Source organism: Rhinolophus ferrumequinum, chromosome 11 (genome assembly GCF_004115265.2).
Source record: "Rhinolophus ferrumequinum isolate MPI-CBG mRhiFer1 chromosome 11, mRhiFer1_v1.p, whole genome shotgun sequence".
NCBI classification, from domain to species: domain Eukaryota; kingdom Metazoa; phylum Chordata; class Mammalia; order Chiroptera; family Rhinolophidae; genus Rhinolophus; species Rhinolophus ferrumequinum.
In genome coordinates, this window is record NC_046294.1 from 45,795,892 (window position 1) to 45,867,980 (window position 72,089).

Genomic DNA, 72,089 nt, shown 5'->3' on the forward strand with positions numbered 1-72,089 from the left:
TGACAGTGATTAAAGTTTAAGAAAGGGATTTTAAAGCAGGAGTTTTTTTAAGTAAAGGTAGAAAAAAAATCTAAAAATCCATTTGAAACTGATTATAGATATGTTTGAGAATAACATTTTCAATCTCAAATATGAAAGTTTTAAATTGCACAAGCAGAAGTAAACTATTACTTAAAAATTAAACTAAAGAAAGTAAACTCACATAGCTGCATCTGACACAACAGGACACAAAGAAGAGAATATTGCCAAGAAGTCAGCTCTCTTGTACAAACATGGAAGACTCTCAGGAGAGGGCTGTGCAGTGGTGCTTTTATTTCTATCAAAATGGAGCATGAACTCAAATGGGGTAGAGTTCACAAAGGAAGACAAATGCAGGAAGCACTTTAGGAAAAGGGTCCTGCTGTGGGTGAGGAAACATTGTCTTTCTCAATACTAGAAGACAGTAAATGGGGACATGATGCTCCAAAGGCAAAGGGCACTACTAGCTTAATTTGTCTTTATTGTTCACTTCACTTGGGTCTGTTTTTGCCTCATTTGTGGTGGAAGAGAATTCATTGTGGACAGGGAAGATTTACTTACCCAAGGATCAGAGTAGAAATGTCCGTGACAGGATGAATCAAAGAAAAACAAAGAAAAAAATACCCCTTGTCCATGTCAAGGGGCAGAAAGAGGGAATTCACAATGGATGACAAAGAGGGAAAGGGAAATTTAAAACAAAACCTGCTCAAAGTTGAAGGTCAAAGCTAAATAAATGTCTAAGAATGTGAATGGTATGGACATATTTGTGAAAAAAGGAACTTTATCTAGACGCTTCTATATACATATTTATATTTTAAATATATGAGGTAATTATGAGAGTATACATAAAACCTGTTTAAAGGGTTTATTTCTAGAGACTAGGATCATGTAGAAGTAGAAGCTAGACTTTTACATTCCATTGTGTATTTTACCACATTTGATTGCTTTTACCAAAAATACATATATTACATATAATATATATATATATATAATATGCATATATAATTTTAACAAGAACAACAGTAAAATGGATTGCAAATAAATAAATAACATTCATATTTAGATCTATGTAAAAAAGAATACTCAGAAGAATTGAGAACTATGCACACCTATAGAAGTTCTTTTCCTTCTAGGAGCTCTTTTAAATATTTTTAAAAGCATATTTTCTAAGGTTATCTGAGTTACCTGTAATTGTGGAGATTGAATTACCTTAATAATGAGAGATGACTTTGTTATTAAAGTTAGAAAATTTAAATAATAATTCTGTGGGATGTGCTCAAGGTGTGAGGCCCTATTAATTTCAAAGATAGTCCATAGCCTACTGTGGGGCCAAGGTCATGTAGATTGTTACATTGGATAATCCTTGTGCACCACTTCACAATCCCCTTGGTCACACCCTTATTCCACCATTGTTACTGTAACCAGTTCCATGCAGGTGTAATCAGCTAGTCAACCTGGGTCATGTCTAGAACCTAGAACATCTTGCCACAGTGCTGTCCTAACTCCATGGCACAGGATACGCCCCCAGAAACCAACTCTGCTGTCATGCATGCACAACCTGAAAGTACAGGGAAGTTAACACCTGTTGGGCAGTCCACGAACCCCATATGAGTCACTGAGGATGTTCCTTTCATCCCTGGGGAAGATAATTCTGAAATTTTTTATAAGGCTCCTCAGATGGTCCAGGCAGGATTGGACACCAGTGTCCATCAGCAGTGTGAAACTGGGTAAAAAATAGTTGTATTGGCTTTTCTACCTTCCCTGTTTCACTTCACCTGTTTTGCACTCCCACTCCTTGTGATCACATTTCTAAATAAACTGACAATATATAAGCTTTGTCTTAGACCCTGTTGTTTGAGAAACCCAGGTTTCAAGTCTGTAATGCTGTAAAACCTTCTGTCCCTATACCCTAGACTCTAGTCAGAGGTGTCGCCTCCCCGATCATTTATTAGAAGATATTTATATAACTGCTATTATATAATTATTTATAACTTATTTGGGAGCTTGGGATCATTTCAGATTCTCCAAATATAAAGGAGATAGTGAAAGTAAAGTGGACGCTACATTAATTCAACTTTCAAATACCTAACAAAGAAATACAAAGTGATTGAACTTGATCAAAATACGAAACGCATGAACATTTTTCTAGCTTTTGCATGTCTAGCAGCAACTAGACATGAAAAGAAAAATAGTTAGTGAATATTAGTGTTATCTGTCATATTTCCAGCAAGCCCACAGGCAAGGAATCAAGTTCATCCAGCAGGAGAAATTATCAACCATAGATTAATAACACTTTTAAAGGAGAAAAGCCCAACAGAGAAAGGACAGGCACCATCACCCTTCCTTCTTGTTTTTCTCTGATTTTCTTTAATTCCCTCAGTTTTCCCAGAATCCATTGCTGCTTCCAGTTTTCCTGGCACAATTTCCACAAATGCATTGTGTTTAGGTGTTAATCAATCTTTTGCCCATAATTTCAGTAACAACAGACGTCTCATTTTCACAAACTATCTCACCAAAAAGAAAAAGGGAAATAAAATATTTTTTTTTTATTTTAGATGGAGAGAGGTCAATAATATTTTATAGCATGTGGACTCTCTGCTTCTGTACCTTTACCCTGTTCAAATCAGATGAAAAATATCACTCTAAGACCTCAGCACAAAGTAAGTTTTGCACAACTACAACTTGCCAGGCTAATGTTGCCTCAGGCCCTTTAACCATCTTATACTTATTTGTCAATTAAATGATTAATCATAAAACATTTTGCTGAGTGAATTTTTTGTTTTATGTTTGTGGTGGGTCACATAACTGCTCTTGGTATTCATTTCAGACAGGCAGTACTGTGTTCCTCAATCATTAGTGCTCCTGCAAGATTTCCTTCACCTCTGGTCCTCCATTTATAGAAAAGTCACTTCTTATGCAATCCTGGGTTTTTCTTTTCCTGAAGGTTGTGCCCATTATTTTAACCTCTGAAATACTCCAGCTTTCTTAGCCCTTGTTATTGAATTGCTCAGTGCACTTGAAGACTTTATTATTATTTATCATATCATGTACCACACTCTGAAGAAGTTTCATTTATTTCATTGTAGTGTAAATATTTTAAGAGTTTCCTTTAAATAGTGGTCATATGGCCTTAAGGGTAGGTATCTTTTTCATTGAATTCTGCTTTTATAAATTAGTTCTACATTATGATGAAAAACCCTAGAATCTTTCTGTTTTCAAATTTCATGCATCTTAATATATTGGACACTATATCCTTAATCAGTGTCCAGAAATGGTAAGCAATATCCTCCAAATTTAATGAATTCCCATATCTGGGCACAAGATTTGAGCTCCCCAAACTGTCCTAAGTACTTACTCATGACTTCTTCCTGGGCTCATTGAGAAATTACCTTGCAGAGGTCTGTAGCCAAAGATTTCCTGTATAAAACTGACTTTTATAACTACAATCACTAACAAAACATTCTCAGTATTGTCTCTGTAAGAGATTCTTCTCATACACTAGAATTAGTTGAGACAAGCAGGATGACTGGCCTAGGAGTTTTTATAAGTATGAAATTAGTTAAAATGCATATCAACATTTTAAGCTTAAGAGCTTCCAATTTTTCCTTTTCCTCTGAAATTTCTCGAGGAATTGGAGATTATATTCCCTGGTTCATAAGGAAGCAACAAGTCTTATTGCCCAAATGTAAGGCTCCTGCAACAAGGATAATAACATAGCAAGTTTAAATACATTTTGTACTTTTCATATCTCTTCTCACTCCCCACAAGTAATCTCCACTTCCCACCTCCCCTTAAACACACATACACAAATACACACCCACACCAACACACACCTGGACTTGCCTTGGCAAAGTGGTGGGCAAGTTATTGTTTGTGCTTTTGTTCTCTCTATAAAAAAACATTCCACCCCATTTTACATGTGTTCAGTGTATGTTATTGTGTAAAATCTTTTACATACATTACCATATATAATTTTCCCAACTACCATATCAGGTATGGAGAGCAGATGTCATTGTTTTTATTTCATAGGGGATAATTGCCTTACTTTGGAATTAGTGAGAGGAAGTAGGTTTCTTGTGTCTTAACATCTCATTCAAAATATTTGAGCAGCTAATCTGCCAATATGACATATTTCTACCACTGGCCAGTTCCCCCAGAAACTGCATCTACTTAACCTTTTTTTCTCATACCTACCACTGCTGGCTGATCAGAGAGGTTTCTGACCTTGGACAATTGTTATGGGCACCTTCCTCCAGCACACATGTTTGGTCACTTTGTCCCGAAACTCTTTGGTTTTCACTCCATAAATAATAGGATTGAGCATTGGCGGTACAAGGAAGTAGAGGTTGCCAAGAATGGTGTGGACATGGGGTGGAATCCCCTGACCAAAGCGGTGAGTGAGAAAAGAGAAAAGTGAGGGAGTGTAAGAGATGAGCATGACACAGATGTGTGTGGTGCAGGTATTGACTGCTTTGTGGTGGGCTTCCTTAGAAGAGAGATGCATTACAGCCCGGATGATTAGCACATAAGATGAGGCAATAGCTGAGATGTCTAGCCCAACAACCAACAAGGCCACCACCAGACCATATATCCTGTTGACTGTGGTGTCCACACATACCATCTTTACTACAGCCATGTGCTCACAGTAGGTGGTGGGGATGACATGATTGGCATGAAAGGGCATCTGCTGGAGGAGGATGGGCATGGGAAGAATGAACAGGATGGCTCTCACTAAACTTGCTAAGCCAATGAGCCCAATGCGACTGTTGGAAAGGATGGTGGTGTAGCGCAGGGGCTCGCAGATAGCCACATAGCGGTCAAAGGCCATGGTCATTAGGATGGCAGACTGCAAGACAGAGATGCAGTGGATGAAGAACAGCTGGGCCAGGCAACCCTCATAGCTGATCTTCCTCTGGCCAAACCAGAAGATGCACAGCACTTTGGGAATGGTGGTTGTGGACATGCCCAGGTCTGTGAGGGCCAACATGCAGAGGAGCAGGAACATGGGCTTGTGCAGAGAGCGCTCTGTGGAGATGGTGAAGAGGATGGTGCAGTTCCCAAGGACGGTGAGGAAGTACATGGAAGAGAAAGGGATAGATATCCATCTGTGTTTGTCCTCCATCCCAGGAATACCTTGGAGAGTGAAGAAAGAAGGATGGCCCTGGGAGGCATTGCAAGCAGTCATGGTGGCACCCTGGTGAAGTACCTGAGAGGAATAATGAAGAAACTTCATCAGCATCAATTTAAATAAAAATCAAGATCTTCAAAGTGGAAAACAAAAGTTGCAATTTTACCATACATAAAAATGATTCTGAAATCATGATAGCATTATATTGCAGTATTATGGTAGTAAAATGTGATATAACAATATTAATATGTGACAGAATGCATTTTGATAACATTTATTAAGGACAAACTGATTCATTATTCATTAACAAAATAAACATTACATATATAAGAATATATTGATAAATGAATGTCCTCCTAAAGAACATAACTTTAAGTGTGTAAAACAAAAAATGCATAAGAACACAAAGAGAAATTGACAAAATATTACACATGTTTCTCAGGAGTGAAAAGATCAGAAAGATCAACTAAAGAGTTTTTATAAAAGATAACCTAAAGCTTATAATAGAATCATTAATCCAAAAATTAAAGAATACACATTTTCAGCAGATACGGAACTTGTGGGGACTTTTTGATGTGAACTTTGCAGTGATGACTAAAAGGAAGCAGGTGACAGGTGTCTGGGCACCTGAAGCTCAGAGAATAGGCTATCAGAATGTGAATATAAAACCCATCCTCTTCTAGAACCATTTACCTGAATGTGAAGTGATGTGAGAGAGGAAAGCTGGTCTCAGACACCTTCAAATATGTGTATGTGAGTGTGTCCACATGTATGTAGGTATATCTTAGCAGATATTCATAAGGCTCTTGGAGAGCACACTCATGACCCTGCATCTCTCCTCTCCTCACTTTTGGGCACTCAGAATCTATGTCGTGACCCTTTAAGTAACCTAAGTAAGGGCCTCCAGGGTGGCAAAATTAGCTCTTTGCTACTCTCTCCTTCTGCAAACACACACACATACACACACACACACACACACACACACACACACACACACACAGCACCATTGCTATTATGTGTAATATTGACCCTAGAGGTTTCCCCGAGCTCCCAAGAGATAAGACAGATTAACTTTAGGGATTCTGAGAATGTTCCAGTCATTGCCAATCCTGGAGGAGCCTGAGGAGAGCGAGGGTGAAGATATAGCTGAGTCTGGAACTTGTTTAGGGCCTCTCAGTTTGAATATTCCAGAGGCCCGCGTTCTCAAGCATGTGTAGGTGTGAAAGCCAGGAAGGCACCAATGCCATGGCTGGAGAAATGATACTCATGAAGTCATCAGAGGCACAGCCCCTGTTGTTGTTAGCAGCCTCAAGTCCTGTCTATCCCTAGCTTTTTTCTGATTTTCAGGTTCTAGTCTTTTCCTCAAGTCAATGGCTTTGCCCCAGACATTCTCCAGGTCATTTTCTGCAACCCCACCTCTCCCTCCAGGCCCCACAACCTCTCATACCACAACATCCCCTCAACTTCTGGGTCCAGATATGTTGCCATTTTTTTCTTTCCTTATTTCAGAGGAAGCAAGTTATTAAAGTTTTTCAAAACGTATTTTGCTAAATCCATTGCAAATGCATAACACAGAACAAAACAGTCACAAAATCAGGCAAACACTAAACAGAAGTAGGACTTAGGCAGCCAGATTCTAAATCCTGATATAGTGCAAGTTCTGCTAGATAGGCCCTGTAGGGAGACTTCCTTCAGAGTTAGGTGTCAGAGGGAAGCAGTGGCAGAGGAAAGTGAGTAACAGGAAAAATGGCTTGGGGCAATCAAAACATCAATAGAAAGGGCCATAAAGAGGCAAGCGCAGACACACCTGTTCATATGAGGTCAGACAATTAAGTTTACAAACTAATCCGAGAAAAAATGCTACATACCTCATTGCTGAATATCACTACAGTCACCTTCGAAGTACTCCCCTTGGGAAGCTATGTACCGACACCAGCTCCTAGTCCTCCCTTCAAAGCAATTTTGGAACTCTTTCTGGAATGCCCATCAGAGCTGTCATCATACTACCCTTGATGTCCTGAATATCATCAAAATATCTTCCTTTCAATATTTCCTTCATCTTCTGGTAAAGAAAGAAGTCACGGAGACCAGATCAGGTGAGTAGGTAGGGTGTTCCAATACAATAATTTGTTTACGTGCTAAAACTCCCTCACAGTGCCATGTGAGCTGGTGCATTGTCATGAAGCAAGAGCCATGAACTGTTGGCGAAAAATTCAGGTCGTCTAACTTTTTCATGCAGCCTTTTCAGCACTTCCAAATAGTAAACTTGGTTAACTGTTTGTCCAGTTGGTACAAATTCATAATGAATAATCCCTCTGATGTCAAAAAAAAAAGGTTAGCAACATCGTTGCAACAAATTTGCAAACTTAATTGTCAGACCTCATAGAACAACTACAGAGCTTCCCCCTGCAGAAGTAATAACATGCTCTAATAACACGCAGAACACCTTGCTCAGTCATCTATTTTCTCTCTGTCCCAAAGTGGTCCTGAAGGGTGATAATGACAGGTAGCAACCAAAAACAATCATTTCTTCCTAGACCAGCTCTTTTTATTTCCACTGTCCTATCAAATCCCTGAGCACAACTTCTAAAGAAACTTTTCTTGCAGAAGATCCCCCAAAGTTCTGTCAAATGCCTTCTACTATCACCCAAAGACCTCTCATCTTTCAGTCACAACTTTTAACCTTTCCCTTTGATAATCACACTACTCTGGGGTAATAGACCTGGGCAGATTTTTCCCCAAATCCTGTATCCCTGTCACTAACATGTTTGACACATGTGGGCATATAATAAGTATCAAATACATGAACAAAGAAATAAATAAACAAATAGATAAATTCATTTAAATATGAACTAAACATGCATCCTAGTCCATGAAATCTTTTTTTTTTTAATTTTTATTTTTAATTTATTGGGGTGACAATTGTTAGTAAAATTACATAGATTTCAGGTGTGCAATTCTGTATCACATCATCCATAAATCACACTGTGTGTTCACCACCCAGAGTCAGCTCCCCTTCCATCACCATACATTTGATCCCCCTCACCCTCATCCCCCACCCCCCAACCCCCTTACCCTCTGGTAACCACCAAATTACGTTCCCCAGATTAATTTTCAAACCCGTGGCCATCCTGTGGTCACCAACTGCCCTCCAATCCCCTCACCCTCCCCCCCACCCCCCACCCCTCCCGCCCATCTAGCAGCCCTCAGTTTTTCCTCTTTGTCTCCAAAACTGTTTCTGATTAGTTTATTCACTTATTCTTTTCTTTAGAATCCACAAATAAGTGAGATCATATGGTACTTATCATTCTCTGTCTGACTTATTTCGCTTAACATAATGTTCTCTAGGTCCATCCATATTGTTGCAAATGGTAAGATTTCTTTCTTCTTTATGGCTGCGTAATACTCCATTGTATAAATGTACCACAGTTTCTTAATCCAGTCATCTACCGATGGGCATTTTGGTTGTTTCCATGTCTTAGCTATTGTGTATAGTGCTGCAATAAACATAGGAGTGCATAAAGATTTTTGAATTGAAGTTTTGGATTTCTCCGGATAGATACCTAGGAGTGGAATTACTGGATCATAGGGTAGTTCCATTTTCAGATTTTTGAGATACCTCCATACTGTTTTCCATAGTGGCTGCACCAATCTGCAATCCCACCAACAGTGCACAAGCGTTCCCTTTTCTCCACATCCGCGCCAGCACTTGTTGTTTGTTGATTTATTGATGATAGCCATTTTGACTGGGGTGAGGTGGTATCTCATTGTGGTTTTTATTTGCATTTCTCTGATGGTTAGTGAGGTTGAGCATTTCTTCATATGTCTGTTTGCCATCTGTATGTCCTTTTTAGAAAAATGTCTCTTCAAGTCCTCTGCCCATTTTTTAATTGGATCGTTTGTTTTTTTGGAGTTGAGTTGAGTGAGTTTTTCATAGATTTGTGATATTAATCCCTTATCAGATATATCATTGGCAAATATCTTTTCCCATTCAGTAGGATCCCTTCTTGTTTTATTGATGGTTTCCTTTGCTGTGAAAAAACTTTTTAGTTTGATATAATCCCACATGTTTATTTTTTCTCTTACTTCTCTCGAGCGAGGGTATATATCAGTAAAAATCTTACTCCGGGTAATGTCTGAGAAGTTTCTTCCTATATTTTCTTCTAGGTATTTTATGGTTTCAGATCTTACATTTAAGTCTTTAAGCCATTTTGAATTTATTTTTGTATATGGTGTAAGGAGGTTGTCCAGCTTCATTTTTTTGCATGTGTCTGTCCAGGTTTCCCAGCACCATTTGTTGAATAGATTGTCATTACTCCATCGTACATTCTTGCTTCCATTGTCGTAGATTAAATGGCCATATAGGCATGGATTTATTTCTGGACTCTCTATTCTGTTCCATTGATCTATGTGTCTGTTTTTATGCCAGTACCATGCTGTTTTGATTACTGTAGCCTTGTAGTATAATTTGAAGTCAGGTTTTGTTATACCTCCCACTTTGTTCTTATTTCTCAAGATTGCCTTTGCTATTCGGGGTCTTTTATGGTCCCATATAAATTTTAGTATTATATGTTCTATTTCTGTGAAGAACGACATTGGCAGTTTGATAGGAATTGCATTGAATATGTATATTGCCTTAGGCAGTATGGACATTTTAACTATATTAATTCTTCCTATCCATGAACATGATATGTGTTTCCATCTATTTATATCTTCCTTCATTCCTTTCTTCAGTGTCTTATAATTTTCTGAGTACAGATCTTTTACTTCTTTGGTTAAATTTATTCCCAGGTATTTTATAGTCTTTGGAGCGATTGTAAATGGGATTGTTTTTTTAATTTCTCCTTCTGATGTTTTATTATTGGTATATACAAATGCCACTGATTTCTGAATATTAATTTTGTATCCTGCTACTTTACTAAATTCATCTATCAGCTCCAACAGCTTCTTGGTGGAGTCTTTAGGGTTCTCTATATATAGAATCATATCATCTGCATACAATGATAACTTTACTTCCTCCTTACCAATCTGGATGCCTATTATTTCTTTTTCTTGTCTGATTGTTGTGGCAAGAACTTCCAGCACTATGTTGAATAGAAGCGGAGATAGTGGGCAACCTTGCCTTGTTCCTGATCTTAGGGGGAATGGTTTTAGCTTTTCCCCATTGAGAATGATGTTAGCTGTGGGTTTGTCATATATGGCCTTTATTATGTTGAGATATGATCCCTCTAGTCCCACTTTCTTAAGGGTTTTTATCATAAATGGCTGTTGGATTTTATCAAATGTTTTTCTGCATCTATTGATATGATCATGTGATTTTTATTTTTCATTTTGTTTATGTGGTGTATCACATTAATTGATTTGCAGATGTTGAACCATCCTTGCATACCAGGGATGAATCCCACTTGATCATGGTGAGTGATCTTTTTAATGTATTGCTGAATTCTGTTCGCTAATATTTTGTTGAGGATTTTTGCATCCATGTTCATTAGAGATATCGGCCTGTATTTTTCTTTTTTTGTGGTGTCTTTGTCTGATTTTGGGATCAGGGTGATAGTGGCTTCGTAAAAAGTGTTTGGGAGTCTTCCTTCCTTCTGGATTTTTTGGAAGAGCTTGAGGAGAATAGGTGATATTTCTTTTTTGAACTTTTTGTAAAATTCACCTGTAAAGCCATCTGGTCCAGGGCTTTTGTTTGTTGGGAGACTGTTGATTACTGATTCAATTTCCATGGTGGTAATCAGTCTATTCAGGTTTTCTGTTTCTTCTTGAGTTAGCCTTGGAAGGTTGTACGCCTCTAAAAAATTGTCCATTTCTTCCAAATTGTCAAATTTGTTGGCATATAGTTGCTCATAGTAACTTCTTAAAACTTTTTGTATTTCTGCAGTGTCCGTTGTCACTTCTCCTCTTTCATTTCTGATTTTATTAATTTGGGTCCTCTCTCTTTTTTAATGAGTCTGGCTAAAGGTTTGTCGATTTTGTTTATCTTCTCTAAGAACCAACTCTTGGATTCATTGATCTTTTGTATTGTTTTTCTGGTTTCTATTTCATTTATTTCTGCTCTGATCTTTATTATCTCCTTCCTTGTGCTCCCTTTGGGCTTATTTTGCTGTTCTTTTTCCAAATCCCTTAAATGTGAAGATAAACTGTTGATTAGTGCTGTTTCTTGTTTCTTTAGGTAGGCCTGCAAAGCTATGAATTTCCCTCTTAGGACTGCTTTCGTGGCATCCCATAGATTTTGGGTCGTCGTGTTTTCATTTTCGTTTGTCTCGAGATATCTTTTGATTTCTTCCTTGATCTCCTGCTTGACCCATTCATTATTTAGTAATAAGTTATTCAGCCTCCATGAATTGGTGTGTCTTCCAGTTTTTTTCCTGTAGTTCATTTCTAATTTCATAGCATTGTGATCAGAGAAGACAATTGGTATGATTTCAATTTTCTTAAATTTATCAAGACTTGTTTTGTGGCCTAACATATGGTCTATCTTGGAAAATGTTCCATGTGCGCTTGAGAAAAACGTGTATTTTGCAGCATTGGGGTGAAATGTTCTGAAACTATCGATTAAATCCAAGTGGTCCAATGTATCATTTAAGGCTGTTGTTTCCATATTGATTTTCTGTCTGGAAGACCTGTCCCTTGTTGTCAGGGGTGTGTTGAAGTCCCTTACTATAATAGTGTTACTGTTGATCTCTGTCTTTATGTCAGGCAGTACCTGTTTTATATATTTAGGTGCTCCTATGTTGGGTGCATAGATGTTTACTAAGGTTATGTCCTCTTGTCGGATCGATCCCTTTATTATTATATAGTGCCCATCTTTATCTTTTAGTATGTTCTTCATTTTAAAGTCTATTTTGTCAGATATAAGTATTGCAACTCCAGCTTTTTTCTCGTTTCCATTTGCATGAAATATCTTACTCCAACCCTTCACTTTCAGCCTGTGTGTGTCTTTTGTTCTGAGGTGAGTCTCTTGTATACAGCATATACAAGGGTCTTGCTTTCTTATCCAGTCAGCCACCCTATGTCTCTTGATTGGAGCATTTAATCCATTTACATTTAAAGTGATTATTGATAGGTACATAGTTATTGCCATTTTTAAATTTGTAGTTAGGTTGTTTTGATCTTTCTTCTATTTACAGAAGTCCTTTTAGTATTTCTTGCAATGCTGGCTTGGTTGTAATAAATTCCTTTAGCTTATTTTTTTCTGGAAAGCTCTTTATCTCTCCGTCAACTTTAAATGATAGCCTTGCTGGATAAAACAATCTAGGTTGTAGGCCTTTGTTTTCCATCACTTTGAGTATCTCCTGCCACTCCCTCCTGGCCTTCAATGTTTCTGTAGAAAAATCATTTGATAGTCTTATGGCAGTTCCCTTGTATGTAACCCTCCATCTTTCTCTTGCTGCTTTTAGGATTCTCTCTTTGTCTTTAAGCTTTGCCATTTTAACTATAATGTGTCTTGGTGTGGACCTGTTTGGGTTAATCCTGGTTGGAACTCTCTGCACTTCCTGGACTTGTATGTTGGTTTCCTTCATCAGGTTGGGGAAGTTTTCAGACATTATTACTTCAAATATGTTCTCAATCCCTTGCTTACTCTCTTCACCTTCTGGTATTCCTATGATACGCATGTTGTTGCGCTTGATGTTATCCCAGAGTTCTCTTAGGCCATCCTCATTGTTTTTTATTCTTTTTTCTTTCTGTTGTTCCGTTTGGGTGATCTCTGCTACCTTGTCTTCTAAGTCGCTGATTCGATCCTCTGCTTCATCTAGACTGCTGGTAATTCCTTCAAGTGAGTTCTTAATTTCGGTAATTGTGTTCTTTAGTTCTAACTGGTTGTTCGTTATGATTTCCACATCCTTCTTTATGTTTTCTCTAAGCTCGTTCGTTATGATTTCTACATCCTTCTTTATGTCTTCTCTAAGCTCCTTAAACATTCTTATCACCAATGTTCTGAACTCTGTCTCTGAGAGGTTGGTTAAGTCTGTTTCATTTGGTTCCAGTTGTGAAGGCTTCTTCTGTTCTTTTATTTGGGACGTGTATCTTTGTTTCCCCATTCTGGCTGACTGTGTTTATTTTGATATATTAGGTAGATCCCCTAGAGTTTTTAGTTCTTGCTAGGTTATCTTATGTAGTATGTGTCGTTTATATTTGACTCGCACCGCGTCGTCCTCCTCTGCGTGTGCTCCAAAGGTGACTCTTGTGTTGTGTACACTGCCCCGTTCAAGAAGATCTTTAATTGCTTTTTGCTTGTAAGTAGGTGGGGTTAACTCCTGGGCTGACCCATTGTGAGATTTGGCTCTGCTCCCCGCAGGGCGCTCTGCTGCGTGAGAGTTGACCACCCTAATGTGGTTTGGCCTCTATGGGCTCCAGTGCCTGCAGAGAGCCCCCTCTGGGTGTGTGACCTGCAGGTCAAACCCGGCAGCACTCCGGTTTGGTCTGGAGTTGGCCCCTGGATATGCTGAGTCCCGTGCCTCTCAAGCTGGGCCCTGGCAGTGCAGCCTCAGAACAAAGCAAATCACCAAGCACAACAGCAAGGACAACAGCAAAAAAAAGAAAAAAATCAAGTACATTCACATGCAAAAAACATCCGATAACCCCCGCTCGACACAGGCAAAGATATCAAAGATATAAAGACAAAGCAAAACAAAACAAAGCAAAGCAAAACAAAAAGCAGTGACCGTCTCAGCCTGAGCCCACCAAGCAATGTCCAGGTTGTCCTCTGCTGTACCAAAGAGCCCCCTGCTTATTGCGCAGGCAGAGCCGGTCACCTGGTGCCCAGAGTGACTTTGGGACTGCAGACTTAAATGCGTGGGCCTGAGGGGTCTGGATGATAGTTTTTACAAAGTCAGTGCAGTTTCTGCCCTTGTCTGCACTAATGCACACTGAGAGTAGCACCACTAGCCCCTTGTCCAGAACTCCTGAGTCCTAGGGCACTTCTTCAGTGTGTGTATGTATGGGTGCGGGTGGGAGATTTCTGATCTGCTTACCGTGCCTCACAAGCTGGGCCCCAGCAGGGCAGTTTCAGAACAAAGCAAATCACCAAGCACAACAGCAACAACAACAACAAAGAAAAAAATCAAATCAAATACATTCACATGCAAAATCATCTGATAACCCCCACTCGACACAGGCAAAGATATCAAAGATATAAAGACAAAGCAAAACAAAACACAACAAAGCAAAACAAAAAGCAGCGACAGTCTCAGCCTAAGCCCACCAAGCAATGTCCAGGTTGTCCTCTGCTGTACCAAAGAGCCCCCTGCTTATTGCGCAGGCAGAGCCGGTCACCTGGTGCCCAGAGAGACTTTGGGACTGCAGACTTAAATGCGTGGGCCTGAGGGGTCTGGATGATAGTTTTTACAAAGTCAGTGCAGTTTCTGCCCTTGCCTGCACATATGCACACTGAGAGGGGCACCACCAGTTCCGTGTCCAGTACTCTTGAGTCTTAAGGCACTTCTTCAGTGTGTGTATGTATGGGTGCGGGTGGGAGATTTCTGATCTGCTTACCGTGCCTCACAAGCTGGGCCCCGGCAGGGCAGTTTCAGAAAAAAGCAAATCACCAAGCACAACAGCAAGGACAACAGCAAAAAAAAGAAAAAAATCAAGTACATTCACATGCAAAAAACATCCGATAACCCCCGCTCGACACAGGCAAAGATATCAAAGATATAAAGACAAAGCAAAACAAAACAAAGCAAAGCAAAACAAAAAGCAGTGACCGTCTCAGCCTGAGCCCACCAAGCAATGTCCAGGTTGTCCTCTGCTGTACCAAAGAGCCCCCTGCTTATTGCGCAGGCAGAGCCGGTCACCTGGTGCCCAGAGTGACTTTGGGACTGCAGACTTAAATGCGAGGGCCTGAGGGGTCTGGATGATAGTTTTTACAAAGTCAGTGCAGTTTCTGCCCTTGCCTGCACATATGCACACTGAGAGGGGCACCACCAGTTCCGTGTCCAGTACTCTTGAGTCTTAAGGCACCTCTTCAGTGTGTGTGTGTATGAGTGCGGGCGGGAGATTTCTGATCTGCTGAAAGCCCAGAGCTGGGCCTGCTTCACTGCTGATCTCCGGGTGTGTCTCTGCAGCTGCACCCGCCCCGCCCTAGGCAAGTCAGGAAGGGTGGGGGCTGGAGATGGAGGGGTCTTCACTCTCCCAGCCCAGCCGCGCGTCGCCCTCTTCCCGCAGGCCAGAAAAGGTGGTGGGTGGGGGTGGAGGAGTCTCTTCTCTCCTAGTGCAGCCAAAATCACACACACTTCCCAGTCTCCCTGGGTCAGGGCTGCCCGTCAGGATTCCCAGAGCCTGAGCAATACGGCTCCTCTGTAATCTGATGCCACTCCTCAGTTCAGGGGCCGGTTTAAATCTCTGGAAGGGCGGAGTAGGATTGGAAGAGCAGGGCGGGGGAGGGGCCCAGGTATGGAGTCTGTGCTCCTTGTCTGGCGTAGGGCACACTGGCCGCTTTCCCGGCGGGAGAAATCAGCCGTGGGACGCAGGGAAAGAGCCCCCCCACACACACACACCCCCCCCCTCTGCGCTCTCCGCTCCGCCCTGGGATCCCGTGGGCGCCCGGAAGAGCGGGGTGGGGGAGGGGCCCAGGTATGGAGACTGTGTTTTTTGTCTGCGCTACGGCCCTCTAGCTGCCCTCCCGGCGGGAGAAATCAGCCGTGGGACGCAGGGAAAGAGCCCCCCCCACCCCGTCCCCACGCCCCCCGCTCTCCATGAAATCTTACATTTTTGTTTTCTTGTATATATAAACCCCAAAAAAGAACTATGTTTGAAGGCTATACCTTGTCCTTAAATGAATTTATAAAGTCAGAGCAATCCAAACAAATTTCAATGATTTGTTTTGCTTAGAACCTTGACAAAATGATTGTGAAATTCAACTGGAAGAACCAACATCTGAAGAAAATAATGATGTGACAGAGGGGTGTGGTTTACCCTACCAGAAATTAAAATGTGTTATAAAACTGTTGCACTTTAAATAATAAGACTATGGAGTAGAAATAGACAGGTTTTTCTAGCAGAATGCCATCAATATAAATACCCAACTATATATGCAATATATTATATAAGAAAGACAACATCTCTAAACTGTGGAGAAAAAATAGATTATCAATAATATAATTACATAGAAACAATTAAATAACTCTGTATTTCTCACATGACCTATGATGTTTTCATGTCTACTAATGCCAAATCTACATTTCTCTTATGTTAATCTATTTTGGACATGCAAAGGTTATGAAGAATAATATAACATATATCCATACATACACAATGTAGGTTAAGAAACAAAATGTTACAAAAACAATAGGACCTTCCTTTGCAGCTTATTCATCTGGCATTTGTTTTCCTGTCCTTCAGAAATAAATTGTATCATTATCATTCCCATATCATTTTATACTTTGTATATTTTTATTACATAAATATTAAAACTAAATTTATTACTGCATAATAATATAATTCATATTTTTACACTTTATCTAAAAGGTGTTATATCATGCCATTTTTCTGCATCTTGGTATTTGTTCAGCATTATATTTGTGAGATACATTCATGCTGATTCATGTAGGTCTGGTAAAGAATTTATTACTTCTATAAAGTGTATTTATTACTACTGTTTTGAGGTCCCAGATGGTGCTACTATAGTTTATTGAATGAAGATACTACAGTTAATTCATTTGTTTATGACACTACATTTATTTCATTCATTCTCCTTTGATGAGCATTTAAGTGGTTTACAATTATTTATAATCATAATGTTGTTATTAATATTCTTATATAAGGCTACCTTGTTCACTTGTGCAATATGCCTTAAGGGTTGTCATTTAGGAGGGAAATTTCTGGATTGTAGGATATGCATATCTCTAACTTTGCTAAATATTAATAAATTGATCTTGAAACTAACTAGTCAATTCACATTTAGCATCCCACTAGTAGTGAATAAGTATTTCTATATCTCTATAGACTCACTGATTGTTAGTATTATCTGAATATTTGTTTTAATTTTGCCAGTCTAAAGGGTCTAAAAGTGGTTTTTATTGTATTTTCCTTATTGCTGAAATGGCTGAGGATTGTTTCATAAAATTATTAGTTATTTATGTTTCTTCTTTTGATAATTGCATGTCCTTAGCTTTCACTTTTTCTTTTTCCTTTTTCTGTCAGTCTTCATACTCACAAACTGTGTAATAGGTGTACATATCTCCATTTATTTAGATCCTCTAAAAATAGCTTTCTATTTCTTTCTTATTTGTTTTAACATGGATGTCAAACACATTTTTGTTAGATTTAATAAGTTACCTTAGATTTTTCTGCTATTGTCAATTACAACTTATAAAATATATACTTCTAATCGTGAATTTATATAATGTAATTAATTAGTTTGGGTTTTGTTTATTTACTTCAAATTCTGCAAATTCGTTGAACTACCGTTAGTTCTTTAGAGTCTTATGGGTTTTCTCTATAGAAAAATATCACTTATTAATATTTTCTTTTCGTCCTTTATGACTCTTAAACATCTATTCCTTTTTATTGTCCTATTATGTCAATTTGGATTTTTAGTATATTATTGAATAGAAGTGGTTAGAGAAGTCATACTTATTTATACCTTATATCTTAAAGAAAGTTATTTTTTTCACTCTTTACAACAAAACGTATTAAAAATATAACAATTCAAACAAATAAAAAATTCCATAAGTACTAATGGGATAGTGAAAAAATAACTTTAAGCAAAGAGAGGTCTGGCCTTTGCTCTCATCTCCTGGGAGGTGATCTCTAGGCCCCTGGAATGTCCTGTCTGACAGGAATGGCTTTGGCCAATGGACAGTCTATCGATGTAATTTACAATGGGGGCTTTGCATCATATCATATCAGTTCTGACCTCAAGAGGAGTTGGAAACTACAGATATTAGTTTGGCCTGGAGGGGCTAAAGCCTAAAGGTCCCCATGTGATCGAGTTACAACAAATCTAGACACCAAAGTCTCAACAAGCATCCCTAGTTGGCAGTACTCTGTGTATAGACACACATGGACCCAGAGGAGGGAGCACCCATCCATGGCTCCATAGAGAGAGTGAGACCAGAAGCTTCACATTTGGATCCTTAGTAGACTCTGCTCTATAAATCTCCTACTTATTCTGTTTTAATCTCTGTCTTTTTGTTATAAGTCCTTAATAATAAATATAGCATTTGTCTGAATTTAGTGTTTTTCTAGCAAATTAATTAACATTATATTGTGGTGATCCCCAAATTTGTGGCTAGCTGGTCTGAAGTGAGGGTGCTTTGGGGCACCCCTTATCTTGTACATGGTATCTGAAGTGAGAGTAGCCTTGGGGGAACTATTCCCTCAGAATTTGAATTTAGCTAACTCTGGGTAACTATATACATTGCGTAGAGAACTATTTTCTTAGACTATTATTAATCATATAGAAAATTATTTGTTATGAGAAGAAGAAGAAGAAGAAGAAGAAGAAGAAGAAGAAGAAGAAGAAGAAGAAGAAGAAGAAGAAGAAGAAGAAGAAGAAGAAGGGAGAAGAAGGGAGAAGAAGGGAGAAGAAGAGGAGGAGGAGGAGGAGGACGACAAAGGGAGGAGAGGCAGAGGGAGAAGAGGAGAGAAACCAGTCTGTATTTCCTTCCATAACCTGATTTTAGAAGTCAGTCATACCTTGTCGCTTCTAACACATTCTTTTCACTAGAACTGAGTAACTGAGGCCAGCACATATTTAAGTGAGGGAACATAAATGGTACATCTCAGTGGAGTGTCAAGATCACTTTGTAAGGAAAGCATGCAGGATGGGGTATATTGATGCAATCACATTTTTATCATCTGCCACAGACATCTAAATTAAAATTTTTTTCTAAGGTAAATTAGATACATAGTTATGAGTATATAGATATATACAGTTTCCAATACTCCCAATCCAGAATCACCTGTCTTTACCTTATTCTTTTTAAAAATAATCTAGCACAAGCACAACTACAAACCAGATAAGAATTTGTGATGGCTACAGAAATAAATCCATGCCTATGTGGTCAGTTAATCTATGACAAAGGAGGCAAGAATATACAATAGAGTAAAGACAGTCATTTTAATAAATGGTGTTGGGAAAACTAAACAGATACATGCAAAAAGAAATGAAAGTAGACCACATTCTTAAACTATTTGTAAGGATAACGGGGGAAGATGGAATAGAAGAGGGTAAAGGGAGTCAAATATATAGTGATGGAAGGAAAACTGACTCTGGGTGGTGAATACACAATGTAATACATAGATGATGTATTACAGAATTGTACACTTGAAGCCAATGTAATTTTGCTAACTATTGTACTACAATAAATTTTAATTAAAAGAATAAACTCATAATGGATTAAAGACTTAAATGTAAGAAACAAAAAGATAAAACTCCTAGAAGAAAACATAGGCAGTAAACTCTTTGACACTGCTCTTAGTAATATTTTCTTGGAATATGCAATGTGATCAAACAATACGGTGAATGTTTAAATAAAAAAAAATATTACAGCAAGACACATTGCCATTAATCCCCCACAAAATATTCCCCCTCATTTTGAACACACTTATCCCATCGTTCTTGACACTTTCTGGAGCAGTTCTAGAAGTCCTCTTTTGTGAGTGTCTAGTTGCACTGTCATGTCTGCCTTGATGGCCTGAATCATATTGACTTTGGGGAAGAGCCAGAAGTCTCATGGTGCCAGATCCAGTGAATAAGGTGGATGAGGACACAACATAATGTTTCTATTTGACAGAAATTGCCATATACCAGAAGCAATGTGTGACACGGAGCATTGTCATGATGGAGGGTGATTTATGGCACACTTCAAAACACATCTTCTCTCAACCATTGCTCACACCCGACTGACTGCACCAAACAAGTTCAAACTTGTCACACACTGTTACTAAGGTTAGAAGCACCACTTCCATATTGAAGATCCCTGCCTTTCCCTTGAATGGCATTCGGCAGCAGCATTCACCGTATTGTCTGATTGCAATGGAAAGGCTTCCTGTCACACATCATTTCTGGTATGGCAATTTCTGTCAAATGAAAACATTATGGTGTGTCCTCATCCACCTTATTCACTGGATCTGGCACCGTTTGACTTCTGACTCTTCTGTTGAGGCAGCCATGACAGAGCAACTAAAGACACTCACTAAAGAAGTCTTCCACAACTGCTTCAGAAAGTTGTAAGAACAATGCGATAAGTGTGTTTGATGTGAGGGGGAGTATTTTGAGGGGATTTAATAGCAATGTGTCTTTTACTATGACAATTTTTTTTAATTTAAACATTCACTGTATATTTTGATCACATCTCATATCTATCTCCTGGAGCAAGGGAAACAAAAGAAAAAAATAAATAAATGGGACTACATCAAACTAAAAATTGTTTGCACAGAGAAGGAAACCGTCAACAAAACAAAAAGACAACCTACTGAGTGGGAGAATATAGTTGTCAATGATACATCTAATAAGGGGTCAATATTCAAAATACGTATATAACTCATACAACTTAACACCAAAAAAGAATCCAATTGAAAAATGGGCAGAGGATCTGAATAGACATTTCTCCAAAGAGGACAAACACATGGCCAATAGACATATGAAAAAATGCTCAATGTCACTAATCATCATAGAAATGCAAATTAATACCACAGTGAGCTATCACCTCACACCTGTCAGAATGGCCATCAGCAATAAATCAAGAAGCAAGTGTTGGTGAGGATTTGGAGAAAAGGGAAGCCTCATGCACTGTTTGTGGGATTGCAAATCCCTGCAGCCACTATGGAAAACAGTATGGAGGTTCCTCAAAAAATTAAAAATAGAACTGTTTTATGACCCAGCAATTCCACTTCTGAGTATTTATCTGAAGAAATCCAAAACAATGCATGCACAGGCCAGTCTGCAACAAAGTCTGGAAGACATAGAGAAGAAAGCCAATCCAGAATTAAATCTTCTGATAACATGAGTAAACTGCTTTTTCATTACCAATGTGACCTCTCGCTCACATTTGTCCTCGTATTCCTAGATTTTTAAAAAAGTATTACAATACAATCACCAAATTACCCACATTTCTTGACCATATCTAACCTATAATTTCCCCAAAACTTCCTTAAAAATCATCAAGCACAAACTCACATTCTATAAAATCCCTTTCTATCTCTCACATTATGAGTTTCACAACAGTTCTTGGGTGCTTTCTCACTTTCTGCAGCACGATAAAGAAACCTAATTATTTCACTATATGTTCTGGTGGTTCTTCTGTTGGTGAATTTGAATAATTTCCAACACATGAGAATAGTAGTCGTGGTTTTTTTGTTTGTTTGTTTGTTTATTGTCTTGTCCCCAATATATAGGAAACATCTTATTACAATCAATTTTTGATAGGATTTTTCCATAGAAATAACTTAGTTATCCAAAATGGAAACCATGAGAAGACCAAAAATATACTCTCAAGTTAGGAACAGGTTGCACCTTTTTGCCTCAGCTCATGAAAAGAGGGCCTAGAATCAAGATGGATTATACAATAAAGATTACTTCACTGTAAGAAAAAAATAGAAGTAACATGAACATATTTTCACCTTTGCTCTAACAATATCTTTTACTCCTTTTCACTGCAAATGCCATATTCTTTTGTAATTACCTTACTTCCACTCTCCCTAGAATGTGAGTTTCCTGATTGGTCACTGTGCCTTAGTCACCTGTGAAATTCAATGCCTAACATACCTGGCACATAGTTGATCCTCCATACATACTTTTAAATGAATGCTCAACTACCTGTACAATAAATAAATGAACAGTGTTTCTAACGTTGTTGCAAAAGGCTTGTAGTCTTTGGGCAGTAGAGGAGGGATGGAGAGTTACTGCTTAATGGTTACAAAGTTGCTATTTGTGGGGATTCAAGTTTTGTAAATGGATAGTCGTGATGATTGCTTAGTGTAATAGGTTGGAATGCTAATCTATGTTACATATATTTTACAATAGCACAATACAAAATTCTAGACTGTGTTTGTATGACCCTTATTCTTCAAACACCACATTACAAACTAAGTCAACTCTGTGTAGGCTGAATGTTAGACCTTAGAAAAAGAAAAAGATATGGATCTTGAAGTTGAAAGGTGGAATGAATGTCTTAGAAGATTTAGAGTTCCTGGTAATAAAAACATATGATGAAGTATTGACTCTGAAGAAGATTAATGTATTGTGTAGAAGGTTAGACTTGTTATTTGCTTTTATTTCTTCCAAGGCATCAAAAAACAAACAAGCGAACAAATAAAAATAAAAATAAATAAAAACAAAACAAAACAAAAACCCCAGCTACTGTAAAAGGTAGCCTGTGCTAAAGCGTGAAGGCCAGTTGTTTAGAGAAAGATAATTTGTCAACTCTGAATATTCTAGGATACCCTGGATAACACTAGCAGGAAACTCTGTCTTGGAAATTCTTATGTACCCAAAGGGCTATTAACTAAATGAGGTAAACAAAAGATCAGACTGAGTCTACAGTGGACCAAAAATAATTTTCATGTAATGTGCATCATTCTTAGAACATCAGAAAAACTGCAAAGGTCATCAGTCATGAGGTAAATATATTAGCTACAAAGTGTCACCTTTTGAAGTCATTCCTTGAGAAAGTTGTACTATGGCTTTCCATTGATATATGTACTTCCAAACTTCTCACAATAAGTCACCCAGTAATCATCTTCAACTATTTCAACCGAATCCCAGATCCAAAGGGTCACAGGCTCTCACAGCCATCTCTGGTGTAGGGCTGATGCTCTCACTGCAAATACCCTTGGTATAAGAAAGTGCTAGCAATCAATCTAATCAATAAGTGCGTGTGTGTGTGTGTGTGTGTGTGTGTGTGTCTTCTCAATTTCTTGAAGTTTTAAGTAAGTAGTTCTTTTATGACCACTTTTCCTTTACTTCTAGCACATGGGATTTCTGTACAATGAGAGAATAAATGTTTGTTCGTACTTTCAAATGTACTTCATCACTTCCTTACCTTTCCCTAGCAAGATTCAAGACCGACAGGCCCATTAACAGGGCATATGCTAGTTTACAGGAAGATGACATTCTGTTGATTGAGGAGGTATAGATAAGTTGTTCTAAATACTTCAAAAACTCAGATAACACATGATACTGGCTGGCTAGGATTAGCAGAACCAGCAACCTCTAGTTCAAGGTAAAGAGATGCTGGAGGAAGTGTGAGATTAATTATAACTTTTTCCCTTGGTCTTTGGGGTACACAGAGAGTATAGCTACCTCCTCCGCATAAAAAAACTAACTATTCTCAGGCGTATCTGTTTGGTATTAATACCATAGACCAGGGGATTGAGAACAGGGGGGACGAGGAGATAGAGATTCGCAAGTATAATGTGAACACGAGGAAGTACTTGATGGCCAAAGCGGTGGACGAAAAAGGAAAAAAAGGCAGGAATATAGAAGACAAGAATCACACAGATGTGGGCTCCACAAGTGCTAAATGCTCGGAATTGGGCATCCTTTGATGGCAGACGCAGCACAGCCCGCAGGATCAAGCCGTACGAGGTGGCGATGAGGACTACATCCATGCCAGTGACTGAAAGTGCCACAGTGAGACCATAAATGGTGTTGGGCTTGATACTGGCACATGCCAGCTTGGCAATGCCCATGTGCTCACAGTAGGTGTGGGGGATGATGTGATGTCCACAGAAGGGTAAGCGCTCGATGAGGATGACAAAAGGAAAAACAAAAATAAGGCCACGGACTACACATGCCAGACCAATCTTCCCAATCATCATGGCATTGAGGATGGATGTATAATGAAGTGGACGGCAGACAGCCACATAGCGGTCAAAAGCCATGGCCAGTAGAACAGCTGACTCTGTGCTAAAGACAGTGTGAACAAAAAACATCTGGGTAAGGCAGCCATGGTAGGAAATTATGTGGGACCTAAGCCAGAAGATTGTTAGCATCTTGGGCAATGTGGTTGAACAGAGTACCAGGTCAGTGATGGAAAGTAGACACAGAAAGAGGTACATTGGCTCATGTAGAGCTCTATCCGTCATGATGATGTAGAGGATGGCACCATTGCCAACCAGAGCAAGGATATACATGGAGCAAAAGGGAATGGCAACCCAAACGTGCTGGTCTTGCATCCCAGGGATTCCAAGTAGAACAAATGTGGGAGGATGGAAGGCAGTGTCATTGGGAACAGATGCAGAGAGCATAATGATACAGAGAACAGAAGGTTTTCTCTTCCTAAAAGTGGTTAGAAAATGAAAGAAAGTCACTGTTGATGTCATTTATTCTTCCTACATACCCATTCAATTTCTTGCCTTTCTGTCCCAACAATTCTACTACAATTCATGCCTTCCTCATTTTTTTTTTTTTTTTGGCCTGGGTTGTTGAAATAGCTTTTAACTAATATGCCCACTTTCAGGATTTCCATCTTCCACTGGAGCCTCTACATTGTTGCCTAAATATTCTAACACCATGATTCCCTGAAAGTAAGACCTACCCCGAAAATAAGACCCAGTTAAAATCGTCAGCCAAATGGATGCATTTAGTACGTTATGACAATGTTCTACAAGAGGATGACATGACTGTATTTGAATAAATGTAGATTGTTGTACAAGACATCCCCTGAAAATAAGCCCTAATGTGTCTTTTGGAGCAAAAATTAATATAAGACCCGGTCTTATTTTCGGGGAAACAGCATGTGAATATAGTTGGCTAAAATACAAATATAACCTTTCTTAGGATATGCTATGCAAGTTATCTTGCATTAACCTCTTCTAGTCTACTCTCCACCACTTTCCATCATGTTCTAGGCCCTGCAACACTGAATTACATCAACAGACTCCCCTACCCTCTCACTCCTGGATGGATTTGGCAAAGGAAACATCAACAGGAGATTGGAAGGAGGTCAGAGATTTACTCCTTCAGCTCCTTTCCAGCAGAATTGTTGCAAGATGACTGCATTTCTCTGGAAACAGCTTTCTCTGGCTCTAGGTCCACTGGAAACCATATCCTCCACTTTACCCTTGAATCCAAGTTTTGTAACATTGTCTGCTATCACTAGCCCAGAGGCTTCACAAGCACTTGTGATTTCCCTGTGCTGACTCACATCTTTGATAATGGTTTCTGTATTACACTGTACTCAAATTACCTAATTTGAGCATGCAATCTGTTTCCTGATAAGATCTTCTTTTTTTTTTAGTTTCATGTGTACAAAGCAATGTAATAGACATTTACACCCTTCACAAAGTGATAACACCCTCCCCCCGTCCCAATCTACTACCCTTCTAACACAGTATATGGCTGTTACAGTACCATTGACTATCTTCACGATGCTGTACTCCACAACCAAGTTTACTATTTGGAAGTGCTGAAAGGCTGCATGAAAAAGTTAGACAACCTAAACTTTTTGCCAACAATTCATGGTTCTTGCATCACGACAATGCACCAGCTCACACGGCACTGTCTGTGAGGGAGTTTTTAGCTAGTAACAAATAAATGTATTGAAACACCCTCCCCACTCACCTGATCTGGCCCCCAATGACTTCTTTCTTTACCTGAAGATAAAGGGAATATTGAAAGGAAGACATTTTGATGACATTCAGGACATCAAGAGTAATACGACGACAGCTCTGATGGCCATTCCAGAAAAAGAGTTCCAAAACTGCTTTGAAGGGTGGACTAGGTGCTGGCATCAGTATATAGCTTCCCAGGGGGAGTACTTCGAAGGTGACTGTAGTGATATTCAGCAATGAGGTATGTAGCACTTTTTCTAGGATGAGTTTGTGAACTTAATTGTTCACAAACTTCGTGTGTGTGTGTGTGTGTGTGTGTGTGTATTTAATTATAGTTGACATTCAATATTATTCTACTTCAGTTTCAAATGTATAGCGTATTGGTCAGGCATCTACGCAGTCTATGAAGTAATCCCCCTTGTAAGTCCAGTGCCCATCGGATACCCTACATAATCTTTACATTATTGATTATATTCCCCAAACTGTGTTTCATATCCCCTTGACTATATTATGACTACTAATTTGTACTTTCTAATCCTTTCACCTTCTCCCCCATCCCCACCCCCCTCCCACCTAGCAGCCACCAATTTTTCCTCTGTATCTCTAAGTCTGTTTCTGTATAGTTTGCTCATTTATTCTGTTTTTTAGATTCCACATGTAAGTGAGATCATATGGTAATTGTCTTTCTCAGTCTGACTTATTTCACTTAGCATAATATTCTCTAGGTCCATCCCTGTTGCTGAAAATGGTAAGAATTCTTTCTGTTTTATGGCCAAGTAGTAGTCCATTGTATAAATGTACCACAGTTTCTTTATACAATCATCTATCAATGGGCATTTCAGTTGTTTCCATATCTTGGCTATTGTGAATAGTGCTGCAATAAACATAGGGGTGCATATATTTTTTTCAAATTAGTGTTTTGGATTTCTTTGAATCGATATCCACGAATGGAATTGCTGGGTCATAAGGTAGCTCCATTTTTCAATATTTTGAAGTATATCCATACTGTTTCCACAGTGGCTGCACCAACCTACTAAAATCTTGAGACAATGGCATACAAAGGTCTTCTTGATCTTGTTCACCTATCTAGCATTATTTACTACCACATTCTACCACATGCTTACTGTTCCATCCATATCCAAGTCATATCTAATTTTGGAAATATCCAAAAGCATGTTTTATCACACTTGCATACAATTTCATATGGTGCTTTTTTTTTTTTTTTTTTGGCTCTTGCCATTTGGTCACTGGTCAAGCTGCTAACAGTTATTTAAAACCTAAGTGGGTATATCCTTCTCTATGAAGCCTATCTATTAATATGATCCTTCTACTGTGGTGCAGGAACCATACCTCTTCAGCATACCCTCCTTAGGAAATATAAACTTGTTTTATAATTATGTATATGAATGCCTCTTGCCCATTACACTATGAAATTTTTGCATCTCATTTTTTTCTTTCTCAATGCCTTATATAACTTAGGGTAACAAACAATGTTTAACAGGAAAATGGATAAAGGATTGAATACTGCAATTAAAAGTATTTTTTTAAACAAATTTGGGTAAGTGGCCATGGTTGAAAAGTGTTTCTTCTTGGGAGCCTTCCTTATGGATCAAACAAGATATTCTCTCACTAGATCTACAATGTCCACCATGTTCTTTTCACTCTATCTACTCCAAGAGGTGCTCCTTATAAACTCCTTAATGCATTTCTCATCTAATCTAATCCAATCTAATCTATCTATATAATACATTTCTGTCTTTTTTCTTGATTGGCCACATGCATTAGTTTGATTATAAAACATATCTGCCTTGGTCTGTGTTGTCTACTTTAAAGCATGAAACTTGACATGACCAGTCAGGCCAGGAGACACACAGGTGTGTACTCCAAGAAAACTTCAAGATGAAGCATACTATGGGAATAGAATAAGAAAGGAAGAGATGTGGGGGCTTAGTGATGAGTTAAATCTGAGTATGTTTCTTGGAGTGACTAGCCTGTGGATTTAAAATTATGCCACTAGGAAATTAAAAACAAAGAGAAAGAACCATTTTTCTTTGGAGCCATCTTACCTTGAGAGATCCCTGTAGAGGAAGTCAGAATCATCATTCTTATCTTATTGAAGTTCAGTCTTTGGGACTCAGACACCCTCATGTTTAGAAAGGACAGCAACATTAAATTCATCCAATCATTCTCACCTAAAACAAATTTTAGAATGTGGAAACACCTAAGATAGGATCTAAAAAGTTCTGTAAAAGCCTCTTCAGACAACCAAGATGGCGCAGTAGGTAAGCTGTGTTTAGCTTCTCTCACAACCACACCAAAATTACAACTACTCTACAAAACAACCATTATTGAGACTCACTTAAAATCAAGCTGAGCTGAAGCCTTTCAAATACGGACTTGCAGAAGAAGCCACCTCCAGACTGGTAGGAAGGGTAGAGATGCAGAACGGGCTAGGCCCACACCTGCATGTGATCATTAAAGATCAGGAGGGATATTACGGCTGTGGAGGTACCTCCCATCCCCCAGAGGAGTGTGAGATCCCAGCCCCACCCCAGCCCAGGGTTCCAGTGCCGGAGAGAGAAGTCCCCATAATTTCTGGTTGTGAAAACCAGCAGAGATTGTGACTGAGTGAGACTGAGGGTGTCTGCACTCTCAGGTGCTCCTCTTAAAGGGACTGTGCAGAGACTTAGCCACCAACAGAATCACTTGCTCTGAGCTCCAGCACTAGGGCAGTGGCTGGAGAGATGGCAAGCACATACAGTGGGGAAGTGAGTTGTCTGGCTTCTGATTCAGGCTGGAGAGGCAGCTTTCTCCTGGATGGAGGAGCTGGCAGAAGCCATTGTTTCTTTGCTGAGCTCTCCCCCTTCTCTCTGTGTGGACAGAAGTGGCCACCATATCTGAGTCTCCACTGTTTGTTTGCCACACCATGGCAATTCAAGACCCCACCCCACCCAAATTTTGGGCACACCCAGGCCACTTCCAGTGGCTTTTTTGTGCAGACCTCCTGTTTTGGCTCAAGCTGCAGACTTTCCTAGGGTCTCTCAAAAATTCATGAAACCCAGACAAGCAGCATTTGGCTTGAGGGTTTCCTGTACCTCTGGCTGAGCAGCCCTAAGCATGGCACTAGCAGCAGCCAGCCTTGGTTCAAGGCTTGGCCTCTCAGGGTATTTCCAAGCACAGTACGGGTGGCAGCCATCTCCAGATTTCTTTGTGGCTCCTGTCAGGTGGCCCTGGGTGGGACACAGGCTGTGGTTGAACTTGACCTACAGCCGATCCTCCAAGGTGGACCTGAAGGCTGGCACCCCCAAGACCACCTTCAAAATGAGCTGGAGCATTACCCAGCAACCTCCAAGTACAATACACCCAAGGGGTGAACTGGTCAGGCACCAGAGTCCTGCTGAGGCAGACCCTGCTCTGTAGGATCAGCCCCTGCTTAACAACTCTTCCACTGTAGTCAAGGCCAGTCCTCACAACCAGGGAGCCTGAGTCAGTCCCTTCCATTGATGTGCAATTATCAACCAAGGCTCAATGACAAGAGGAGGGCACACACAACCCACAGAAGGGACACACCTGGAGTGCATGGCTCAGGTGACCAGAAAGACTATACTACTGAACCCCACAGCACACCTACTACATAAGTCCACTCTACTAGGACCAGAAGACATCCATCCCTACCTACCTAATACATAGAAACAAACATTGGGAGGCAGCCAAAATGGGAAGACAAAGAAACATGTCCCAAATAAAAGAATAGAACAAAGCTCCAGGAAAAGAACTAAGCAAAATGGAGATAAGCAATCTATCAGATGCAGAGTTCCAAACACTGGTAATAAGAATTCTCAATCATCTCATGGATAATTTCAACAAAGAGATAGGAAGCATAAAAATGGAGATGGAAACCATGAAAAAGAACCAGTTAGAAATAAAAGATACAATAATGGAAATGAAAAATATATTACAGGGAATCAACAGTAGATTAGATGAAGCAGAAGATCCAACCAGCGATGTAGAAAATAAGATAGCAGAAAACACCCAACCAGAATAGCAAAAAGAAAAAAGAATCCAAAAAACTGAGGAGAGTTTAAGGGGTCTCTGGGACAATATCAAGCATACCAACATTCGCATTATAAGGGTAACAGAAGGAGAAGAGAGAGAGCAAGGAAACCTATTTGAAATCCTATATGAAACCTATGTGAAAACCTATTTGAAGAAATAATAGAAAACTTCCCTAACCTAGCAAAGGAAATAGACATACAAGTCCAGGAAGTGGAGAGAGTCCTAAACAAGATGAACCCAACGAGGCCCACACCAAGATACACCATAATTAAAATGCCAGAAGTTAAAGACAAAGAAAGAATCTCAAAAGCAGCAAGAGAAAAGTAGTTAGTTACCTACAAGGGAGCCTCCATAAGACTGGCAGCTAAGTTCTCAATAGAAACTTTGAAGGCAAGAAAGGAGTGGAATGAAATATTCCAAGTGTTGAAAAACAATGACATACAACCAAGATTACTCTACCCAGCAAAGCTGTCATTTAAAATTGAAGGACAGATAATGAGCTTCCCAGACAAGAAAAAGCTAAAAGAGTTCATCACCACCAAACCAGTATTACAAGGAATCTTAGAGGGAGTTCTTTAAGATGGGAGGGGGATTAAGAATGGGTGAAAACGGGAGGGATTAAGAAGTACAAATTAATTGTTACACAGTAGTCATGGGGATGTAGGGTAGCATAAAGAATATAGTCAATAATATTGTAATAACTAGGTATGGTGCCAGATATGCACTAGATCTATCAAGGTGATAGATGGGAATGGGGTTGGGGGCAGGGTGAAAAAGGTGAAGGTATTAAGAAATACAAATTGTTAGTTAACACAGTATGGGGAATATAATCAACAGTTGTAAAGACCATGTAAGATGTCAGATGGCCACTGGACTTATCAGGGGGATCACTTCGTAGATTGTGTCCAATGCACTATACACCTGAAGCTGAAGTAGAATAAAATTGAATGTCAACTATGTATAACTAAATATATAAGTATAGATGGTCACAGGATGTAGAGTACAACATAGGGAAGATAATCAATGGTATTGTACCAGGTATATACAATGTCAGAGGGGTAGTAGCTTGGGGGGGTGTTATCACTTTATGAGGGGTTTAAATGTCTAACTATTACGTTGTTTTGTACACCTGAAACTAATAAAATAAAAAAATCCTCTTCAATAAATGGTGCAGGGAAAACTGAAAAGCTACATGCAAAAGAATGAAACTAGACTGTTATCTGTCATCATGTACCAACATTAATTAAAAAATGGATAAAACCTAAATATAAAACCTGAAAAAATAAATTGCATAGAAGAAAGCATAGGAACTAAACTTATGGACCATGTGTTTAAAGAGGATTTTATGAATGTAACCTCAAAGGCAAGGGAAGAAAAAGCAAAAATAAATGAATGGCACTATATTAAAGTAAAAAGCTTCTACACAGCAAAATAAATCACCAACAGAACAAAGAGTTAACCAACCAAATGAGAGAAGATATTTGAAAACATCATCCCTGATAGGTAGCTAATATCTAAAATATATAAAGAACTCATATAACTCAACACCAAAAAAACAAACAATCCAATTAAAAAATGGTCAGAAGACCTGAACAGACATTTAAATGGCCAAGATTTTATATATATATATATATATATATATATATATATATATATATATATGACCAAATCCACTAGTCATTAGAGAAATGCACATGAAAAAATGTTCAACTTCACTAATCATCAGAGAAATGAAAATAAAAACCACAATGAGATATACTTCACACCTGTTACAATGGCTATTATCAATAAGACAAGAAATAACAAGTGTTGGGGAGGTTGTGGGGAAAGTGGAATCCACATACACTGCTGGTGGGAATGTAAATTATTAGTACAGCCACTATGGAAAACACTATGGAGTTTCCTCAAAAAATTAAGATTAGAATTACCATACAATCCAGTAATCCCTCTTCTGGGTATCTACTCAAAAAATATCTGAAAACATTTATCATAAACATAAAGATATAGGTACCCCTATGGTCATTGCAGTATTACTGATGGTGGTCAAGACATGGAAACAACAAAAATTTCCCTCATTGATGATTGGATAAAGAAGATATGGTACATAAACACAATAGAATAGTACTCAGCCATAAGAAAAGATGAAATACTGCCATTTGTGAAAACATGGATGGATCTTGATATTATTCTAAGTGAAATAAGTCAGACAGAAAAAGTCGAGAACCATATGATTTCACTCATATGTGGGATATAAAACTGAAAACAACATGTGAACAAGACAAACAAACAAATAAAAACTCATAGACACAGACAACAGTTTAGTGGTTACCAGAGGGTGAGGGGAAAGTGAGGTGGTAGAAGCGGGTGACGGGGGTCAAATATACGGTGATGGAAGAAGAACTGACTCTGGGTGGTGAACACACAATACAATATATAGATGATGTATTACAGAATTGTGCACATGAAACCTATATAATTTTACTAACCAATGTCACCCCAATAAATTTAATAAAAATTTTTAAAAGTTCTGTAAGAATTAAAAAGAATATACTTCCTTCAATCCCCTATTCATCTGCAACTAAATTATTAAAAGACCAACTTTTTTTTTATTAATTACCATACTGTATGCATTTCGCATGCACTACTGCAAGTTTGCTACTATATGTTAACAGTTACTATAGCTAAAAATTATACAGGCAGTAATGTTATTATAAGTTTTAGTTGCTAATGAAATTATTATTTTGTTTGAATTTTAAAGCCAAATAATAGAATTTACTGCCAATTCTGTAATTTTTCATATCCTTAAAGACTCAAAAATCAAGTTATCACAGAAGAAAAAGAGTGATTATAAACATATTGATATCCATCTTGGAAAAGTGTAAATATTTTTTACTTCTATCCTGGAAAGGCCAGAGATTTTTAAATAATAGATAAATCAGTGGATTATAATCTTTGCATCTAGTTGGCACATACATCACAAAACATGTATATAGTGCAATAATTATATAGTGCTTGTCTCCTAAATGTGATACCTTGAAAAGTGGTCAAGTGGCAATTGTTTATACAAATCTAGTGGCAAAAATATGTGCATTTTTGAGGCAGCCATTCTCAACTTTAGACCCTCTGATTCTGAGAATGTTTTCCTTTCATTAAGTCAATGTCTGTAAACAGAATCCACATCAAGCAGGCAGGATTCCTCATCAATATCTTAGGCTTTTATTTTATGAACACTAATATCCTTTCTAAGGCTTCTCTTTTATTTGCTTTGTTAAAAAAGTTATTGAGAGTCTACTATGTGCCAGGCATTCTTCTAGATATTTGACATATACTAAAGAATAAGAACAGGCATGTTCCATGATATATTAAGGTTTTCTAATGAAAAGACAATTAATTAAATAATCTTCAACATATGTGTTAAAATGTTACACTGATATATGCTATGAAGAAAAGTTACACAAATCAGTACCTACTCAGAGATGGATTGACTTCATAAAAAAAGCTATAGGCATGAGTCTACAGGAGCTGAGTAGGGCTGTTGAGGACAGGATATCATGGACATCAGTCATTCATGGAGTCACCAGGCATCAGAGTCTACTCAACAGCATATAACACAGAGTCAGAAAAATCCTCCCAAGGAAATGAAATTCAGTCTCAAAATAAGAGTCTTCCTGAAATGCCTCAAACATCTCTTGTACAACTCAGCTCCCAGAATCATCACCTCCTTATGTGATCCAGTCTGTAAAATAAGAGATCAGAGAGCCAAGATTCAGGTCCCTGCCTTCAAAATTTTATCTGAGTGCAGTTACTTGCTAACTGTATTACCTCAAGCAATTGTTTTTTTCCCCTCTGTCCTGAGTTTTCTAATATAGAGATAATAATACTTCATAGGAGTTTTCAGAGATTGAGAAAAATCAGATAAAGTGCATATTACATTCTCTTTGATTTAATAAACATTCATTATGATCCTCAGTGCTATTTTTCATGATTTTGCATATCTCTCCGTCCATTGGTTTTACCATGTACTCCCTCACCATGTACCTTTCAAATGAGGAAACATCATTTAGTTCCTCAAACTGAAAATCATATTGGCCTCTCTTGAGTCTGTAATCCCATGGTGAGGGCACTGAGGGTTTCACCCTCTTTTAAATCAAAAACTATTTTCAGGGATATTTAAGACCGGTCCTCAGTTAGCTGGGTTAGATGGAATCTCACAAGACATGAGATGGAATGTTTCCTCAATTACCTCAATCCCATCACTATACCAATGTCATTGAGGCTCCCTAATCATTTTTGGGACCAAGAAACAATTGTGATATTTGGCTTCTTCAATATAAAAGGAATGAGCACATTATGTGCTGCCACTAAGAAAGAGAAAGAATGAAAAAAATGTGCATCTTATTTCTGTTAAAGGAAAAAACTTCTATTAGGCTGTTTAATTAGTCAGTCACCTGATTTTGCCCTAGAAAAGAACCTGGGAATGCTGAAGTAAGGATTCCAAGCTTTGTGGGCTTCCAAGTTTTCTGCATGTGAAATTACAGGAGAGAATTAGGGAATTATATTTGGAGGGTACGAGCTCTACTCAGACACTGGGGCAACTGGAAATCAAATGAGTTTTCTGATCCTCTAGTCTCTTTAGTGACACTGTGAAGGTCCTAGGTTCTCAAGAACAAGGTTACCATCTAGCAAATATATATAGCTTTACATTTGTCTGGCTGGCATCACGATATAAGTGAGAATAAGATGCAGTTATTGTCAATAAATTCTGACATCATTACTTTAAGAAAGGCTGTTCCTAGAGATCTATCTGACTGGCTTGTCTTGAAACCATAAGGAAAACAGCAAGAGAATAAAATCTCTAACTGCAGTAGAAAGGATTCAAGTGCACAGACAATAAGAACTTACTGATGAAAAATTTTGTATGTAATAAGGCTACCCAAATACCTCAGGGATTCAAGGAACTGTATCTCCTATAATAGAATTCAAGGGATAATCTGAGATGAGATCTGAAATAGTCAAGGACATTAATATCTTATTTAGTTTTTATTTTTTAAATTATTTTATTTTAATTTTTTAATTACAGTTGACATTCAATATTATATTAGTTTCAGGTGTATGGCAGCCAGCAACGTTTACGGGCATACTACCCTGAATACGCCTGATCTCAATATCTTTGTATGATTGCCATCTCTCTCTATTTTCCCCCTACCTCTGCTCCTGGCTTTGAATATCTGTCCTTAGTCTTAATTTTCTGTCCATTGCATTCGTTCAACACTCACCCCAGCCTCGGTGGTCAACAGCACCAGAAAAATCTTGATCCAGCCCAAGTAGAATAGTTCCTAGATCTGAGATTCGGTCCCACTTATCTCCACCCTCTCAAGAATTTTTGGCCCAGAGAGGCTGTGGGTAGCCTCAGCTGTTAAAAGTAGAGGTGAATTTGCAAATGAGATCTCTGGGGAGAAAAATCATTCATGTCAGGGTCTTCTCTTAAAGTTTGGCCATTTCTTAAGGGAGGAGAAGGGGTCACAAGTGTGAATAGGGCTTTAAGGCAAGAGTCAAAACTTGAGAGAAAAGGTCCACACTGGAGATACACATTTGTTAATCAGCATCATAATGATATTTAAAGCTATGATGTTAAATGAGATTTTTAAAAAGGTGAATTATTTAAAGAGCACCAAAAACTAATCCCTAATAAAGACTATACCATGAGGAAGTACTAGTGAAAGACACAAGTAAGGAGTACTTTCGAGATAGAAGGAAAACCACTGAAGCCAAGGGAAGGAAGTGACTCAAACAGGAGGAAATGGTAACTATATAAAGTATTGGTGATAAGTCAAGAAATAAGAGGACTGAGACCACTAGTTTTAGCAACTGCAGTCATTATTGACCTTGACAAGGACAGCATTGTGCAGTGGTAATGTGAAATTCAAATAGGAGTGAGTTAAAGTCAAAATGGGTGAGAAGTATTAGAACTAGTAAACATAGACAAGTCTCACAAGGTGTTGTGCTGCAAAGGGAAGTAGAGAATTGGGGTAATAACTGGAAGGGAACTGCAGTCAAAAAAGAATTTTAAGGTTAGAGAAATACCATCAAGTTTCTATACTGATGGAGAAAGATCCAATATAGAACGAAATTTGATAATTTAAGAATGAGAGAACTGTTGAGATGATTGCTTTAAGTAGGCTTACACAATGAAACTTAGTGCACAAGTGGAGAGTTTGACCTTGGCATCCATAGTAACCAGAGTGAAAACACAAATAAAAGTGTGGTTGTAGATAGGTGAGTAGGTGTACTGTCTTTCCCCGAGAATAAAACCTACCCCCAAAATAATCCCCAGTTAAGATCTGAGCCAGACAGATGCATTTAGTATGTTATGACGATGTTCCAGAAGAAGATGACATGACTGTATTTGAATAAGTATAAATTTTGTACATGAAAAACTAAGACGTCCCCTGAAAACAAGCCCTAATGGAGCAAAAATTAATATAAGACCATTTTCAGGGAAGCACAGTAGTTGTGGATGTCTGTAGAGATTTTCTCCTTTTAGCCTCTGTTTCCAGGCAGGTAAAAGCAAGGTCATCTATAACAGAGAATGACGATAGCAAAGAAAATATTGGAGGTTTGAGGAGATAAAAGAAGGTATAAAATAATCATTTAAAGAGTGTGAGAGAAAATGGAAAGAGAAATGTAATATAATTGCCATGAAACACAAAAGGTAGGTAGGTGGCCATATATCCCAATATGCTCAGGAAAGTCCCAATTTATATTTGTTGTCTAAGTGACATTACTAGTAGTTTCCCCTTTTATTCTCAAATTGTATGTCGTCTAACTAAAAATATTCTTGAGTTTAGCAGTCCTAAATTTAAAACAAGGTGTCAGCACATTTACAACTTTTATCCCATGGCTGCAAGCACAAAGTGAGTGGAGAGTTGAATTTAGAGAGAGATGCTGAAAAATAACAATCAAGTGTGTGTGTGTGTGTGTGTGTGTGTGCACGCACATATGTGTATACACATAGTGTATGTGCGTTTGTATTAGGAAGAGAGGGAGGGAGAGAGAAAGAGAGAATTTTTATTAAACAGTAATTCTAAGAATGAACCATAAATTAATGTTAGTAAGGAAAAAAAAGAAATGAGAAAAATGAAGAAATGTGTAAAGATAATAAGGTAATAAGATCAATTTATTATTGATACAAATTCTAAGGTATTTCCAAGGAATTAAGAAGATTGGGTAAGATGATCAAGATCTTCTAGAAAAAACATAGAGTATAGAAAATCAAATTGTTCCAGTTATTGACTATTGCATAACAAAACTACCCCCAAAATATAGTGGTTTAAAACAATTTGTTATTATCTCTTATGATTATGCAGATTTACTGCGATCAGTTGGGTAGTTGTCATTTGGGGTCTCTCATGTGGCTGCAACAGATTTTGGATGGAGCTGTAGTCATATAAGCTTAACTGAAATTGATGCAATTGGTTCTGGCTATTAACTAGGAGCCTGGCCAGGATGTCAAACACACAAACTCTCCATTTGGCCTGGAAAACTCACAGTAGGGCAGCTGAGTTCTAGAGACAGCAACAAAAAAAATCAAACGTCCCTCCAATGTTCATTGTAGATTTGTTTATGGTGGCCAAGACAAGGAAACAACCAAAATGTCCTTCAATAGATGAATTGATAAAGAAGTTGTGGCATATATACACAATGGAATACTATTTGGCGGTAAGAAAAGACTATACGAGAACATTTGTGACAACATGGATAGATCTTGAGAGTATAATGCTAAGCAAAATAAGTCAGACAGAAAAAGCAGAGAACCATATGATTTCACTGATATGTGGTATATAAACCAAAAACAACAAAAGAAGAAGACAAACAAATGAGAAACAAAAACTCATAGACACAGACAATAGTTTAGTGATTACCAGAGGGTAAGGGGGGTGAGGGGTGGGAGATGAGGGTAAGGGGGATCAAATATGTGGTGATGGAAGGAGAACTGATTCTGAGTGGTGAACACACAATGGAATTTATAGATGGTGTGATACAGAATTGTACACCTGAAATCTATGTAATTTTACTAACAATTGTCACCGCAATAAATTTAAAAAAATATATATTGTTATTTAAATTGCAGTTCCTTGCTTGAGCATATAAGTTATTTTAAATAAATAAAACAACTGACATTTATACAAGGAAAAAAAATCAAACGTCCAAAGACACCAATGAGGAATATGTAAGCGTTTTATAATCTAGCCTTGAATATCCTGAAATGTCACATCTATTGTATTCTTTTCTCAAAAAATTGCTAAGGCTTTCCCAGATAAAAGGGGAGTGGAATTAGACTGCACTTTCTGTAGGAGTGGCAAGATCATATTGCAGAAAAATATATGGGATGCAAGATCTTTTTTTGGCCATCTTTTGGGGGGAAAAAAAAACCCTGTAACAGTCCACTTTGTGACCACCTTGTGACCAGTAATGTATATATTCACCTACATGCAAAGTAAATTCATCTTTTCCCTAAGATCCCAAAGTCTCATTCCCATCATGGGATTAGTTCAAAGTCCAGGATCACAACCTCTAAATCAAGACAAAGTGTCAGTAGGGCTCCTTGTATTCAATTCCTTGAATACAACTCCTTGAATGTGGTTCCTCTCAATTTGAAGATCTGTGTAGTAAAGAAACGAGAAAGAAATCAGCCAAGAAATATAGAAACATAACCAAGAAATATAACCAGCCAAGAAATATAACCAACATACAATGGTGATACAGAGATAGAATAACTACAATTTATAGTCATATGTAAAATATTGAGAGAGCCATATTATAGTCACTAACTGGTCCATTGAAGATTATAAAAATCCAGCCAGAGATATGTCACCAGTTTTTTGATAAGGAACCATTCCTGCTCCCTGGGAACGATTCTCCATGGCTCTTAACTACAACTTCTGGGCAACTGGCTCTATATTCTATGTCATATTTGCTTTTCAAAGCGAAATCATCTCTATTTACATCTTAATACCTTTCTCAGCCTGCTTCCTGCCTAACGAAGTTGAAGACCCAAAGCCCTCTGTTCATTTTACACTAACTGTTCCATTTAGTCCAAGCTGATGGTGCTTGCGTCGTACATTTCTCTTAAAAACTGTGAGTTCTATATGAATCTTTTGGGGTTTACACTGTCAGACAAAAGGCACATCCACAGATATCTTTCAGATGGTCTTCTGTATGATTTTGGCTGGGAGTTATGGTTATCTGGAAAAATATCCTTAAGATTATTAGAAGCTTCTTTTTCTAATTGAAAAGATTTATTAAGTAAACCCTTAAATAGTTTTCTATTCTTATCAAAGGGTCTTACAGCCTCACCATAGAAATTATATTGTACCTTGAGCCCAGTTTTTTCTTTCTTTTGAGAGTCTTTTGTCATTTGGAGAGGCTGAGGTGGGGTGGAAGTCAATTTTTTTATTTCAACCCATATAACCGTGACTCCTTTTATTTACTCTAAATTCGTTTTGAACAACAAATAATTTCACTTTTAGCTCATATCTCTGTATCTGTACTTTATCATATGTGGCATAAAAATAATGTTGGTACTTTCAACATTCTGCTTCAAAATCTCCTTGTCCAAATGCATCGGTTAATTAGGTATATTTTCTGTTTTCCATATTACTGTAAGCTATGGTATTGCCAAACTTTCTGCAACTCATACCTTTTTCTCCAGCCTTCAATGATAATTTCCTTACTGCCTTTCAAGCCTTCATCAACAGCCTCCTCAAGGCCCTTTTAGCTTCTGCCTGCTGCCTTATTCCAAAGATAATACTACACGTTTTAGGTTTTAGTTATACTAACACCCCACTTCCTATTACCAATTTCTGCATTATTTACCTATCACTATAACTAACCATCCCCAAATTTATTGGCTTTAAACAGCAAGTTATTATTACTTTTCATGGTTCTATGGCTTGATTTACATCCATTGGGTAGTTCTCGCTTTGAGTCTTATGTATTGCAGTGAAATGTCAGTTGAAGCTACAGATATCTAAAGTCTCAACTGAACTGGATGGTCAAGATGTATTACTGACCTAACTGGCAGTTGTTGCTGACTGTTGGCTGGGATCTCAATTGGGGACATTAACCAGAATAATTAGACATGGCTTCTCCATGGGATTCTCATAGTACAGTAGCTGGGTTCCAATAGGGAGCATACCAAGATCAAGCATTTCAACAGACCTAGGTGGAATCTGCAAAGATTTTTATGTCACTTCCACTGAACTCTTTGTCAAAGAATTCCTAAGACCAGCCCAGATTAGAAGTAGAATTAGTCTCCAACTGTTGATGTGGGAATAACAAATTCATACTGCAGAAAAGCATGAAAGATGGAATATATTCTTGTGGCCATCTTTGAAACTACAGTCTACCACACCAAGTTTACAGGGCCCAGTCTCCCAGCAACATTATGCAATGGCATTCTGGACCTGGTCTAATCTAGATCATGACTCACTCTTGTGAGATTTCATTGAAACAGTTGAGCATTTCTTCCTAAACTCTTCTATTCTGTGACATGATACACAAATCTTTTCCTCCAACTTCAGTAGTCACTCATTTTCTTTCTACCTGTTCTTGAGTGTTGGAATTCTGTGATGCTCTGTCCATGTCTACTGCTTTCTAGGTTGACAAACTCAACATGAGTAATATCCCTAAATGCCATGCCATGACTTTAACTGTGATTACTGTGTTTAAGATTCTGAAATTTATAATTTTGAAAATATTCTTCTTCCTCAACCTTGAAACTAGTTATCCTATGGCTGCCATCTTTAATTAGAAGTTCCACAGGTGCATCCAACTCCCTCCCTCCAAATGGTGCCTACAGTAGACAATTTAATCCAATAAACTTCTTTATTTCTAAAGAGCAAATAATTCATGTAGGATACAATTTATTTCTGAACATACAAGAAAACTGAACATTTTCTAAGTTTATTTTAAGGCTGTTATAACTATTTTGTAAAACCTAAATATACTCACTAATTTAAACAATATTTTTTAAGTCTCTATATGTGCCCAGTTGGGATGGGAACTTGTTCTGTAAACAAGCAACAGAGCATGATAATTATTGTAGTGAGGTAGATAATGGCAGTCTGAAATTAACATAATAGAAGAGATTAATAAATTCACTTCAGACATATAAGAAGACAGAATTGGTAGGACTTGTCAATTGATAGAGGGGTAATGGAAAAGAAATAGTGCAAGATGTTGAAACGTCAGCAAACTCTTCCATCTCCATGGGCTTTCAGTCAAGTTTGTTTTGTTCTGTTTTGTTTTCTTGGCTTCTATTTTGTCCCGTTTTTAGAGAATAATTTTAAAGATTATTCAAAATATGCCCATTTATTTACTAAAGTAAGCAAGTGGATGTTAACTTGAAGACGTATTACCTGGTTATATGAATAGTATCCACATCTATAGCTCTTTTGCTGGCACAGTTCATAACTGAAGAATTTGCATACAACTCCTGGTTGTCTATTTAATCACACCCCATTGCATTATTGGCATCTAGTTTTTAGATGGCACTTTAAAGACCTTTAATGATTTCCTTTGTCCAGTCTTAAAGAAGTATTATCTTAACTAACACCAGACCCCAGATGAGAATATCAAAGTGGAAGAGACCATACATCCCTCTTCCCTGTAAAACGGAAGATAACTTTAGTTCACTAAATGTGTCACCCCCTATTTGACTTTCAGCTTCTGGAAATTCTCTTGTCTAAATTCTTGTCCACCTACATTTGATCTTAGATGTTTCTTTAGCTTAGTCCATTCTCTCTCTTCCTCTAGCTAACTTCCCTTCATGTCTAGTACACACTAAGCTTTCCTAAACAATATCCAACGAATGTCAGATCTAAATTCTATATTCAGAGTTTTAATCTTGGCCTTTCCAATTTCCTAGAACCCACTCTTTTCCCACCTTCCTCTCTCCACTCCATCAGTCCCATTTCTTATCAGCTTTGCTCCCTATTGACTTTCCCCCCTAATAGTTGTACACTGCTCGCCACAGGCTTTTAACTTGGAGGTCCGGGTCCTGGAAATCTTTTGCAAAAGCTGGGTAATGACCAGAAAATGCAGAAACACAGCGGGCAAAAACAAACTGAAGAACAAAAGAAGCAGTCCTGGGATTAGTAAGGACAGACACAGGAACCAAAGGGACAGACATAGGATCATGCTCAGAGTAGGGAAAAATAAACACAAAGCCTGGAGGAATGGAGCAGAAAAGCACTTCCCTTGTCTTCTCCAGGGATTAGAGACAAGTTAGAACAGAGAGACTCTGAACCAGGGAGACATGTGGGCTTCAGATCCTGTGGCCCCATGACCCCATCAGTTTAGGGCATGAGACAGTATTTAACAAAATTAACACTTTTCTAGTTTAGAAATTTACAACTCTGCTCATTAGTGGTGGCTTGGGAATTGTGGAATCAAGGGTGGTAGCATATATGAGTCTCAGCTGGGTCTTGATCTAGCTTGATCAGTCATTTGATTAACAAACAAACAAACAAACAAAAACCTCTGTCAAGAGTCAGCTCTGCCATGTCTCCAGGCCCAGCCTAGAACTCTTAAAACTTACTGTACAAGAACTGTTTCATTATTTCCCTGAATCCCTGGCAGAGCTTATTTCATAGTGGATAATCAATAAATGTCTATTGAAATAAAGGAATCAGCTTCTAGCCTTAGTTAACAAAACCCTAGAGACATTTCTCACTGTGACTGCCATCCCCCCCAGATGTGAAGTGGCCTTTCTTTTCAGATACTTACCTCAATGTTCAGTCTTCCTGGCAGTTCTCTCCATCTTCCCTCAGCGGTGAATCATCATTAACTTTGTGTTCAGTCCACTATTTAGAGTACAGAGTAGTACTCTATTTGTGTGGGGCAAATCTCTAACACAAATACATGTAGGTCTAAAATCATAGGTAGCCATCCTGAGTACAGTCTCATCCTTCCAACAGGAAAACCCTCTGTGCAACCTCCCACTGGTCCAACGAGGAGGTCTATCTTCAATGTTTAGTGGCCAAAAATCTGGGATTTATCCTTATTCCACACATTCCCTTCCTTTGTGCTCTAACAAAATACTTAACTGCTCTGGAAATCAGTTTTTTCATCTATGAAAAGAGAATAATAACTTGGAAATTTTTAATTTAAAGAAGAATTCTGAAGAATTAGTGGGGAAACAACTATTACCCTAATGTAGAGAAAATAAGTCTCCATGACTTTCCATAATTTTCTCTCTGATTAGATTGTTACAAATCCAACCATGCAAAATACAGATTTTATTTATTAATTAAACTCATTTGTTTCAACCCTTGTGTTCAAAAAATATTTATTGCATGCCCATTATGAACTAGGTGATAGAAATGCAATGGTAGGCAAGGCAGACGCTAGCCTGGTCCTCGATGACATAAGGGAGGGCATAGACATTAAACCACTAAGTATACAAGCAATCACCTTATTAAGGTGGAGATAAGTTTGAAAACAAAAAGTACATTTGAAATAAAAAGTGCAATAAAAATATGTATGAGGTACTAATCTTAATGTACAAGATTAAATAAGAAATATCTGAGGAAGGATTTTTTATTGAAGCTAAACAGGAATTGCCAAGCAAAATATAAAGAGAAGTCATAAGTGGAAGAGAAAAAAGAAACTTTATGTATTTGGGAAGCGAAACTCAGCGAGTATGGTGAGGTACTTTCTTAATTTGTTAACAGCAGTATCAGTCAGCCCCCTGGGATCATTTTCTCCACCTCCCCCAAAATACAGGGCTACCTTCATTAAGTTCTTGAATTTTTTTTCGATTGAGTATGTAGAAGAGACAGTTGAGTTTAGGATAAATAAGACACGACTGAAATAATATACTATGGAATCTAAGCTGGATAGAGAAGGAAGAAAGGAAAAGTTAGGGATAGAAAAGTTAGGGATGGAAGAAGAGACTTATGATGAAGTTTGAATATGCATGAAACCTTTATTGAGAACACATAGTGTGTCAGGTAAGACAGGGTATGAGAAGATGCCTAGGACTAAGCTTCTACTGTCAAGGCGCTCATATTATAGGTGTGGATAGATAAATACATAAGCAAATAAATATGACAGTTTAGAATAGTGGCATGAGTAAAGCAGCACCTGCATGTGCCTTTTCTGAACTGCTTAAAGGACATTACAGACATCAAAGAAAATATCAACACACACACACACACACACACAGGATCTTATCTCATTATGCCAATTTTACTCCTTACTTCTTGTTGCTACCTGGTTTCCAGTCAGCTCCAACTCCTGGCAACTCTATGAATGAGTGAATAGTCTCATCAGAGAGTTTTCATGGTAAGAAAGATGAAAAAGAGAATGAGAAAAGAAAATGCAGCAGTGGTTTACGATTGCCTTCTGCTGCATAGTGTGTGGGTCCAACCCACACATGCTTGGGTATAGCAAATCACCAATGCCTACAAAATGTAAGCACCCTGCTAAGCTTTACTTCTTACTCCCAAGTAATATAATATGTTCATCTTGATTAAATGTATGACTTCTTTACCAGTGGAGATTTTAGGAAATAGATGTTTTTATCCTGGGACAGTTTATTAAGAGGAACAGGGCTGGCTCCCATCCAACTCTACCCAATACATGCTCTACCAACCCCAAGTTTTATTTTTTATAAAATAACAGAACACTGAGTAGGACAACCCAAAAGAAGACTATCCCTTCTGCAATTCCTTGCTCAAAGAGTCAGGGAAGTGCAAATGAAGTGAAAATGAATGTAAATGAAGTATAAGTAAACATAAATTAAGTCCTAGGCTTTGAGTCTCATGGAAGATTGCTCCTTTCCTTTAAGTTTTCCATTCCCTGCAGTGATCCTAAGGACAGTACTTGTGTATGATCTTGAGGACAATGGAATTACGGAAGAGTTTCAAGGCACAAAGTAACACAATCACGTAAATTATAAAATGATCCTGCTGTTTTTTATAGAGTAGAACAGCGTTGGAACTCCTTTAAAAAGATGACTTTCAAATACTCTCTGAGAGACAGATAAAAGCTGGCCCAGATCAGCTTGATGGCCAATATAAAGGTGAAAATGTGATGTATTTATCTACTGGAATGACTTATTAGAACCTCCAAATCAAATATTCAACTCAAACATTGTTATTCAATTAATTTTGTTGGAGGGTGACTTAGGATAAGTCAGGACAGCCACAGGTTTCTGGCTTTGGAATTAATGTTTGTGGTTGGTGTCACTTACCTTAAAGGAAGGCAGAAAAGGAAAAGCACTGTTTCCTTTTCCTTTCCATAGAGGAAATTAGTGAGCTTCCAGGTCAGTTTTGGAGAAATAAAGTTTGAGAAGTTTGCAAGTCAGGAAGCAATTGAATAAAGAATTCAGAACCAGACAAGCCTGGGTTTGGATCCTAAATCTGCTAGTTGTCTTTCTGTAATCTTTATAAGTCTCAGTTTCCTCGTCTGTGAAATGAATGAACTAATATTATTCTCTCATAATTATTTTTTAATTAAATATATACTTGTAAAATATGGACCAAGGGTAGTGAAACTTTCTTGGAGCACACAACTGAAAATAGACACAAAAGATAATCAAATGTATGTCATCTGAGATAGATAGGGGAAAAGTAAAGCAAATAAAGGACATAGGATGAGGGATTAAGAATGTGCAGAATCAGGACTGAAGTGTGAAGCAGTAAGTTTGATAGTTGTAGTAAAGAGAATTGATAGCTGCTTAATGAGGGAAAGCAGGAAGCTTTTCCTTTAATTCAGAAACTGAGAAACGCAGGGATGAGTTGCATGGTAGGAAATATCTAACCTTCAACTATCTCAAAGTTCGCAATAGGAAAGATGTAAACTTTAGTCTTAGTGCTCTTCTATACCCATCATTACCTTCTTCATACAAGTGGTGAGAAAACTAAAGCAAGAAAGCCCTTGATTTTCTATAAGTCTTGAAGATTTTCTTTCTCCCCTCTCACTCCTGCCTAGACTTTACACTTGCGTAGAACTCTAAAATTAGTAGGAGTTACAGCTTTATTTTTACGTCTTCTTGTGTTATATAAAATTTAACCTAACCAATTTTACCGAAATTTCTCCTTCAGTAGCTCTCCCCACTCATTGTGTCTTCTTCAAAGAGAAAAGGAGGATAAATCTGTCCTGGATCTGCTTGGTTTTCACTCCATAAACAATGGGATTTAGAGCAGGAGGAATGGTCACATAGAGGTTGGCAAACAGGATGAGCACATTTCGAGGGACACTGTGCCCAAAGCGATGAGCCAGGATGGAGAAGAAGGCAGGTGTGTAAAACATGAGAATAACACAGACATGAGAGCCGCAGGTGCTGAGGGCCTTTTGGCGGGCACCCTGGGACGAGAGTTGAAAGACAGCATGGAGGATGAAGGTGTAGGAAACAGCAATAAAGATCACATCTGAGATGACAGTCATGAGAGGCACAGCAAATCCGTACCAGATGTTGATGGAGATGTCAGCAGAGGAAAGGCGAGCAACCCCTATATGTTCACAGTATGTGTGTGGGATGATACGTGTCCCACAGAAAGGTAACCGTTTGAGCAGAAAAACATCTGGCAGGATAACAGAGAAGCTCCTTACAACAATGCTTGCCACCAGCTTGATGATCACCTGTGGAGTCAGGATGTTGGTGTATCTCAAAGGGAAGCAGATGGCCACATAGCGATCAAATGCCATGGCCAATAGAATGGCTGAGTCCACTACAAAGCTGAAGTGAAGGAAGAACATCTGGGTGAGACAACCAGAGAAGGTTATTTCCTGGGAGCCATGCCACAGGTTACTGAGCAGTTTAGGCACTGTGGTAGTCGACAGGATGAGGTCTGTGTTAGCCAGCATAGAAAGGAAGAAAAACATGGGTTCATGGAGGCTGCGCTCAACTGCAATGAGGTAGAGAAGGATGCAATTGCCCACAATAGCCACAACATAGATGACACAAAAGGGAATCCCAATCCAGATGTGGAACTTCTCCAGGCCAGGTATTCCAACAAGGATAAAGGAACTGGGGTTGTAACAACTCAAGTTATACATAGTCTCTTCAGTCTGGGATCCACTGGTTTTTAAGCCCTGAGGACAAATCAGCTGTCAGAACGGGCTATGAAAGATAACAATTCTATGCTGGTGCTGCACATGGTTGAGGACTGCAATTGTCACATTCAGTGTTCCTACAGGAGGAGTACCTCCTGTCCCCTAGATGAGCTGGCAGCTATAAAATTGTCTTGTTATTGCCCCTTTTCTTTGCCATTAGCCCTTCATTTCTTTATATGTTATATAATTCTTAATGAATCACAGGAAATGGTTATTTTGTGGGTAAGCAATTTCATATGATTAAGCCTAGGTCCCTTTCTTAATGCAGACTATGTAGAATAGGTCCAGGTTCAAATGGGAATACACACACCCACACACACGCACGTGCGCACGCCCGCACACACAGCCACACATTGCCAAAAAATGTATACACATTTTAAGAGATGTTATCTTAGTTCACCATAATCAGAAATGTCTGAATGCTGATGGTAACTATTTTGAGTACCCCTTGTAATTGCAGAAGTCAAATGTGACTATATATTGAGTATTACAGTTTTAATACAGTTTTTTTCCTTTCTTAAAATGTGTATACATTTTTTGGCAATGTGTGTGTGTGTGTGTGTGTGTGTGTGTGTGTATAGTGTATATGTATGAAGAGACGGAAGGAGGTGTGTGTGTGTGTGGAGAGAGAGAGAGAGAGAGAGAGAGAGAGAGAGAGAGAGAAAGAGAAAGAGAAAGAGAGAGAGAGAGAGATTAAAAATATTAAATAGGGGAGTAACTGACCTTTTAGAGCATATACGATGTTTCAGACAATGGATTTGATAAAATAAGCTGAAGACTTTCAATAATACAGTAGATAAAAGTAATGCAAGGGGGAGGAATAAGAAAGGACATTCCAATGCTGTAGGTCGTATCGTAGCTTTTGTTACATGAGGATTAAAATAGAATTTAGTTTAGGATGGATGCCTAATGGGATGTGAATATATGAGAATGCATCTACCAGAAAATGCACAGGATCGAGAGAGCAGCGTTCCTTTGATTCAAGCAGAGAGCACTAAGCTCAGAGGATGATTTATATCTTCAGGGCAATGCCTTAAACCTTGGAGGATCTGTTTCCTAACATTAGTAGGGGACACAGCTCTACCCATCAGTCAGACTGGTAATGTCTCCATAACAGATATCAGCTGATATGATTGGGTTTAAGCAAAGTCAAGCAGAGCAGATTCTCACCTCCTAGAGATGAAATAAAAATTAATAAAGATGTTTTGCCTCAGTGTTTTCATTTATATCTGCAATACTTGGAACTAGTCTTTGGGAATCTCTAGCATTGCACTATTTTAAATAGAGCCTGCCTTTGGAGGTGCTTTTTTGCACTGAAAACATCCTTTGAGATTTAACTCCATTGTGTGATCTATTGTATAAAGTATTTTGGGGAAGAGAATCAGTAACAGTGCTACAAGGGAGTGCAACAATGGAGAGGCCCAGCACAACTTGAGCCAACCTCAGACCAGTTTTGTAGAGGTTTAGTTCTTACCTTCCCCAACAAATTTACAAATCATCCAAAAGGATTTTAAGGAACAAAAGTAGATTGTGTGGGTAAGTCATAACAGCTCTATATTATTGCGTTTGGCAGGAATCTGTAGTTTTGTGCACAAGGAGGGAAGAATAAATTGAGATGTAAGAGGTTTTGTGATATCTTTGCCAGAACCCCAGGCAAAGTTTTAAATAGTGAGCTTCTCTCATTTAGGGGATGGTTTTGTCGTTGCCAAAGTCCTTAACTAGCCAAAGTGAACAAAACATCTACCTAGGAGGAATGTAACTAGTTCCCATTGTCGAAAGGCAGTCTCTGCCCCACACCTGTAAGAATGTTACATCTCCAGGTTTGATGCAGACTAAACCACAGGCACTGAGTTTATTAGAATAATCATAATGACACAATTCATTAAATCCTCCCTAAAAGGACGGTGTCATCATCTCCTGTGACATGAAAAGCCGGTAGACTGAGAAAGCCCCAAATGTCTCTATAATTTAGGCTAGAGTGCAGCTCAGTCTCTTGGAGCGCAGACTCACTGCTGCCTGATGAGAAGCACATTTCCTCAGAGTCACAGGAAATAAATTTAAGGGGGGGTGGGGAGGAATAAACCACTAATCATTAAAACTACAAAGGGAGAGTCAAAAGAAAACGTCCAAATCAAGGTCTGCTGCTTCAGTGCTGCTATTCTGACTTGTCTTTTACTCAAATTGCTCTCCTTTCCTGCTGAATCCCCTGCTGTATTACTGGCCACTTTAGTTGGTCTACAATTGAAATCAATAGTTTTCTGCCAGGATCTGTCAACTTATGGAATCATTGCTGTCAGAAGAGCCTGTAGGGTTTTTCTCTTCCTTGATTGACTGTAGTTTTCAACTCACCAAACTCTGTCTTCTGTCTCTTGCTTTACAGGAGTAATAGAAAGTATCTATTTAGAAGGAAACAAAAATTTAAGCTGCGAGAAGTTCTGTAAGAGGTGAAATAAAAACATTTATGTATTTTCTTGTATTCTCAGGAGATAGAACACAGATCATATGGTCCTCTCTATTTCCCATTCCCAGACAAGGGATGAAATCAACCATATTAACTCTTTTCCCTTGGGATTGGCTACAGCTTCGTGGTTTTAGTCGACTGTGGAGATCAAGTCCCAAGGAGAATCAATCTAGACAATTCAGAAACAGCCAGTGAGACAAATTCTCAGAGGTCTAAATGTGTTCCTATATATGAGATATTCTTTAATTAATCTATTTGAATAAACTTGTACCAATACTGTAAAATACAATTAAAAATTTCTAGTCTTGATATTGGAAGATAAGACCTCCAACTTTTTCTTCAAAAATTTCTTGGCCATTCATTGCACTTTGCATTACCATGAAAGTTTTATAAGCACTTTCTCAACTTACACACACACACACACACACACACACACACACACACACACATGCAGAGTTTTTATTTTGATTGCATTGTATCTATATATTAATATGGAAATACTTGATATGTTTATAATATTATATAGTTATATTGTAAATACGATATAAGCCTCCATTAATGTAGCCTTCTTTTAATTTCTTCAATAATTGGTTAACACACTAACTTGAAAAGATATATGTCCCCCATGTTTATTGTAGCATTATTTACAATAGCAAAGATATGGAAACAACCTAAGTGTTTATACATGGATGAGTGGATAAAGAAAATGTGTTATGTATGTACAATAGAATATTATTCAGCCATAAAAAAATGAAATCTTTTCATTTGTGACAACATAGATGGACCTTGAGGATATTATGCTAAGTGAAACAAGTCAGACAGAGAAAGGCAAATACTGTATGATCATACTTATATGTGAAATCTAAAAACAAAACAAAAAAGCTAAACTCATAGAAATGGGAAACAAATTGGTGGTTGCCAGAGGCAGGGGTCGGGAAGGAAGTGGGCAAAATGGGTAAAGTTGGTCAAAAGGTACAAGCTTTCAGTTATGAAATAAATAAGGTCCTGGGACTGTAATGTAGAGCATGGTGCCTATAGTTAATACTGTGCTGCATATTTGAAGGTTGCTAAGAGCAGATCTTAAAAGTTCTCATCACAAGAAAAAATTTTCTATGTATTTAATAGATGTTAACCAGACTTACTGTATACATTTTTCAATGTATGCAAATATTGAATCATTATGATGTACACCTGAAACTAACATAATGCTGTATGTGAATAATAATTCAATAAAAAATACAAATATCCTTTTTGCTAAATGCAGAATATTGGTTTTCTATAGCTATTATAACAAATTGCCACAAACTCCATGGCTTAAAACACCACAATTTATTATCGTCCAGTTTTGTAGTGCAGAAGTCTAACATAGGTCTCACTGAGCTAAAATCAAGGTGTTGAGGGGGCTGCTTTCCATTCTGGAAGCTCGAGAACAGAATCTCTCGCTGTGCTTTTTCTAGTATCCAGAAGCCCCCTTCCTCCATCTTCACAGGCAGCAATGTTACTTGTAGCCTTCTCCCATACTCACATTTTCCTCTGACTCCTCTTCTGCCTTCCTCTCCCACTTTTAAGAGTTCCTGTGCTTACATTTGAGCCACCTGGGTAATCCAAGATAATCTCCCTATTTTAAGGTCTACTAATTATATAATAGTGATCTGGAACTTAATTTCATTTGCCATGTAAGCTAACATAATCACAGGGTATAAGATAAGAACAGCATTTGGGCAGCCATTATTCTCCTTAGCACACCAAGTTTCATAATTTGTAAATTATATTTGTGAAACTCACTATTCTTGATTCATTTTAATCTCTACCTACTTGTATGTTAGTAATAGTAGGTACATTCAAATGTCTATTTTGTTTTAGTAATGTCTCCTTCATTCTTAGTTAATATTTTACATATTTTAACATTTTACATATCAAGGTTACATATATAACATATATATAGCATATAACACATATATAACATATATAACATATGTAACATATGTAACATATATATAACATATATATAACCTCGATATGTAAAATATTAAAATGTGTAAAATATTAACTAAGAATGAAGGAGACATTACTAAAACAAAAATGGGACATTTGAATGTACCTATTATTACTAACATACAAGTAGGTAGAGGTTAAAATGAATCAATAGTGAGTTTCACAAATATAATTTACAAATTATGAAACTTGGTGTGCTAAGGAGAATAATATATATATATACACACACACACCCTGTTTTACCGAAAATAAGATCTAGCCGGACCATCAGCTCTAATGCATCTTTTGGAGCAAAAATTAATATAAGACCCGGTGTTATGTTATGTTATGTCATATTATATTATATTATATTATATTATATTATATTATATTATATTATATTATATTATATTATATTATATTATATTATATTATAAAGACCCAGTCTTAGATTATAGTAAAATAAGACTGGGTCTTATGTTGATTTTTGCTCCAAAAGATGCATTAGAGCTGATTATCCGGTTAGGTCTTATTTTCAGGGAAACAGGGTATATACATATATATGACCTGTTTCCATATATCCTGGTGATTTGTGGCATCACTCTGAATGCAATCCTCTCTGACTTCTCTCTTTCTTTTTAACTTTCTTCTTCTGCTCCTCCTTTCAGTTATCTCATTTTATTCTACCAGGCACTCTGCCTAAATCAAGGCTTAGTGTGGTGGCTTCTGATCCTGATCCAGGAATGATTTCATGGATATAGTAGATCTAGTTACTGAGCCAGAAAGAAGATTGGTTCGATTCCTAAGGGCAGAATGTGTCTATATTCTCTCAGATCTCTAGGCAAACCAATCTCTACAAACTTTAATTCTGGAAGGTGGTTTGAAACCAGGTTTTTGGTGTTTGTGCATGCGTGCATGCGTGTGTGTGTGTGTGTGTGTGTGTGTGTGTGTGTGATTAATTCATGTTTTTGATCAGGAAATCTTTTTAGCTGTAAGTAATGATCTCAGTTTTGATTCTCCACATAAAAGAACTTGTTAAAATTGTACAGGAGCTAATTTCTTTCTAGGCTACAATTTCCTTTTTCTAGATCTGGAACTCAGAGTATCTGTGGATTTTTGAACGCTTGATCCATAATCCTTTATTTATTTATTTATTATCCACAAAGATGCCATTAGTGTTTCAGGAATCACAATCTATTGACTGGAATTTTGGTTGTTTCCATATCTTGGATGTTGTGAATAGCACTGCAGTAAACATAGACATGCTCATATTTTTTCAAATTAGTGTTTTGGATTACTTTGGATAAATACCCAGGAGTGGAATTGCTGGGTCCTAAGGTAGTTCTATTTTTAAGTTTCTGAGGAACCTCCATACTCTTTTCTATAGTGGCTGCATAAATATGCAATCCCATCAACAGTACATGAGGCTTCCTTTTTCTCCACATCCTCAACAATACTTGTTGTTTGTTGATTTATTGATGATAGCCATTTTGACAGGAGTGAGGGGGTATCTCATTGTAGCTTTTATTTGCATTTCTCTGATGATTAGTGATATTCAACATCTTTTCATATGTCTATTGGCCATGTGTATCCTCTTTGGAGAAATGTCTGTTAAGATCCTTTGCCCACTTTTCAATTGGATTTTTTTTTTTTTGGTGTTGTATGAGTTTTTTTTTTTTAATAAACTTTAGATATTAACCCCTCATCAAAATGTATCAATGACAAATATCTTCTCCCATTCAGTATGATGTCTTTTGAATTTGTTGATTGTTTCCTTTGCTGTGCAAAAAAATTTAGTTTCATGTAGTCACATTTGTGTTTTTTTCTTTTGTTTCCCTTGCCCAAAGAGATATATCAATACAAATATTACTAAGGATAATGTCTGAGAGTTTTCTGCCTATATTTTCTAGGAGTTTTGTGGTTTCAGGTCTTACATCTAAGTCTTTAAGCCATTTTGAGTTTTTTCTTGTATATGGCATAAAAAGGTGGTCCAGTTACATCTTTTTTGCATGTATCTGTACCGTTTTCTCAGCACCATTTATTGAATAGACTGTCTTTACTCCAATGTAAATTCTTACTTCCTTTGTCATAGATTAAATGACCATATGGATATGGATTTATTTCTGGGCTCTCTATTCTGTTTCATTGATCTATGTCTGTTTTTATGCCAATACCATGCTGTTTTGATTACTATAGCCTTGTAGTATAATTTGACATCAGGTAGTATGATACCTCAAGCTTTGTTCTTCTTTCTCAGGATTGCCATGCCTATTCAATCTTTTATGGTTTCATATTAATTTCAGTATCATTTTTATAATTCTGTGAAAAATGACATTGCTATTTTGATAAGGATTGCATTGCATCTACAGAGGGTGCCAAAAAAATGTATACACATTTTAAGAAATGAAAAAAACTGTATTAAAATTGTAATACTCAATATATATTGGTAACAAAAGATGAATACAAGTCACATTTGACTTCTGTAATTACAAGAGGTGCTCAAAGTGGTTACCATTAGCATAATTTTAACACATCTTTTTTCCTTTCTTAAAATGTGTATACATTTTTTTGGCACTCTCTGTATATATTGCTTTAGGTACTATGGACATTTTAACTATATTAATTCTTCCTATCCATGACCATGGTATATGTTTCTATTTATTTGTATCTTCTTTAATTTCTCTCTTCAATGTCTTATAATTTTCTGAGTACAGGTCTTTTACTTCCTTGGTTAAATTTATTCCTAAGTATTTTATATTTTTGATGCAATTGTAAATGGGATCGTTTTCTTAATTTCTCTTTCTGATAATTCATTATTGGCATATACATGTGCAACCAATTTCTGAATGTTAATTTTGTAATCTGCTACTTTACTAAATTCATTTATCAGTTTTAATGTTTTTTGGTGGAATGTTTGGAGTTCTCTACATATAGTATCATGTCATCTGCAAATAATGACAATTTTACTTCTTCCTTTCCCATTTGGATGCCTTTTATTTCTTTTTCTTGTTTGATTGCTGTGGTAGGACTTCCAGTACTATGTTGAATAAAAGTGGGGAAAGTGGGCATCCTTGACTTGTTCCTTATATTAAGGAGAACGTTTTCAGCTTTTCCCCATTGATTATGATGTTATCTGTGGGTTTGTCATATATGGCCGTTATTATGTTGAGATATGTTCCCTCGATTCCCACCTGGCTGAGAGTTTTTTATCGAAAATGGATGCTAGAATTTGTCAAATGCTTTTTCTGCATCTATTGATATGACCATATGATTTTTGTTTTTCATTTTTTTATGTGGTATCTCACAATTGATTTGCAAATATTGACCCAATTTTGTATACCAAGAATGAATCCCACATAATCATGATGTATGATCTTTTTAATGTATTGCTGAATACAGTTTGCTAATATTTTGTTGAGGTTTTTTGCATCTATGTTCACTAGAATATTGGCCTATAGGGTTGGTTTTTTTTTTGTGTGTGTGTGTGTAATGTCTGGTTTTGGAATCAGGGTAATGCTGGCCTCATAAAATAGGCTTGGGAGTCTTCCCTCCTACTGAATTTTTTGGAATAGTTTGAGGAAAGTAGGTGTTCATTCTTTTCTGAATATTTGATAAAATTCACTATCTGGTCGAGAACTTTTGTTTGTTTGGAGCTTGTTGATTACTGATTCTATTTCATTACTATTAATTGGTCTGTTTAGATTTTCTGTTTCTTTGTGATTCAGCCAAAGAAGATTGTATGCTTCTAGAAACTTATCCACTTCTTCCAGATTGTCCAGTTTGTTGGCATATAGTTGCTTGTAGTATTTTCTTAAAATTTTTTTGTATTTCTATGGTGTCTGTTGTCACTTCTCTTTTATTTCCGATTTTATTTGAGTCCTCTCTATTTTTCCTGATGAGTCTGGTTAAAAGTTCATCAATTTTGTTTATCTTTTCAAACAACCAACTCTTGATTTCATTGATCTTTGGTTTTTTGTTTGTTTTTATTTTTGTTTTTGCCTCTATTTCATTTATTTCCACTCTGATCTTTAGTTTTTCCTTCCTTGTACTCACTTTGGACTTTGTTTGCTGTTCTTTTTCTAGTTCCCTTAGGTATAAAGTCAGACTGTATTTGAAATTTTTCTTATTTTTTTAGGAAAGTCTGCATTGCTATGAATTTCTCTTTTACAAGTGCTTTCACTGTGTCCCATAGATTTGAGGTGGTTGTGTTTTCACTTTTGTTTGTTTCAAGGTATTTTAATCTCCTTGTTGACTCATTATTGAGTAACATGTTATTTAGCTTCCATGTGTTTGTGTGTTTTTCAATTTTTATTGTAATTGATTTCTTTTTTCTTTTTTTTTTAATTAAAGTTTATTGGGATGACAATTGTTAGTAAAGTTACATAGATTTCTGGTGTGAAGTTCTGTATTACATCATCTATAAATCACATTGTGTGTTCACCACCCAGAGTCAGTTCTCCTTCCATCACCATATATTTGATCCCCTTTACCTTCATCTACCACCCCTCTCCCCACTTACCCTCTGGTAATCACTAAACTATTGTCTGTGTCTATTAGTTTTTGTTACTTCATTTGTTTGTCTTATTCTTTTGTCGTTTTCACATTTATATACCACATATCAATGAAATCATATGGTTCTCTACTTTTTCTGTCTAACTTATTTCAGTTAGCTTATAATCTCTGTTGTTTTCTTCTAGTGTAGTCTTCATTTCAGTTATTGTGTGCTTATTTCTGACTAGTTTGTTTTTGTGGTTTCTATGTCCTATTTATGCTTAATATCTCTTTGTTGATGTTCTCACTAAGTTCCTTAAGCATCTTGTAACCAGTGTTTCAAACTCTGCCTCTGCTAGGTTAATTTCCTCCATTTCATTTAGTTCTATGTCTAGAGGTTTCTCCTGTTTGTTTGGGGTTTTTTGTCTGTTTTTTGGGGGAATGGGGGACATGTTTTCTTCTTTCCTCACCCTGGATGCCTCTCTGTGTTTGCTTTTATGTATTAGGTACATCTCCTCTGTTTTTCAATCTTTACTGGGTGACCTCATGTAGTATATGTCCTATGCAGTCCAATGGCAGCCTCCCTGAGCTCCTGTGAATATGTTCCAGGAGTGTCTCTTGTGTGTATTCTCTTGTTGTAGTTAAGTCTTGATTACTTTTGTCATTTCTATGGGTGGGATTGACTCCAAAGCTGACTATGAGAATTGGCTATGCCCACAGTATATGAACTGTTGTGTGTGGGGGTGACTTTTCAGAGGGGGATTCACCCCCATGGGAACTTGTGCTTGTTGAATCCACCTCTTGGGCATGCCACTTGGGGGCTAACCAGATAGTGCTCTGGTGTGGTCTGAAGTTAGCCTCTGGGTGTGTTTTTCTGGTGTCTCTTGTGAGAAGCTCCCATGCAAGCCAATTTCAGCCTTGCCTGTAATTGGCCTGGGGCTACTTTGTAGGAACCACAAAGCTATATGTGGTTGGACCTGGAGGCATGTGAGAGTGGCTTCGCTGTGAACTGAGGCCAGCTGCCACCAAGACTGGGCCTGGGGAAGCTTATCAAAAGGCCCAAGGCCTTCTAGGCTATTGACACCTGGCAGCTGTCCATAATGTTCAGCTGTTGAAAAAGCCTCCGTAGATGCTCAGGCTGGACTAGTTGACCTGGTGTTGAGAGTGCCCCCAGCAATACAGCAGTCACTGGGTGGGGCAAAATCCCAGGGAGTCACAAGGTGCAGCTGGTGGTTTCAACAAGGTTAATGCGGATTCAGTTCTTGCACCAGTGCCTGGCCTGTGACCACTTCGCAAAATGCCCTGAGAACAACTCAGTCAGCCACCAATTGCCTTGGGGCAGTGCCTGGCCTGTGACTACTTCACAAAACACCCTAAGAATACTGCAGCCAGCCACCACTAACCTGGGATCTGCAGATTCCTGAGAGCCACCCAAGATAGGCTGCAGCATAAGTCGAGGCTCACTGCCCACCACCAAACAGGCAGCTGTGGGCCATCCACTGTTGTAAAAGTCTTCTGCAGCTTGTGGGGCAGGGCTGGCACCCAGGAGCTTAGAGTGCCCCTGGCGATGCAGTATTAGCTATGTGGGTCAGGGACCCAGGGCCTCACCAAGGCGTTGTGCATGTGCAGATGTCACCAGACCAATGCGGTCTCAGATTTGACCCTTTGGAGGAGGGTTTAACATAGAAAAGATGAAGCTCTTTTTTTTTTTTTTTTTTAATTTATTGGGGTGACAATTGTTAGTAGAATTACATAGATTTCAGTTGTGCAATTCTGTATCACATCATCCATAAATCACACTGTGTGTTCACCACCCAGAGTCAGCTCCCCTTCTATCACCGTACATTTGATGCCCCTCACCCTCATCCCCCACCCCCCAACCCCCTTACGCTCTGGTAACCACCAAATTACGTTCCCCAGATTAATTTTCAAACCCCGTGGCCATCCTGTGGTCACCGACTGCCCTCCAATCCCCTCACCCTCCCCCCCACCCCCCACCCCCCCCGCCCATCTAGCAACCCTCAGTTTTTCCTCATTGTCTCCCAAACTGTTTCTGATTAGTTCATTCACTTATTCTTTTCTTTAGAATCAGCAAATAAGTGAGATCATATGGTACTTATCTTTCTCTGTCTGACTTATTTCACTTAACATAATGAAGCTCTTTTGTAGGCTATAAATGAGGCAGGCTCCACACAGGAACAATGACTTCTGTCCCTGTATCCCGTGCTCCAAAGCCACACAATTCAGTCTTTCCTGGTATGTACCTAGCGTCTCTCAAGTTGCTGCCCCTCCACTGGAGGACAGGTGAGTGTTTGCAAGCAAGTGAGTGTTGTGCAGGCCATTGAAGAGGGTGTTTGGGTTTCTAGCCATCTTCTGTCTCACCAGGACAGACAGACAGAATCCTCCCTGATTATTACTGCCAGACGTTGTAGAAACTTTTCTTCCAGGCACAGGGCCACTGGGTTGAGGAGCCTGATGAGGAACCCTTCCTCTTCTGGAGGGACTTCCACCGCTGAGAAGTCCCTCCCAGTGTTCAACCGCGATCTGTAGTTTTGGGGTCAGCCCATTTCACATCTCTGCTCCTCCTGCCCGTCTCAGTGTGGCCTTCTTAATATCATTAGTTGTACGGGTTCTGTGCAGATAGTCTTCAGCGGATTCTTGAGGTTTATTATTCTATAATTTATTTGTAATTTTGGTGTGATCCTGGGAGGCAGTAGGCATAGTGTTTACCTAATCTGCTATCTTGGACCTGTCCCGTTTGTGTTCATTTTTGAATAACCACTTCTTTTCTCCACAAACGAATGACCTTAGGTGATAGAAATGCAGTGGAGGAATATTCAAAGTGTTCCGCAGAGGCTTCACCTGCCTTCCAGGATATCTTATTTCTCAGTACAACCTTTCTCAGCTTCTCACTGCTATTTTCACAGCCACTTTGGAGCTGCTTAAACCTTCTTGGAGGAACATATCACATCAATATAAAACTTTAAAGTGTCCTAGTGTTGGAACATGGGACAAATTGGGGGCAGTTATTATGTTTCCTCTGATAGAATATAGTTGAGAGATCCACAAGCAATGTTACTGCATGCCACGACAAAAGTCAAGACTCTTTAAAGAACGTAAATAAACCAGATATTAAATAGAAAAAAATGAAAGTAGAAAGCTTCTAGAGAAAACATAGGAGAATATTTTCACAATCTTGAATAGTTAAAGATGTTAAAATAAATTTCCCAAATTGGAGCCGCTCCTGCTTGGGGTGCCACATTAGCAAACTTATACAACTTTTGTGTACCTGTAAATGCTCTACTTGACCAGAAAAGCATATATTAAACCACCCAGTGCCCAAATGCCAAGCCAACTCTAGGCCTTCTCACCACAAACAAGGTTAACTATGTGGCTTCAGCCACGTATCTGCACGCCTATGTTCTTCTCAGCATTGTTTACAATAGCCAATACATAGACACAACTTAAGTGTCCATCAACAGATAAATGGATAAAGGAAATGTATATATATATTCGTGTCTGCCATTCGTGAAACATGAATAAACTTAAACTTAGAGGGCATTGTGCTAAGTGAAATAAGCCACAGAACGTCAAATACTGCATAATCTCATTTTTATATGAAATCTGAAAAAGTCAAACTCATAAAAATGGAGAGTAGAATTGTGGTTTCCAGGGGCTGGGGGCTGGGGGAAATGGGAATGTTGGTCAAAGGGTACACAGTTTCATTTATGCAGTATAAATAAATTCTGGAGATTTATGTACAGCATGATGACTATGGTCAATAACAATGTATTGTTTACTTGAAATTTACTAAGACAATAAATCGTAAGTATTCTCACCACACACAAAAAAACAACTATGTGAGATGATGGATATGATAATTATCTTGATTGTGGTTAATCATTTCACAATATATACCTATGTCAAAACATTATGTTGTACACCTTAAATATACACAATCAATTATACCTCAGTAAAGAGGGGAAAATATCCAATTTTAGAAACACATTTAAAAATTGAAAAAACAAATACAAGAACAGAGTCTCATGACTTGCAGGACAAAATAAAAGGAATAACATACATTTAACTGGAATTTCACAAAGAGAAGAAAAGGAAAATAATATATATATTAGCCCAAAAAAGTTCTGTTTTCATAAAAGACATAATTTTAACTAGAATAATACAAAGAAAATTATACTCAAGCATACCATAGTCAGAGTTCTGAGAAAAATTTGACAGCATCCAAAGGAAACAACACAATAAATACAGGCGATGCTTGTTGACCTCTAATTAGAGACCACAGAGTCCAGAAGGAAGTAGAATAACATTTTTAAAAAAAACTAAAGGAAAAAAAAAAAATATATATATATATATATATATCAGTTCACATCAATTAAAATATTTTTATAAGAGCAAAATAGAGACTTTTTCAGGTAAATAAAAAAATAACAATTATAGTCAAAAGGTTAGGAAAAAATAATGGAAATGTTCTCTTTAAAAAGTTCTTATACTGTATATGAAGTAGTATACTATTATCTGAAGATAGACAGAGATAAGGAGATTAAGATATTTCTATACTCAGCTGTGCAAAATGACATGAAATTCTTAATAAACAGGAAGACCTGAGGCCTCTGAGAACACCTGTGAGAGCACAGATGCCAATTGCAATGTATCATCAGTTCATTCTAGCTTTCCTAAACTATATTAAACACCAAAAACGTATACATGTTCCACTTTAAATATAAATATTAATTAAAAAACTGCATGAGTTTGTTAAAGATGACCTCCCGGCATAGTAGCATGTTCAGCAGAAAGATAATTAACATTCACTTGTCTGCTGTGAGGGCTTTTAGCCTGTACCTTGAAGACAATGTGTGTCATTAATTTTGAATAGTCTCAAAAACTGAAAATACTTAGAGTCTAGAAATGTACCTGTAGAGTCTCAGTGGCAAAGCACCACTCAGGAGAAAAAGCATGCTGCACTTCAGTTCCCACCCAACGAGACTAGATGAGAGTCACCTTAGCTGAGTTCAAGAGGAACGGAGTGGGGAAGGGCTGAGGGCTGCCACAAAGGTTTTGTTTGTCTGTGATATCAGTGTATCAGCCTGAGGAATGTGGACGACATTTGTGTTGGTGTGGAAAGTGCAGGAGCCAATTCCTCCCCTTCCGTCTCACAGTCAGAGCTGTGAGATTGTGGACTCAGCGGTCAGGCTGAATCCAAGGGCTCACAGCAGCTTGCAAAGGCAGCGCGGGGGGTTAATTCAGGAGGGGAAGCTTTCAGGGGCAGTTCTGAAAGATCTGAGAGATCATGAATGTTTCCCCACCCTGATCCTCCGCAGACACCACGGTGTTAGCTTTCTTTTCTGTTGTTGTTATCAATATGCCCCATGTAATAATGAATTTTACATGTTTAATCCCTTATTCTCATCCAGAATTTTTAGTCCAGATTATATACAAGACAGACAAAAGAAGTTACACAGAAAATTATTCTTGGACAACTTAATCATAAAGACACATCCTGTTTAAGCGTTGGTTAGCACAGAAATGAATCTCCCATCCCTGTTGTTTAATAGTCACTCTGACCCCTTATCTAATTGAAACTTTAGAAAGGGGTTGAAAGGGATAGAAAGCCCTTGTAAGGTTCCCCACAAAGACCAAGATGTTGAAATTGTAAAAGAAGGGTATAAAATTGAAGGAAGGAGGCAGAAAGCCTGATCACACCTGGGAGCAAATGACAAGTGTCCTTTTGGGGAATTGCTGCCTTGAGACCACAGATTGCTCACCTGAGACATGTAGTACAGCCTGAGGTTGTCTTGTCTTCTCCCATCAGCTGCATAAATCTGTCCTTTAATTATCCATTAAAATGCTCACTTCCCCTGCGGTTGCCTGTGATTTGAAGCATGTGGGTCATTCATATGTCCCCTGATTGGGTCCACTGGTGTGTAGCTTGGGCTGCAAATCCAGGGCCATTATCCAATGCAATATGCTCAGGACACCCAAACAAGAAAGATGTAACATTGTAGGGTCTGAATAATGTGGCTTGCGTAAGTGGGATGCACAGGATGGCTACGCCAAATAGGATACAGTGAAATGTTCTGATGAGACAAGAGGCTCGATGGGAGGCAGGAACATTCCCGCCCTTTGGCTTGGGGAATCTGCCCCTGGGCAGTGATTTTAGCAATGGCCAGAAAATGACATGTGGGACAGCCTTTTCATGCCATTTCAGCATCTTCTTACCGTAGTGGCAGTCCATGTGTGTAGGCCTAATCTAAGATAGTGTCCAGATGTTCAAGGGCCATCCTGTCACAAATTCAGGAGGCGATTGGTCTCACATCTGTTTGCCCTGGGGCAGAAGACACTTTAGTCTTTATGTTCAGTTGACAAGATGGTCTGCTCACTGACTATGTGTCCTTGGCCGAGCACAGGGGCCTCTCTGGTGAGCACCCACAAGGGGAACAAGGCAGAACTGACTTTTATCCCAATGTGCCCTCTCCACAGGGGGTTGTTTCAGATGCCAGTCCCAGGTTTTCCAGAGGCCCAATCAAACAGCCAGACCCGTATATATAGCCCAGGGACCCACATGCCTCATGACGATGTCTCTGTTGGCAGCAGTTCCCATTTGGCAGGAGGGCAAAGACTACAAAAGCTACATGGACGATTTATCCATACCGGTAATATACTCAGCAGTGGGGGCCATCACAATAGAGCTTTTTAGGGTCACAAAGACACCCACCCACAGCCAGGCTTGGGAAAGGGCCTGGGAGGTGACAAAGATTCTCTCCTTGACCAAACTCTAGTCAGGCTTCTCTGAACTTTCTTCTCACTGGGCCATGACATTTAGGCTTCTGGTGTTCATCTCTGCATTGTCTAGTTTTAGCCAAAATCTTGTTGACTCAGTTTAGTGAAAATTCCCCACTCCCAGTCTGACATCTTATCACCCAGGCCTGCCTTCAGCAAAAATTCTATTAGGTCAGTTTAGCAAAGAATTACCTTACCTCTTAGTGATTTTCCATTCACTAACCTCTGACCTTGTTCCTTGGCTACAAATCTCCAATTTACTTTATTATATTCAGAGTTCAGCCTAATCTCCTTCCTCTATTATCAACTCCCCTTGTAATAGCCCACATGGAATAAGGTCTTCCTGACCTTATGTCTTTAAAAAGTGTCCTGAATAATTCTTTAACAGTGGCGGTGACTGCAGAACCCAAATCAGAGAGCATTCATTATCTTCGTTATCTGTTTTCCCCTTATCTCAATGCCAGCGATTGGGGGGGGGTGGGGGCAGAGGTCACGGTCACCTGTGCACCAATACCTAAAATGCCCAAGAAGTACAATTTTCTTTTTTCTCCCTACTGAACTCTAACCTCGGCTAAGAGCTTCTGGTCCCTCCTTGAGACAGAGGCACCTCCACTTAACTCTTAGTCTTATTAATTTCTGAAAGCTGAGATGTCTGAGCAAAAGCAGCAGGGTCCTGCCATCCAGCCCTGGGCCCATAGGGACGGGCAGGGGGAACAGCCCCTCAGGATTTGGACACAGTTTTTTGTGACAGATGGAGAGACCAGAGAGCCTATGGGACAGTGCAGGGCAGGCCAGTGTGAGCTGAGCCCAGACTTCCCCCAGGCTGTCCAGGCAGTGCCCAGAAGGGTGTGGCTGTGCTGCTACTGCTGCTTGTCTCTATGTCTAAATTTCCTGTTTTTATAAGGACAATTGTCATATAGGAGTAGGGCCCACTCTAATGACGTCATTTTAACACTGATACCTATCTTTTTTCTTAAATGGGGACAGGGGAGGGGAGCAGTGTGAGGCTATCACAGCTGGTGAATGAGAGGGCACCTGTCCATTCCCCTTAGATAAGATCACATCTTTAACAGGGGTATCTATCTCTCCTTTTCGGACCTACCTCCTGTCTTTGTATTCATCTGGAAACAACATCTACTTCCCTATTTTGCTCTGATGCTATGAGAATTCCACACCATTTTGATGGCTCTCCTCACCATTAAACAGTCACAGTACCTTTTCAGATCAGCTCTTCCCTCGGTCTCCAGCCTGCCAACTTACCCTACTGATTTTGGACTTGTCCCATCCCATAGTTGTTTGAGTTAATTCTTTAATATCTGTCTATCTATCTATCTATCTATCTATCTATCTATCTATCTATCTATCTATCTCATCTATCATTATTTATCCATCAATGAATCTACACATACATACTATTGATTCTATTTCTCTGGAATACCCTGACTAGTACAGAATCTAGGAATGGACTTATACAGTCTAAATAGCAAAGCAACACTGAGAATAATTGCCCCACATTGAACTCAGGGAGACAGATGAGAGTTACCTAAACTGAGAAGGTACATAACAGAGGGAAGGCTGTGGGTGCTAAGATGAAGAAGAGACCTAGGTTTGGACAGTATGAAGAGATTAGCAATCAAGATGAAGACTGCACAGTATCATTATTAAGCAAAATGAAAGGACACTGGCATCCCATATTAATGAGTACAGGTCATGTGTTTATTCCAATGAAGATTTCATGTCCCCAAGTAAAGAAACTTATAATCACCATTGGGTGATGGCCCTAGATACCTGCATATTGTCCTTGGATGATCCTACAGGTTAAAGGTTCTTTATGCCCTAAGAGTTCCCTGAATCCACCAAGCATTCCCCTATGGATTCACATCTGTTTCATTGATGGCCTGGCACAGTCCTGGAGCACCAGAAATATGAGATGGCATGATTACTACTCAATGGTTCAGAGGTTATATGAATGAGAAAGGCCTAGAATTGATTTGCAGAGAGCAAGTCTACAGTTGGTACCCATCAGACTTTTTTGAGTCCAGGAAACCTTCTCTGGTAGTTTGCTGATAAGACAGTGTGAACTGGGAGCAACTGAAAAGTTTAACATTCTTTTCAGCAGAGGTTTTCATTTCTGGAGTGAGGAGCCTGATAAAAAGTAGCTGGCCCTCAGTGTACAGATCTTTTTGTTGCATATAAAAATTCAGGTCTTTTTTTCCTTGTAACTATGTAGTTCATCCTGAACTGGAGAACTGGCATTCCAGTAACTGAAAAGACATGAACGTCCCTTGTCAGTCATTTGGCAATAATCCAACAGTGCAAATTATTGTGGAGGTTCCCCCCTGAGGGAACAAGGGATCCCAGTGCCATAACAGGCTTCCCAGCCCCAGATTCCAGTGCCAGGGAGAGAAGTCCCCCTACTTTCTGGTTGTGAAAACCAGCAGAGATTGTAGCTGAGATAAAGGATGACTGGAGTCCCAGGTGCGCCTCTTAAAGGAACCAAGCATGGACTTACTCACTGATGGAATCACTGTATCTGAGTTCCAGTGCTGGGGCAGCAGTTGGAGAAGCGACAGGGACACATGGGGGTGGAAAGTAGGGGTAGGGAACTGAGTTGTCTGGCTTCAGGACAAGACCTGGAGAAGCCATTGTTTCTTTGTTTTGCCCTCCCCCTTCCCAGTGTACAGACACGGGGAGCCACCATACTTGAGTCTCCATCAAGCTGGCTGACGTGATTCATTTGCCATATCCTGGTGATTCTGACACCCTGCCCTGCCCAAATTTTGGGCACACTCAAGCCACTTCCAGTGGCTTTTTCATACAAACCACTTGCCTTTGCTCATGCTGCAGATTTTTCTAGGGTGTTTCAAATGTTCACAAAACCCAGACAAGCAGAACCTGGCTTTAGCGTGTCCCATAACTCTAGCTAAGTAGCCTTAAGCCCGGCACTAGTGGTAGTTGGCCTTCATTCTGGCTTGGCCTCTCAGGGCACTTCCAAACACAGTGCAGGCAGCAACTATCTGTGGATTGCTTTGTAGCTCATGCCAGGTGGCCTGGGGTGGGGCAAGGACTGCAGCTGAACTTGACCCGCAGCAGGTCCCCTCCCAGTTGGCAGTGGGGTTGGAACAACCAGTGGCCAGCTTTGGACCGGCTAGAGCATCATCCAGCTGCCACCTAGGACAACACACCCGAAGAGCAGATTAGGCAGGCACCAGAGCCCTGCTGAGGCAGATCCTGCTCTATAGGGTCTGCCCCTGCACCACAGCTCCTCCACTGTAGTCACAGCCAGTCCTCACAACCAGTGAGCCAGGGGTCACTATCTCCTAATGACATGCAAACAGCAACCAAGGCTCAACTATAACAGGAGGGCACACACAACACACACATGGGACACACCTGGAGTGCACAGCTCAGGTGACCAGGAAGATTGTGCCACTGAGCCCAACAGCACACCTACTACATAAGGCCACTGTACTAAGATGGGGAGGCATAGTAGCCCTACTTAATGCATAGAAACAAACACAGGGAGGCAGCCAAAATGGGGAGACAAATAAACATGTCCCAAATAAAAGAACAGAACAAAGCTCCAGAAAAAGAACTAAATAAAGGGTGGCCAGTTAGCTCAGTTGGTTACAGCATGGTGCTAATAACACCAAGATTGCCGGTTCAATCCCCACATGGGCCACTGTGAGCTGCACCCTCCTAAAAAACAAACAAACAAACAAACAAACAAAAAACTAAACTAAATGGAGACAAGCAATCCACCACCACATGCAGAGTTCCAACTGGTTATAAGAATGCCCAATGTTCTCAGGGAGAACAAAGAGATAGGAAACATAAAAATGGAGATAGAAAGCATAAAAAAGAACTGGAAATAAAGAGTACAATAACATAAATGAAGAATACATTAAAGGAAATCAACAGTAGATTAGATGAATGAAGCAGAGGATCGAATCAACAATTTGGAAGATAAGGTAACAGAAAACACCCTATCAGTACAGAAAAAGAAAAAAGAATCCAAAAACAAGGATAGTTTAAGAGACCTCTGGGACAACATCAAGTGTAACAACATTCACATCATAGGGGTACCAGAAGTAGAAAAGAGAGAGCAAGGAATTGAAAACCTACTTGAAGAAATAATGACTGAAGACTTCCCTAACCTGGTGAAGGAAATAAACATACAAATCCAGGGAGCACAGAGAGTCTCAAATAAGATGAACCCAAATAGGCCCACACCAAGACACATCATAATTAAAATGTCAAAGGCTAAAGTCAAAGAGAGAATCTTAAAAACAGCAAGAACAATGCAATTAGTTACCTAGGGAGCTCCCATAAGACTACCAACTAATTTCTCAACAGAAACTTTGCAGGCCAGAACGGATTGGTAGGAAATATTCAAAACAATGAAAAGCAAGGAACTTCAACCAAAATTACTGTACCTAGCAAAGCTATCATTCACAATCGAAGGAAAAATAAAGAGTTTCCTAGACAAGAAAAAGCTAAAGTAGTTCATCACACCAAACCAGTATTACAAGGAATGTTAGAGGAACTTTTTTAAGTAAAAAAAAAAAGTCAAAAATATGAAAAATAAAATGACAATAACTACATATCTATCAATAATTACTTTAAGTATAAATGGATTAAATGCTCTAAAGACAGGATGGCTGAATGGACAAGAAAACAAGACGCATACATATGCTGCCTATAAGAAACTCACTTCAGATCAAAAGACACACACAGACTGAAAGAAATTAAAGGGATGGGGAAAAGATATTTCACGAAAATGGAAACGAAAATACAAAGCTGTGGTAGCAATACTTATACTAGACAAAACAAACTTTAAAACAAAGGCTATAACAGGTGACAAAGAGGGACCCAGTAATCCCACTTCTGGGTAATTATCTGAAGAAACTCAAAATGCTACTTCAAGGGGATGTGTGCATCCATATGTTAATTACAGCATTGTTTACAATGGCCAATATGTGGAGGCAGCCTGGGTGTCCGTCGATGGATAAATGGATAAAAAGGAGGTGGTACATATATACAATAGAATATTGCTGTGACAAAATGGATGGACCTGGAAAGAATTGTGCTGAGTGAAGTGTGTCAGACAGTAAAAAACAGATACAATGTCATTTCACTTATATGTGGAATCTAAAGAACAAAACAAACAAAATAGAAACAAACTCATAGATACAGAGAACATTTTGACGGTTGCCAGATGGGAGGGGGGTTGAGAATGGGTAAAAAGGGGGAAGGGACCAATTGTTTGTTACACGGTAGTCATGGGGATGTCGGGTATAGCATAAGGAATAAAGTCAATTATACTGTAATAACTAGGTATGTTGTCAGGTGGGTACTAGATTTATTGAGGTAATAGATGGGAGGGGGTTTGGGGCACAGGGTGAAAAGGGAGACTGCATTAAGAAGTACAAATTGGTAGTTACAAAATAGTCACAGGGATGTAAAGTAAAGCATAGGGAATATAGTCAATAATATGGTAATAACTATGTATAGTGCCAGGTGGGTACTAGACTAGTCAGAGGAATCACTTCTTAAATTATATAAATGTCTAACCACTATGCTGTACACCTGAAATTAACATAAAATATTATTGACTGTCAACTGTAATTTTTCAATTACAGTTGGAATAAGAGGTTCAAATTTCAAGGTATAAAACAAGTAAGTCATGGGGATGTAATATACACCATGGGGAATATAATCAATAATATTGTGATTATTATCAGACGGTTGCTGGACTTATGGTGATCACTTCTTTAAGTATATAAATGGTTGAATAGCTATTGCGCACACCTGAAACTAATATAACATTTTATGCTAGCTGTATTTCAGTTAAAATCTTTTTTAAAAAGTGAATTCAAAAGCAAAAGAAATAATGCATCAACATTTAATCTAGACATCTCAGTGAGTACAGCTTTTCTGAACATAAATGGATTTGAGATGTTTTTTGGACAAATCATTGCTACTTAGAGGAAAACTAAGGGTAAATTTGGCACAAATGGAGCAGCTCTGTGTCAGGTTAACTTGACACACAAAGGCTTGGGAATGCATGACTTTGCATATCAACTTCTCAAACTGAACTTTGGAACAACAGCACCAAAATCACCTTTCATATGCCAAATACAGACTTTTGTATATCAGCCAATGAGCAATTGCAAGCTTTCACTTGGGAAAGCTGCTTACCTCCAGTGGTTTCATTCTGTCACACTATATCTTTGTATTTGCTGCACTGTTTATTTGGGCAAATATTTCTAGATTTTTCATGTGTTTCACTGATAATTATGCAAAAATTACCAGAAAAAACAAAAGTGCATGGTATATACCTTGGTATACTCGAGTGTTTTACTACAAGGAAAAGGCCTAACCGCCAAAGAGTTGTCCCTAATAATAGCTGTCCCTACCATGACTCCCTCTGCTGGACAGAGTACGGAAACTCATACTTTTGAAGTTTTCTGACCCATTCCCAATAAACAGTCCCAGCCTCGGTATGAAAAGTTCTATACACAAGATTGAAACTGGAGTGGTCTTGATAACAGAGTTAAGGGAGTTGAAAAATGAGACTTCTGCAGAATCATTTACTGTTCCTCTCAAGGGCACGAATCTGTTGTATAGGACACTGACACAGCTTATCCTTTTCAGTAGTCATTAGAGCAAATATTTATTATATTGTGCAGGACACTTAAGTAGGTACTTTACATTGAGTGACAGTTGTAGACAATGATCTTAAGAGTTAGGTACAGTTTTAAATCTCAATTTCTATTTTTGGAAAAAGAAACTCAGAATTTATTCATCATTACACAGCTTATAAAAGACAAGATAGAATTTGAACTTAAACACTTTGAACACTGCATTTTCACTCTGGGTACATACATTGTTTTTGTTTTTCTTTCCTTGACTCTCCAATGAACACGCTACACCCTGGGCAATAAACAGACATACACTGAAAGACTCCTTAGTTGTTGTTGGTGGATAGGGGTTATTATGAACTATCCTAGAATTGTGGATGGTGGTAGACAGGTTTTGCCATGTCTCATCAAGTCAGTGATAAATAAAAATATGGATAAATGAAAGTGCAAAGCTCTTATACCAATACAGCTCTGTCTTTAGGAGGGACTCTGATGTCTTTCTTTGAGAGAACAAAAATGGGTAAATAAGCCCCTCTCCTAATTCAAACCAGAAACAGTGTACATCCCAAGGATGAGTAAAAGTTCTAAAGGGAGACAGCAAGGAAGAGATGTATTGAATGGTACAGATGAGCTCAGGTGCAGGAAATGACACTTAGGACAAGGGGCACTACAAATGGGTGAGGGAATGAGAAGGCTCAGGAGTTTGGCTGGCACAGAGTCATGGGAGTTGGACAGTTCCAAGGATTGAAATATGGATAAGCAGCCTGAGAAAAGCGACATTTAGAGAACTTGTAGATGAGTGACCTGTGGTTTGTGACATTAAAAAATGAGACAGTGCCTGCTTCATAGTCTAGGAAAACCCCAACACGACAGGGAGGCACAGCCATGGAAAGAGTCAAGACCTTGGGATCAGAGGTGGAAGAGTCCTCAAAGGCATTGTACTCAGATACATTCTGTAATCCTACAACCCAGTAGCCATTGTCAGGTCTGAATCTGGAGTAAACTGTTTGATAATTTACGTGTGGGTTAAAAACAAACCCAGAGCTCCTTTTTCTATTGAGGTCACTTCTATTGAGGTCACTGTATACCCCCAGGATCCAGGCTGTCTTCCGAGACACATCTACTTCCCAGTAATATTTCCCTGAGGAGAAATTTTGGCAACCCAAGACATCAAAAGCAGAAAAGTTGCATGGATATACATTCCTAAACATAAAACTGTTCCCAGCCGTCACTTGTCTGTGATCTTCAGAAACGACAACACCCGAAAGAGCGTTCACTGGATTCAGCATGAAGTCCACTACAGGAAAAATTACACAGTTAGGTAAATTATACAGGACATGCATGTTTTGTGACACTGTGAGGAGGATATTGGGAATTGACTGGGAGGAGCTCGAGTTAAAGGGTCAGAGATGAGTAGAACACTTAGGAACTCTTGTATGTATGCGTGTTTGGGAGAGACACATGAAACTAAGATCATGGGACCTAATAGTAACCACACTTCTGAAAAGGGATAAGAACATGGTGATTTGAAGACACTGTAACATCTTACCCCAGTAGCTTTGGACTTCTGTCAGCTCTGAAATGACAAAAGTTTCATTGATGTTAGAAGAAAAGGAGGAAACACTGACACTTATCTTTTCCCTCTAGTGGGGAGAAAGGAGGGAAGCCTTGTGAGGCTATCAACTGGTGAATGAGAGGACGCCTGGCCATTCCCCCTTAGGTATGATCACATCTTCAGCATAGGGTACATATCTCTCCTTGTCAGGCCTACCTCCTATCTTTTGTCTTCACCTAGAAACAGCATCCACTGCCTCCTTTTGCTCTGATGCTATACGAACCCTATGCTCGCACCCTCACCTGTCTCCCCTCACCTTTAAACTCTTGTAGTATCCTGCTCAGATCTGGAGCTTGGAAGGCACTCTTCAGTTTCGTGGAAACAATTTTTGGCTTCTTCCAGGTCCAGCTCTCACTCCTAGAAAAGACAAAAACTGACCACCCACGCTTCTGACCTTGTGTCTCTACAAGACCACTGTCTCCCTCACCTTTCACTTCATTGATGCACTCGAATCCTTTTCATTGAAGAGCCTGAGGAAGAGGTGAAAGCCCTGAAAGTGCAACCAGAAGAAATGTCCTCATGTCTAACTTTCTGTTTACCCTCTGTGTGACCTTGGGAATGCCTTCTCCTCAAAAAAGCTTATGTTCTTCCTTCTAAAATGGAAAAATAAACCACATGCTCTCAAGCTCTTAAAAATAATACAATATTAGATAAAATAATGTACCTATAAAAGGTGTTCGATGCTTCTAAAACAAAGTATTTGATACATGGAGAAATCACTGTCATCTCAGTGGTTCGTCCAGGGACGGGACAGAGATGTGGGTTCCCAGACAGATTGTCAGTCAGTGGAGAGGCTCTAAAACCTGGCTACTGAGAGTTTTAGGTTATCAAGTGTGGGGCTCCTGTACTGAAGTCTGAACAGTCTCCAAAGCCTTTCACCCCAGTACAGATGCTGAGAATAACATATGAGGTCACATTCTCTGGGGAAACATTACAAAATGTGGGAAAGGAGGTCCAAATTTATAGTGGTCTGAATATCATGTGCTTGGGAAATTCAGTGGGTAGGTAACTTTACCCAAGTGGGTAGGCAACTTTACCCAAAGAAAGGCATTTTTCCTACAAGATGCTAAAGTATGTAAGCAAAAAGAGATTAATTATTGGCACCAGGACGAAAGCCACTATTCCCCAGACTTCTGCCTAGTTTTATTTATTTATTTAGAAATCCAAAGAACACCACCTAGAAAGACTTTGTTTCTTCCATCCTCAGGGAGGGAAGAAAATTTAAAGGAGATGCCATCCTGGAATATTTGGGGGCCTGGCAGATAAAGAGAACAA

At 38.6% G+C, this 72,089-nt stretch overlaps 4 protein-coding genes across 4 annotated transcripts in view; all 4 read right to left on the bottom strand.

The window, feature by feature from the left end:
- Positions 1-4,225: 4,225 nt before the first annotated feature.
- Positions 4,226-22,892, bottom strand: LOC117029702 (putative olfactory receptor 52P1). Its single transcript, XM_033118907.1, is given in 3 exon segments — positions 4,226-5,212; positions 5,214-5,224; positions 22,853-22,892. Coding segments are annotated over 3 exon segments (1,038 nt in total).
- A 503-nt stretch (positions 22,893-23,395) lies between these two features.
- On the bottom strand, positions 23,396-24,346 carry LOC117030744 (olfactory receptor 52D1-like). Its single transcript, XM_033120965.1, has one exon. The coding sequence runs from the start codon at positions 24,344-24,346 to the stop codon at positions 23,396-23,398; it is 951 nt and encodes a 316-aa protein (XP_032976856.1).
- A 21,486-nt stretch (positions 24,347-45,832) lies between these two features.
- LOC117030745 (olfactory receptor 52H1) lies at positions 45,833-46,774 on the bottom strand. Its single transcript, XM_033120966.1, has one exon. The coding sequence runs from the start codon at positions 46,772-46,774 to the stop codon at positions 45,833-45,835; it is 942 nt and encodes a 313-aa protein (XP_032976857.1).
- A 22,004-nt stretch (positions 46,775-68,778) lies between these two features.
- The window catches only part of LOC117029703 (E3 ubiquitin-protein ligase TRIM22-like), a 33,272-nt gene continuing 29,961 nt past the window's right edge, over positions 68,779-72,089 (bottom strand). The window contains 3 exon segments of the mRNA XM_033118908.1: positions 68,779-70,496; positions 70,749-70,775; positions 71,071-71,171. Coding sequence (XP_032974799.1) covers positions 69,895-70,496; positions 70,749-70,775; positions 71,071-71,171 — 730 coding nt within the window. The 3' untranslated portion in view covers positions 68,779-69,894.

Coding starts and splice junctions, on each gene's coding strand:
- LOC117030744 (XM_033120965.1), bottom strand. CDS start 24,346: ATGCTCTCTGCATCTGTTCCCAATGACACTGCCTTCCATCCTCCCACA.
- LOC117030745 (XM_033120966.1), bottom strand. CDS start 46,774: ATGTATAACTTGAGTTGTTACAACCCCAGTTCCTTTATCCTTGTTGGA.